General features: G+C 42.0%; 3 protein-coding genes and 1 long non-coding RNA gene across 9 annotated transcripts in view; 1 reads left to right on the top strand and 3 right to left on the bottom strand.

The window, feature by feature from the left end:
- hmcn1 (hemicentin 1) overlaps nucleotides 1-30708 on the bottom strand; it is a 64755-nt gene extending 34047 nt beyond the window's left edge. Inside the window, exons 1-22 of one of the 2 annotated variants that reach the window (XM_040183962.2) lie at nucleotides 30641-30708; nucleotides 30195-30505; nucleotides 20068-20138; nucleotides 17864-18022; nucleotides 17651-17773; nucleotides 16806-16977; nucleotides 15706-15812; nucleotides 10756-10876; nucleotides 10360-10623; nucleotides 10130-10274; nucleotides 9862-9983; nucleotides 8081-8350; nucleotides 6075-6216; nucleotides 5818-5945; nucleotides 5392-5505; nucleotides 5041-5199; nucleotides 4078-4269; nucleotides 3913-4008; nucleotides 2542-2669; nucleotides 2310-2454; nucleotides 1395-1507; nucleotides 350-509 (exon numbers count right to left, since the gene is read on the bottom strand). In XM_040183962.2, the coding sequence (XP_040039896.2) occupies nucleotides 350-509; nucleotides 1395-1507; nucleotides 2310-2454; nucleotides 2542-2669; nucleotides 3913-4008; nucleotides 4078-4269; nucleotides 5041-5199; nucleotides 5392-5505; nucleotides 5818-5945; nucleotides 6075-6216; nucleotides 8081-8350; nucleotides 9862-9983; nucleotides 10130-10274; nucleotides 10360-10623; nucleotides 10756-10876; nucleotides 15706-15812; nucleotides 16806-16977; nucleotides 17651-17773; nucleotides 17864-18022; nucleotides 20068-20138; nucleotides 30195-30450 (3187 nt within the window). In that variant the 5' untranslated portion in view covers nucleotides 30451-30505; nucleotides 30641-30708. Of the gene's footprint in view, nucleotides 1-349; nucleotides 510-1394; nucleotides 1508-2309; nucleotides 2455-2541; nucleotides 2670-3912; nucleotides 4009-4077; nucleotides 4270-5040; nucleotides 5200-5391; nucleotides 5506-5817; nucleotides 5946-6074; nucleotides 6217-8080; nucleotides 8351-9861; nucleotides 9984-10129; nucleotides 10275-10359; nucleotides 10624-10755; nucleotides 10877-15705; nucleotides 15813-16805; nucleotides 16978-17650; nucleotides 17774-17863; nucleotides 18023-20067; nucleotides 20139-30194; nucleotides 30587-30640 lie in introns of those variants that run through there. The other variant, XM_040183963.2, reaches the window with a different exon arrangement.
- Nucleotides 30709-35616: 4908 nt separating this feature from the next.
- Nucleotides 35617-71065, bottom strand: swt1 (SWT1 RNA endoribonuclease homolog). Of its 5 annotated transcripts, none has more exons than XM_078108168.1 (19): nucleotides 70701-70949; nucleotides 70294-70363; nucleotides 69879-69943; nucleotides 69691-69769; nucleotides 69419-69492; nucleotides 68271-69294; nucleotides 67933-68062; nucleotides 67551-67652; nucleotides 66815-67006; nucleotides 66071-66164; nucleotides 65339-65574; nucleotides 64892-65040; nucleotides 64464-64602; nucleotides 62654-62793; nucleotides 62395-62525; nucleotides 62039-62185; nucleotides 60699-60765; nucleotides 60505-60572; nucleotides 35617-36498 (listed from the first exon to the last, which is right to left on the bottom strand). In XM_078108168.1, the coding sequence occupies exons 2-19, from the start codon at nucleotides 70357-70359 to the stop codon at nucleotides 36345-36347; spliced, it is 3057 nt and encodes a 1018-aa protein (XP_077964294.1). In that variant the 5' UTR covers nucleotides 70360-70363; nucleotides 70701-70949; the 3' UTR covers nucleotides 35617-36344. The 5 variants fall into 5 exon arrangements, with proteins under 5 accessions (XP_077964294.1, XP_077964295.1, XP_040041303.2 ...); XM_078108169.1 differs by having other exon boundaries at nucleotides 36170-36498; nucleotides 70680-70895; XM_040185369.2 differs by lacking the exon at nucleotides 35617-36498 and adding an exon at nucleotides 55440-56329 and having other exon boundaries at nucleotides 70701-71065.
- ivns1abpa (influenza virus NS1A binding protein a) lies at nucleotides 42883-54670 on the top strand. Its single transcript, XM_040185373.2, has 15 exons — nucleotides 42883-43120; nucleotides 46514-46804; nucleotides 47003-47136; nucleotides 47399-47568; nucleotides 47669-47744; nucleotides 47843-48016; nucleotides 49273-49398; nucleotides 50793-50903; nucleotides 51466-51607; nucleotides 51803-52027; nucleotides 52276-52397; nucleotides 52645-52771; nucleotides 52909-53040; nucleotides 53175-53348; nucleotides 53479-54670. The coding sequence occupies exons 3-15, from the start codon at nucleotides 47026-47028 to the stop codon at nucleotides 53739-53741; spliced, it is 1953 nt and encodes a 650-aa protein (XP_040041307.2). The 5' UTR covers nucleotides 42883-43120; nucleotides 46514-46804; nucleotides 47003-47025; the 3' UTR covers nucleotides 53742-54670.
- LOC144411440 (uncharacterized) lies at nucleotides 60906-61330 on the bottom strand. Its single transcript, XR_013468594.1, has 2 exons — nucleotides 61222-61330; nucleotides 60906-61123 (listed from the first exon to the last, which is right to left on the bottom strand). It is a non-coding gene; the product is annotated as an uncharacterized LOC144411440 (long non-coding RNA).
- Nucleotides 71066-71316: the final 251 nt, after the last annotated feature.

Genomic DNA, 71316 nt, shown 5'->3' with positions numbered 1-71316 from the left:
TATAAAGACAGCATATTGTAGGATTCATAAATATTAAAGTTCAGAAGTCTGGCCTTAAGATTGGCTTTACGAATCAATTACAGCCATTGAGCAAACTGCATCTGCACAACAACAATCCAAAAACAGCTGAAATAATTTAGCCCAAAAAATTGATAATAGATGCTGTCTAACCCAAACCCCGTCTTAGTGAACCGAACTCCATCACAGTGACATTATTTGTAATGTGGTTTGCCAGCTGGTAGAGGCTACTAGACAGTTATCACAGTTCATATATTAGTAAGTTGTTGATATTAAATGTTTTGAATAGCGTACAGACTTCATTCAGAATTTAGCTGGTGATGATGTTTACCATAGACAATGAGCTGGACCTTCCTGGAAGCGTAGCCGGCAGCATTAGTAGCTGTGCAGATAAACTCTCCAGTCTCGTTTCCAGAGGGGGAGGTGATGAGGAGGCTGCCGTCAGAATCCAGGGAGAAGGCAGGACCACCCAAGTTCATCAGCTCCCCACCCTACAGACAAATCACCAGAGGGAAAGGTCGTGGCCAGTCCGTATCCTTAAATCAGCCTTATTTACTTTAATTGCACCCGTCGGGGTGTCACAGCGAGTGGTTTGACCAACTAAGTGATCGTAAATTCATGGTTTCATTTTCTTTGCCGCTGTTGATTCAAAAAGGCTGTAATAAAAATATCATTAGTGCTATATATATACAGTATGTGTGTGTATATTACAGTATATAGTATACAATCAAATAATTCAAAACACAAAGCAAATATTAAGTCAGTGCCTCAGGATTGTGTCGTCTCTGGACTGTCCCTTTAGATCTGACATTGACTTAATTGATGTGATAGAGAACCGCAAAAGAATCAGTGGAAATCACATCTTAACAGCTGTTGCAAAAGCAGGGTCAAGTTTCATGTGTCCCTCTAGTCCTGTTCCCTTTAACAGCATCGCTTTACGACTAGAAACTAGTGTAAAAGATGGAGAAAAGGGGAAAACTAGAGGACCTGATCCCTTCTAGTTCAAAACAGTGCTCCCACATCTGGACTCAGTCAAGTGGATCTTATCTCTGCCCTCAACTGCATCCACCCACACTACATGGACATGAATTCTGCACATTTCAATCCAAATGAGCTGCATAAAAGCTTTAGTTTGGCAACATGTTGTGGTGTCTAATCTGGTGACAATTGACTATTGTATGGTGAAATATTAGCAACCTTGGCTGCTATACTTTACACTTAAATGCTTTTTCTTGATTCACCTAAATACTTTTAATTTCTTTGAATCTCCCTTTTACTATTTTGTAATTAATGAAGAGACAATTAGGTCTTCGATGACAGGAACATCACTGCAAGTAGGGAGGACCTTCGCCTACTTTTGCACGTTTCAGAAATACCTTCGTCCAGGTAATGTCAGGGGGCGGTACTCCGCTGCCACGGCAGGGCAGAGTGATGGCTGTGCCCTCAATTGTGCTGAACACCTGAGGACCATACTGAATGGTAGGAATCACTGAAAACATAGGAAAGAAATGGTTTCTTTTTGTGCACAAATACATTGAAGTATTTGTAAAATCGCATTGTAAAGATGAATTTCCTGCTCTGTATCTATAGTGAGTTTAGTTCTCTCTGCATGTCTCTTATTTTAGTTTTTCTTGCCCTTTCTCTCTTTCCTTCCTTCTCATTATTTGACCTATTTGGTTGTTTGTTACTACTCTGCAAAAAAGATCAGCCGTGAGAGGTTTGAAGCATCTTTGAAATTAAAAATGTGCTGTACTGTTTTGAAAACAAAAGCAGAGGCAATTTTATATCAAATATTCATTTTTTATAACCTTCTTTTGTAGATGTTTCCACCTGTTGCAGAACAGCCTAAAGAATAACAACATTAACGATGGCTACGTTCCATGAAGTGATGCAGTATACGCAATACCAGGAACCATAGTGTGTTATAAACAGTGTATGTTTCTATACTGCTTATAAATGCTAAATGGAGAAAAGGAAAGTAAAATATTGTTGTTTCAACAGGATCTTTGTTCTGTCCTTTTTAGGCACACATCTACCTGTTAAATCTAACGAATGGCAACAAAAAAACAAAAATAAAAATAGTAAAACACAATATGATAACGGTAGCATCAATTAATCATTGGTATTACGGCACAAATATAAATAAAATATGGCATACATGTTTGCGTCATCATGCTGATAAGACACACAATGTGGAACCAGCTAGTGCTCAAAAAGTCCAAGAGTTTTTTCCTAATTTTTAAGCATATGCATGTCTATTTATGATTCAAGTTAAAGTTTTTGTAAAGTACCATAGACGTTGACAGCTGTGGTGTGATTGGTGGCCCCAATAACGTTTTCAGCCAAACAGGTGTAGTCACCCGCATCGTCCAGCCGGACCCTCTCAATGTGCAGACTGCCGTCCCTCCGCACTGTCACATAATGGTCTGAAGTCACCTGAAGGATTTGTATGTTGAAGTGGTTCAGGAAATAAAATAATAAGAAGATATGAAATAAGTTTAAAAGCATTCTCTGTAATCTCACCAAGCCGTAGTTGTGTAGCCACTGCCTCTCAGGCAGCGGATTCCCAGCCAATAGCATACAGGGCAAAGTCACCTGCTGCCCCTCGATGACACTGAGTACAGACGGACTCATCGCAATTACAGGCGACACTGGAGACAACATGCAAACAATTACACAGGGCTTTAGTCAAAACAAGATCAAGGAGGCTGAGAGGATGATTGACGTAAATGATTAATTTAAGTGGGGAGCAGTAAAAATCCTGGGAAGCTATTTTATATTGTTGAGATGCGCAATGTGTCTGTAGCAGCCTCTTCTGTGCATAGAGACCAGACACACAGTGTCTATGGTCTTGAGTGTCAACACTCAGCAGATTGGGCAAAAAGTGGGGTTGTACTTATTATGAGACAAAAATAATATAATAAAGGTCCTTTACACTGAAAAAACTCAGAGGAAGCCCATGTTTAGGGTTTTGTGTTTGTAATGCACAATACATAAGGTCATACTTACTTGCTATAAACATGCTAAATATACATTTCCCACAGCTTCTAGAAGTATCAACACACCTTTTACTTCCCTGATATCTTCATACGTAAACAAACATTGTTACATGGCATCGCTTTAGCTCAAGTAGTGTGTCTGTTGTGCTGATGTGATCTGTGTGGGTTGTGATAGACAGCGGCTTGTTGTGAGGGAATTTGACGCCTGCCCTGAAGGACCTGGGATTACAACCTCACACACTCACAAACAAGCACACACACATGCAGGCCAACTTTATTGCTCTCACTTGCAACATTGTCCAAAGTACATGTGCTCGAGCAGCGGGTGGGAGTTTCTCATGAGGCAACGTGGTCAGAAGGGAAGTGGGGCAGTGGGGCAGTAATAAATGTCATCTGGGTGGGCCTGTGGTTCCTAACCTTTGGCCCACATATGAGCTCAGTGTGGTTCCACAGTAAAGAAAATGGTGAAATAGAAACAGTGATTAACAAGGCCCATGTGTTCAAACACACCCACTGAAATGTGCTAATGAACTCTCACATGCAAAGGGACACACACAACATCCATAAGGACATACAGCACATGCAACAGGTTTTAGAAAACGTGCTTCCCATGGAGAGTACACATTTTGAATCAACATACTCTGGGCAAATTCATCTAAAAATAATTTGTATATGTATATGCATTTCAAGACGGACAGGCCTATCTAAGGACTTTTTTCGGACGTTTTGCTACACGTCTGTGTTCCTTCATTTCCACAAAACTTATGAAATTGCCTTACCTGATTTCCAAAACAACTAATTGATCAATAATGAATCAGATGGAAAAGTACATTGCCTCCTATATTTAAAACACAACTGTTTAAGTGACAGAAATGAATAAACAGGCCTAACTTACCCAGTCCAGTCACACTGATTGTTGCCTGCGCCTGGACTGTGCCGAAGTGATTGTGAGCTTCACATATATAGACCCCCTCATCTTCCACCCAGAGATCTGAGAGAAAAGGGGATTTATTTATGTAGGCATAAACATTGTGAATGTGCTTCCCACCAAAGTACTCACTGGTTATATGTAGTCCTTCCCTGCTCTGTGTAATGGTTCCATATGAGCGGGGCCTGTTGAAAATTGAAAGTCCATCCTCCCTCTTCCAGGTGACCTGCGGTTCAGGGTGACCTTTGACGAGGCAGAGCAAGGTCACATTGGAGCCGATGTCAAAAGCCACATCAGATGGCTCTCGGGTGAACTTGGGTGCGCCTGGATCAATCAAAGTTGATGATGGAAAAGGTCAAAAGGTTAGGGAGGTATCCATCCATCTGTATTGCATTCTCCAGACAATCAACCTGTCAATCACGTAAGCTTGGAATTTAGGAGCAGATCTACAGAACTGTGTGAATATATAGGGTTAAAAAATTCAAAAAGTTAAGTAATTGTGACACAAATAATTAAAGCAATAGAAAACTTAAAATATATAATTTTCTATTGTGTTGTTTTCTAAGACTTAGTTGTTATTTCATAATATAGCTATATTTTTACCTAAATGAAAAGGAATGAATCCAATATACTATAAATGAATGAATGTAGATAGTATCTTCAATTAATTCTCAAATTGCTGGTTCCTTTATTTTACACCGTAACACCTATATTTAAAGCATGCACAACAGTGTAACTGGCACAATTCACAATGTATGCATATTGACACATTCCTGTGTAACCTAGTTTGGGTTTAAACCAGACACGTGGTGTCACTGGCCTAGCAAATGCACCGTTCATTAACTGCACCAACGTACCGTTTATATCATTATAAACAGACGTTGCACGCTAGTGTATGCTATGAGGCACAACACCCAATTCATTGACCGTTTAGGATTTACGGTTCAAAGAAGCATACCATGAAACAGCCAGCTGTAGCAACATTGCAACACAAGAAACAAAAAAATGACTCCATTACTTTCAAACTCCTCAGTCTGCAGATTGGAATCTACCGTACGGTTGCACAAGACACTGATTAGTGCAAAGCGCGCTCACCTCCAACATCAAGGGAGATCTTTCCTGAAGAGGAGCCAGCAGCATTGACAGCTACGCAGGTGTAATCTCCGGCATCGACATCCTGGGTCTCCTTAATCGTCAAAGAACCTCCGAACGTGTCCACGTCCAAGTAGGATGATGAACGCAGCTGGACGCCACCTTGTAATGAGACCAAACAACAGTGGAGTCAGATTAATTCTTATGTGGATTGTGTGGGGAAAACTAAACTGAGTAACTTTAAGCTCCCCGCTGAGCGATTAATGTTCTTTCATGGTGTTAGTTTCTTAGTTCGTGCATGTTGAATCAGCCAATATGTTTTTTGTATATTTCCTTCTTCCGCTCAGGCGTTACCTTTGTACCACCAGATCTCAGGCTGTGGGATTCCTGACGCTGAACAGGCCATCGCTGTGGTTTCTCCGATGCCGATGAGAAGATCACTCAAAGCGACTGTCACCACAGGGGATTCTAGTGAAGGATGATTGTTGAACAGACAGAACGTCAGCAGGATATAGAGAACAGATAGACGCCCCTTTTGTAACGGCCGGTACACTTCTCTCCCATGGTCCAAAAGATTCAGAGAGAAGAATTGCCTGAAGGTGTGAATGTGAGCTGGAACAGTTGCCTGTATCTATGTTTGTATGTGCGGCTGACTGGTGACCTGACCACGGTGTAATGAGCTTCTCCCTTGATGTCAGGTGGGATTGAATCCAGCTCCCTGTGACTGTCCAGGGATAAAGGGGTTTAGTTAACGGATGGATGGATACATGTGCTGCTCACCAATGTAAGTCAGGATGGAGTACATCGTATCGGTTCCAGCCTTGTTGCTGCCCAGGCAGCCGTACACTCCTGCGTCCTTTGTCTCCATGTTTCTTATAACTAGTGTGCCATCAGGAGTCATCCTGTGTCTGCAACACGCAAAATACCATTACATTTCAGCGTGATCGCTTGGAAGCTTGACTGGATAAATAGGAGACGGAAGAAGTAAAACACAAAAAAGTCCTGAAACACAGTCATATGAAAGTAGATGACTTCACCTGCTGGATGCCATGATGAACTTGTCGTTGTGGGTCCAGACCAGACGGGGGGGAGGATAGCCGCTGGCAGAGCATCTGATCCTCATCTCCTCTCCTGCTGCAAAGGTTTGATTCCGGGGCTCTACTAAAACTCTGGGCACCTCTAAAGGTAAAGATAGAAGATAAGATAGAACTTCATTAAAGCTCTATCTTATCTTTGTTTGAAAACAGTCACTACAAGAACATGCATACGTAAAAACAAAGGTTATGGCTGAACATTTCTATCTGCAGCTTCTGACCTTTCCAACCGATAGAAAATACAGTGCGACAACTTATCTTAAACAGAACACTTCTCAAACAAGAAAATATCATTTAGTGCTCATCTAAGATGCCGACGAGCAACTCATTGTGTTGCATTGTTAACACAAAAACAAGTACCTAAACCCTGCAACCGGTTTGTTGTTAATCTCAGTGCCTCAGGCTTTTAGTGTGTTGATTGTACGACTCGGGCAAGATCAAAAGTAAGCGCGTCAGAACATCTTTATCTACAGCCACTCCAGCCTCTCCTCTCAATTTCTGCTTCCCTCATACCCCTGAGGGGCCCAGGTCAGGGGGAAGGTAGACACATTGTTCTACCTTGACTCAGCAGCGGCCTGAAGGATTCAGAGAGAAGCCTTTCTTCAGCACAGTGCTCGTCACCTGCTCCGTGTTCGCCTCTTCCGTCCCGCCTCGCTCGTCTTCATTCACGTTCATTGGCATCTCAACTTCCCCTATTCTCTGACTATTTCCTCTTCGTCAAAAATATGCATCCACAATAGCGTTTTGGGGTTTTCTTCTGTTGGCACGTGGCCATGTAGAACAAGTTCCACTGTGTTCTGTCCAAGTGTTGTTGTCCGATGTCAGTAGATTTCCTCACTTCAAAGTGAGGCTAATAACTAGGATGTGTCTGACCAGGGGGTAATTAGGAAACCCTAAGGTCTTGCTGACAGATGTTTTAGAGAGAAAAAGAGATAAGGCCACGAAAATAATAAGGAGAAAGAAATTGGTTAAAGAAAATAATAAGAAGGAAACAGTAGCGACAAGATCATGTTAAAAATGATGAGCGGTTGAGGATGTATGAAGAGAAAAATATGCAGTTAAACCGGGAAAAATGTTTTAGGGTCAATTGTGTCAGTGAGTCAAGCCAAATGACAGAGCTCCAACCCCGTCTGCATCACTGGTATTACACCTGCAATTTCTTGTTCTGTTCTCTTAAAATCAAGGCTAACTTTTGAATTACACAAGAAAAATTGGTCAGATAGAAAAAAAAGTCAGCTAAAGGAGAAGTCAAATAATTTCTTTGTTGTTCTACAAAATAAATAATATGTTTTGGTTTCAAAGCATCAAGAGCTGGAAGGACACATACAATGAGGGATTTAGGCAACACTAAGCGGCAGATGGTTTTTGTATCAACTTCTTCTGGGACTGATGGTTGTATAACAAAGTAATACTGTCCATTTGGACTGGATTAGGCAAAACAAAGCTTCTTTGCTGCTCTCAATTACTTTATTTCAACCATCTGTACCTCCTGGATCCTTGTCAATTGGTTCTGGCTGAAATCATCTGCTAATGACAGGTCATAGTTGCTTTATTACATCGGCATTTCCTGTTCAAGCTCAGACGGATTCTCTGTAGTGCTGCCCAGACAGCAAGAGATACTCTGTACAACAAAGCGTTCAGTGTCAGTCAGGGGTTAGGAGCAGGACAATGAGAGCTCTCTGCCGATGGAAAACTCTACTTTAGCATTGCCTGAGAGGGACGCATAAATAATATTCACACGTCTCATAAAGCATGAGTGTGAATTATAGGGAGCTGGGAGAGGAAGGAGGGTGGGGGCACTTGCGGCACAATGATGAATTTTAATAGTGGAATGTGTGTTTGAAAAGAGTCCCGTTCCTCCAGGGTGTGAATTCACAAACAAGAAAAGTCAAGCACATACAACACATTAAACTGTGGTCTATGACAGTGGTCATAGACGCACTCCTCACCTTGCACAGTGAGGTAGATTCGCTCTGCCTGCATCCCTCCTTCGTTTATAGCGATGCATTCGTACCAGCCCGAGTGATCTGGGGTCACAGCGGGCACCTGCAGCGAAAGGTTGGTCAAGACGCGCACCCGAGGGTCCAGGCGGGCGTCGAGACCTCCCCGCAGCCAGGTGAGGTTGAAGATGACCGTGCTGACGACGTGGCAGGTGAGGACGGCGCGAGAGCCGGGAGACGCTGTCACATTCCCCTCGACTGTGATGGCTGGTGGCGGCTCTGAAGGATGAGGAAATAATGCTATGAATAAATAAAACTAATGAGGATATTTACTTTATTATTGACATAATGTTGCTAAGTAAACAAAATTTACATTTAGTTCATAGAAAATCTATGAAGGAACATCAATTTTTGTGTTTACCAGGATGCAAGGATCGAATGAAAGAAGATTATGGCTACATCATGTTATATGCAGTCCAAACCAGTGCTTTTTTTTGCTTTCTTAAAAAGCTATTACATGAAGCTAATGTGAGATGTGTGCAATTTAAACCCTCATTTATATGGATGTCCTCATTTGGTCCTTTTCATATCCTAATTCTCTATGTCTTCCACTATCTCTGTCTTTTCCTCTCTCTCCAATGTTGACAACAATCCCATTGGCCTCACTGCGTCATCAATCTTGTTTCAGGGAAAAGGAGAGAGAAGGAGAAGAGGTAGCAGAGGTATTGGCCCTGGTCCAAAGAGGATGCTGGAGATTTCACCATGGGTCCTTGGGATTAGGATGACATAACTTTGGCAGGTGAGTGGATCTCATGTGTGTTTTTCTATGTATTGAAGTGTGGAGGGCTGTCATACTGTTCAAGGATTAACCTACTCGCCATACTTTAGAGACTTCATAGGGAAAATGACCTGGACAAACTACGTCTCCTCTCCACCTCTGGACTGCGAACATTGTGGGAGCGTTACAATAATGACTTACGCTCAGATATTACACAGATCCCTGGCTCCCTCTTTCCTTCTTATGTTTCCCAAAGCGTCTTTCAATTACTTCTCTGCACTCCACCTTCTTCCTTTCTGCTCGGCATCCATCATGTTGATGGAGCTCCAGGGAATTTCACAAAGCCGGAAGACTTTTTTGGAAAGCAAAATTTGGATGAGGAGACTTTTTTTCATGTGGTGTCAGCTCTGGGCCCTCAAAATGCAAAGGGTTGTGTAAAAAAATCAATATCAGGGCCGTGATATTAAAAGTGTAAATCATTTCATGAGCCCACTGGTTTGGTCCGTTCTCAAAGCTTTGACAACCACGCAAGCTTGAGAATTTCTCGATGAGATCATAAATTGTTATGCATTCATCATTGTGGTGCCTAAATTGCCTGAAGGGTGCACCAGCGTGCCAGCACAGCCACCTAAACTATACTATTACTGTTTTATAGGTTTGTATGTGTGTCGTCTTATATCTTATTTAAATCCCATTACTTACAAATCCAGCACACAATTCATACTATAAACTCCATGACATTATTTTTCTGAGGTATGGATTACAATGCAATGTTTGGGTTGGATTTTTCTTAAAGCTACATAAATTCTGCCAACATGCATCTCAGTGCGTGATCCACATCAAGAAACCTTGAACCGAGTAAAAAACAAAACTCTGCTCAACCTCCGCTTAACATGAATCGGTAGATTAAAGTCAGCTGTAAGTATTTGTGCCTTTCCACGTAATCACACCCGTTGAATAAGTTGGCTGCTTCATCCTCCGACACGGTGTTTGTCTCGGTACGTGTGCTTACCTGAGACGTCGAGGAAGGTACGAGCTCTTCCTGTCCCAGCGCGGCTGATAGCAGTGCACTCGTAGTAGCCCTCATCCTTTACAGTTACCTGGGCAATCGACCAAGATGCATTGTTGGACTCACTAGAATCAAAAGGGAGACAGTTACATTTCTACTGAATACAACTCATATAAACGTGTGGAAAAGTATCTTCTGAAATGCTTCAAAGGTGGCTAAGACTTAAACAGGTGTATTCCTCATCACAGCCTTATAAATGCGCCCTGCTCACCTGAAGAGCTGGTCCTCCCCAAGTCGTCTTCCATCCCTGCTGAAGCGTAAAGTGAAGGGGACCAGGCTCTCTACCTGGCAGGGGACAGATCCTTTCTGTAGGTAATAGCCATGACTCGTGGCTGGCATCAGCACCTTCGGGGCATCTAAAAAAGAGATCAATGCAAAACAAACGCATCTATCAAATCACTAAATAACGCCACATATTTGAATATGGGTGACATCACTGACCAGGTACAATGCTTGAGAAAGAAACACTGGAGACTCTCTGGAACAGGAAACCGTCCCGGTCGTATCCCGCCACTCGCAGGAAGAAGGCCTCATTAGGGGGAATGAACTCTGTGATGTTCCAGAGGCCGAATGGCTCGCGGCCGGGGAAGTAACGGATTGGCAACGTTTTGATCACGTCACCCTTGATTGTCAAGAGCTCGACCCGGTCAGCCACAGCAGGAGGTGAGAGCCCAGTGGTGTTCAGAAGGATGTGTGTGGGAATACCTGGAAAGACGGTATGAAATACTGTACAATCCAAAAGCTGGGAAATATACGTGAACACAACAGGTGAACAAAAGCAAACGGTTGTGCGTTTTTTCGTCTCTTTTCACAGTCGGTGCGGTTGACCTCACTGACCTTGTACTGGCCTACTGGAGGTCTTTTTAAAGTCCAGGGTGGGCTTTCTGGAAAACCCGACTCGGAAGTCAATGGTGCTGAGACCTGATATACGGACTGAGTGTCTTCCTTCACTAGAGGTCTGTATTAAAGGAGGGAGAAAAATATATTACGTACATACAGTATATGTCCTGAAAGGTAGTATAAGAATGTTGGTACAAATCGATTTGCTCGGATCCCGGCTGACACATGATTCTGATTTTTATACAACAAGAAAAGAACAGTATTTTCCATCAAAGGCAGAAGTGAGTGATCCAAATGACAGACAACGCACAACTGTTGTGTAAAAGCCTTTTGTGCTTTAACCATGCCTGCATGTATAGACAAGTAAATCATGGCTGACTGTCAAACACCCAAGCACGCAAGACATCATCAACCCAGAGATGACCCATTAAGTCAAACATTCCTGCTTTAATTAAACAACATTAACATGACCACTATAATCAAAGAGTGCATCATGCGGTGATCATCGCATGAAGGTCTTTTGAAGCTTCGGAGGAACAGAGACAGAATAATTACAATGAAATATAGGTGGGTGAGTGGTGGAAACTCCTCATCTTAGGTAAAACCCCCCTTGGAGGTGTTACAGACATTGACTCACAATGCTGAGGCCTGCATACCTACATTGTAATTTGCAAAAACCTAAAATGAAAGAGTATGTGTGAATTTACTGTAATTTTTAATTACTGAGTTATAACTGACATCAACTTGAATTCTTTGTAACAAGAAAACCAACAAACACAAATAGAGCGGTGCACTTAGGCAGACACACACCAAGCTAGAGATGAAATCACTCAAACAGTTCAGCAATACCAGGACAAAAGCACAGCCTTCAATGCTAAATGCTAATGCTACCCCTGAAAAACAATACATGTTGTGGTCATCAAACGTGCTCTAATGGCTACCTGGGAATTACCTCGGGCGATTAGTTGGTTGTAAAGTAGGCCATTATTAGGGGAGAGAACCTTTAAAGGTCACGCACTTACCAAAGACAGGAAAGGTCCCTGTCATTACAGCTACTCATTTCCCAATTTCACACCCAAATTGACCGGGCTTAAATACACCCTCACACAGTTCATTCAGCACGAGTACAACCCGGATCAAACCACCGATACAGATTTTTACTCTGAACACCTTCAGATGTCATCCTTTGGAATACATGCAAAGAGAGAACTGTAAAGTTAAAGTTGTCACTGTGCGTGGTTTTATTTGCTAGAAAACTGACCTAGAAACACCATTTTGAATTGTAGCTCATTTGAAGTGAACATTTTATTTCATTTAAAATTCTTTAAAGATTACTTTACATTTATTTAATGGATTTTATATATCACGATGATACAAAGTGCTTTGACTTTCCTTTACATATACCAATAAATTTTACTTAAAGTTCAAAATCATTGTTACAGGTTGGTTTTCTATGCATTTGGTCCTTTATATTTACTGTGATGCTTCTTTTCCCCCATTATTAAAATCATTGTATGCTTTGTTGTGTGTTAAGCAGGATACCGTTCTACTGTCTTCACACCAGAAAACCTTATATAAGGCCTGTGTACCTTTTGATCCTTTTACTGTAAAAAATACGAAATGAAAATACCACAGTTTTCTGTTTTTTTCGATTTAAATCTAAAATGGAAGTGGGCGGCCGTTTTCTGGTTTTTCGTTTAAAACCACAAAACGAGAGAAACTGACAACTTTTTACTCTGTTAATCCCTTTTAGGTTTTTGCCTATAAAACTAAAATACAAAGTGTAGCCGTTAAACCGGAAAGTATATTACTTTTCACAGTAAGAGTCAACGCAATGGAACGTTTGTATGCTAGAAATCCGTCTGCGATGCACGCGGTTATCAGGGTAACATTAGAAGAAAATAATAATCATAATAATAATCAATAATAATACTCCTGGTCTGTTGCTCTTGTTGTGTTGCGTCAGTAAACGCAGAGACAGTTTAATGATACGCAGATTAAACGTGTAGATCTCTACCAGTAGGTGGCAGAATACGTGTATTTAAACTGTAGATTTAATTATATTTAATTGTGTTCATGTTATTTATCCAGATTATTACAGATGTATTTAATGCTTATTTTATGTGATGTTTAGGGTTACTTTGCAAATTTACAACCATTGTTGTACACATCTTGTAATATTTATTTAGTTTTGGTTAATTTATTTTGGTTTATTTGTCACACTTCCATCCTAAATTGAATGATTAGCCCGAGAGGTCAAAGGGCAACTAGGACTTGATATAATGTTGGTCAAATGCTGTGGTTTGAGGAAAATGACTTGCCTTGTATGGCATTCAGACATTTTTACTCTAGAATAATTTACATCTAGAATATTTTACATTTTTTCTCACTAGATAAGAACAATAAAGAGATTAATATGTTCTTTTTTCTTCATTGCTACAATGCTACTGCTCTTAACTGCACGTTGGACACACGAGCAATGTATTTCCCGCAAATAACACTGGTCTGCTGAAGCCTGTTTTGGCAGGAGGGTGTTTTAAAACTGTTGAAAACTGTGAACGTGAACTGAGAGGATGAACATGGCCTTCAATATGTAGATAAGATTGCAGTTCAGTGACACTGGAATGTAGAAGATATACATATGTTGTAGATGTTTGGACAGGTTGTCTGCACACCTTTTACTTGAAATACAATACACTTTTTACTGGAAATACAGTATTAGTATCCTCTCTAGTTGTACATTTGAGTAATTTCCTCTATCATCACCAAAGTCAAAGGTCACATTTATCCTGAGATCTCCCCAAATCTGGACTTAATGGACGAGTGGCAATAAAAAAGCTGCTGTTGAAAGAACCATAACGAATCCTGTTTGGAGTTTTCCACAAGCCATGTGAGAGACACAGCAAACATGTGGAACAAGGTGCTCTGGTCAGATGAGACCAAAACTGAACTTTTTGGCCAAACGCTGTGTGTGGAGGAAACCCAACACTGCCCATCACCCTGAGCACACAACCCCAACAGGGAAACATGGTGGTCATGGCATCATTTCACATTCTATATTTGACCTATTTACAAGTAGATGAAAGAGATCAATATAACACGTGCTGACAATGTCTTCTTGTAACACCGATCAGGCATTTGAGTCCATCTTGAAAAATTGTGGCAACTTATTGAGAGCACTGTCCTGCAGTACACCAACATCTGGGTAAAGCACATTCCATCTCTGCAGTGTCACACTCGTGTTAGTGAGTCCACGTCTCGTCCACTGCTGTTGTTAACATCGCAGGAGGATTTCTAGCATACAAACGTTCCGTTGCGTTGATTCTTACTGTGAAAATCAACATACTCCCGGTTTAACGGTTACCGCCCACCTCCGTTTTACGGATTTAGAACGAAAGCGGAGGTATTTTCGTATTTTGGTTTTAAATATCAAAAGGCACACGGACCCAAGAGGAGGGCGGGTTACCGGCGCTCATCCTTTGAGTTGTTAGCATGCTTTTAAAATTACAGCCTTTCCAAACTACTATCCTTGGAAATACAATTCAATTGAGCTTAGACGTACTCATCAACACTGAGGTCACTGCAGTACAGTAAGAAGTCTCACCTGGATCTCTTACATATTCAAACACATACACACATTCTAACATGCAGTCTCACACAACCACAACGCACAAACACAAATTAAATTCTTTCTTTTTTTTTAAACGTGGCAGGGTTTTGACTTAAGAAACGGACAACAGGGTAACTGAGTTGTTTGTCTGTACACCTGGTATCATATCTAAATGTGAGAAACTGAAAAATACATAATTTATTTCACATTCATAACACTTATGTGTTCTTAGACTGGTGTGTCGTGTCCTATTAGCCTCACTGAAACACAGCATGGCAGGACAGTGAATCGCCCCAAAAGTATTTATCCACATTTCCTTCGATGTCCTGGGAAACACGGCGGCAGATGAGAGGGGGGTATTTTTAGCTTGCAAGGCAGAAAGAGCATTGCGGTTAACTTGCCGGCAGTTGAGAGAACAGGAGATTCTCTGAGGGGGATGATTAGAGGAGTAAATTCGCTGGGAGGAAGACGCATGAGGAAAAGAAGATAAGTGACGGAGAGGGACTCGTGATGTTAAATTAGAGGCAACAGAGGAACAGGAGAGTGGTACAGTTTACCATTTCTGAATAGAACCTCAGTCAAAGACTTTTGATGTGTTTTTTTAGGATTATGGTAAAGAGAGGAGCACTTTTCATCTTTGAGCATCTTTTATCCCCGACAAGTACCCAGAACCGAAAAAAGGGTCTTATGGAGGCCAAAAATGCATTCCAAACATCTGAACCTAAAAATCTGAAACTATAAAAAGGTCTGCTATGAGAACAAAACAAAACACTGAAAATCAAATCTTGTTCTCCTCAAAACTACATTTTTCTTGAAAAGGAAACTCCGAGATGACACAGTTTTCCATGTTATGTCTTCTCCTGTTAAACACGTTACACGGTTTTGCAGAGATGAGGAAAAGTGTCCCAAAAGAAGTCTACAGAGGATACAGGGGCCGCATGGGCGTCTTCCACAAATCACTCAGGTAAAAATGCTTTTCAAAACATCTGGCATTTCACAATGCAGGCGGTCAAATGTGTGATCTTTTTGGTATTATCTCATCGGCAGGGTGCAACTCCCTTCAACGCTTTCCAATTACATTTTCGTTTGCTCGGAGATGCTTTAAGCAGACAGTTAAATGTTTAGCATTTAACTATCTCAACATCTGATATATTACTGCAGTAATTCACCCTAAGAACCTTCCACGAGGGCTCAGCTCCCTCCCGAGACGGTTTGAGTTGTGACCTCATTTCAAGGTTACACTACTGAAGTATTTGCAGTAAGACAGCTCAGCCCTGAAAGTTGCTAGAAGAAGACTGCAATTTTACACACCTTCCCTGACAGAATGAAATGTTTACCTTGATAGACCACATCCCAGACTGCGGGTCCTTGATGTTGACGACTTTTGCAGAGTTGGGAATGTGCAGAAGCTCAGTCAGGCCGTCGCTCGTCCCCATGAGCTTTCCTGTAGGGCAACCGGCCAGATGTTTATTCACAGGTTACTGTACATACAAAATAATGAATGTTGTAAACATATATAGATGCAAGATACAGTGTGGTTTTAGCATTTACAGTACACAGTAGGTTTAATGAAACAACAATTCTTACATTAGTGGATTGCAGATAATATTGTAATGAATCAAGTCCTCCCGACATTACTTATTTCTGGTGTGTCCTCGATTGAGCTCTAAAATGTTCTCTTCTTCTTCAAACTCTTCATGTGTGATTGTGGAAATATTAAATCAAAATAGTCTAAGATTATTTCTGATTTAGAGAGACTGACACCAAGATCTGATCGTCTTTTTGCTTTTACAATCTATATTAGTATTTTGATTTTGCATTATCCGTGTTTTTATTATTTACATGCTAACAACATAGCAGGCAGAGGAAGGACCTCAATGATGATTTCCTTAACGTCTCATCGGCCCAACCCCTATACTCATAGACCTATGTTCATATTTATAACATCAATCAGACCTAATATATGCAATATCAGTATTTAAGTAATTTAGGGGAAATGCATAGGTTTTAGGCAAGTTTATTAATAGATATAGAGGAATAAAGTTAAGGGAGACCCAACATGAGGTGGCTTAGTAAGATTGTCCATCACCAGCAAATCTTACAACTTCCATGCTGCTTATCCAAGACTCACTGGTATTTATTCCCTTATCTGGCCTTCTAACAGCTGGAAAGAGCAGTATTACAAAACTCCCATTGACATTCAGATGGGTTAAATCTGAAAACTTCGGCGACCGTAAGGAAATATTTAAATAATTGTCATGCTCCACCAACCATTCAATGAGCCCACTTCTCCTGTATTGGAAGATCTGCATTTGTTATTTTTCTTAGGCTTATTTTCATTTCTATGTCACCAAACGGTATTACACATTTTCATATTTCATATTATCATATTGTGATAATTTGGAATTACACTGACATAAGTTAACACTTATCATACCCTGGGGATTTCTTATCTCAATGTTAGGTGCTGGGCCGCTGAGGGCCACAGTGACTTCCTTGAGGCTAGGGTCAAAGGGCATCTGCCAAGTGTTGCTGGCCGCACTGAAGTGATCAGTGGACAGCAGGTGGACCTTGGATGACTGCACGGCCTCCTCCACCCATTTCAGAACCTACGTCCAGGGGAAAGAAGTGTGGAGAAGGCAGAAACCCATTTATAGAGTGGCGAATGCAGATTGTCTCTACTATGATATAGATGCTAGTAAAGGTCAAAGATTTAAAAAAAGTCCACTTTGCAAATCTTAAACATAAATAAGCTACCAATTTAGATAGCGATACGTTCACTTCCTCAGCGGCACAAAAGGTCATCCCCTCAAAATGTGCAAAGTTTTCATCAGGATAGTTCTAACGTTCCCCATTCCCCATTAAGTGTTACTTAATATTGACATTTCTAATTTACTAAAAAAGATGGGAAAATAGTAAAGGACTCTCATGAAGTCTTATCTAAAGCTTTACAAGATTTTAATTCGTTTCTCCACTAACAAGAACCCTTATCGCACTGTAATAAAATAGCAGAATGATTCAAACATCCGACTTTGACCCACTGCCCAGTTCCTGACTGTTGATTTACTCCTCTTGGAAAGGTTAAAAAGAGCTATAGTATACATCAATAAATTAAATATTTCCCGTTCATTTGATCTTGTTTCCAGACCTGTACATGGACACGGCTAAATACATACTCCTATAATTTAATTTACACGGTTTGGTTACAAAGCAAGGCCGCGCTGAAATGATGTGAATGCTGTGACCAGAGAGCGTCCTTCCCTCCTTCAGTGATGCTCTTACCTCGTTGACCTGTTTCTTGTCTAGATGAAAAACCTGCCCAGAGCTGGTGGAGGCAATCTCCTCGTAAACTTTGTAGCCAATGTGAGTCCTGTCATCACAGTCTCCTGTCAGCACAAACACCACCTACGGACGCATATACAATATATATTACAATGTGAACTATTATCTCTAGAACTATACGATATATACTTTATAACACAGTAATATCCAAACCTGTGACTGTTTCTGCTGAATGAGCTGCAGAACTTCATTAGTCAGCCTGTAATCTTTAGAACGGGCATCCGTGAAAACGTAAATGAAGGATTCCGGCAAGGAGATCTCCAAGGCGATCTTAATGGCGCCAATGCTCATCTCCGGACAGTCCCCGCCTCCCTGAGAAAGAGAAGAGCATATCATATGCAGATAGTGTGCATGCACACGCACTTGTGTGAGTTTGTGAAACACCAACATTTTTTATTTATTAACATGATTTATTTTGTACATCTAGTTGTTGGTGTGACTTTAACCATGGTATTAGTTTTACCTGTACAACGGCAATGTCAACCAAACTGAACATTATCATATCATATAATATCTTACACCATAATACAGTAAACAAATAGTAATTCTCTAAAGGCTTATTGACATGTTTCTGCCAGTTTCAAATTTTCAAATCAAATTGTATTTGATTGCTCGGTGTTTTAGCAGCATCATTAAATGTCCGTGGTGACCTTCTTATCAGCAATACATAAATAGCACCGACATTAAATCTCTAAAAACACTGAATGCCCCGCGGTACCATTCTGTTATATCCACTACTATTATTACCATCATTAGCCACATTTTATTCACCATTGTAGCTGTCGTGCTACTACTGTTGTTGCTGTACAATAATGTACATAATCTGATGCTGTTCCTGAGCTCGTCCAAGGACACTTAATACTAATATTATTTACCTCAGTTTTCACTGTTTCCTGTTTCACTTTGACAATCACCATGTCTCTGTCTTGTTTCAGGTGTCTTGACTTCCTGTCCTCCTCATGTCTTCCAAGTGTGCTGATTGCAGCTGCCTTCCCGGTTGTGTGCACCGGTGTCTCTTTGACTCGCCCTCCCGTTGTGTACTTAAGTGGAGCGCTGCGTTTTGTCTGTTTCCAGTTTGACATCCAGCACTTTGGTGCCGCCGCCGCCAGTGAGCTCATTGATTAAGTCCACGACCCCCTCTGTGACTGACATCCGTCTACCGAGTCGATCGAAGTCCTGATATCAAAGACACGCTGTGTAAATACGTTTCATTGAATTGGCAGATACACCACATCCATGAACTTTGTAGCTTTTGAAGATAAGCCGCTTTAAATAGTTAAAGGCCTGTAAAAAAAAAAAATCTTGTCAAACAATTACTAGCAGCTGCAAACAACACAGTTAAAAGAAAATAGGTGATGGTATGTGTGACTGGGACTGTTAAATGTGTCTTTCTCATCCACTGTCTGTCTGTCTGTCTCGTTGGTAGGGTCAAAAACGTCCTCTGCAGCATTCCAACCAATACATTTATGTCTGTCAGAGGGGTTCAACAGCCAGGTTATATGCATCAGCGCATGAATAACATCTGGAGTGGAGTGAACCATGATTGTTAGCAAAGGGGGGAGGTGAAGAGACAGGAATCCTCTGTCTCTCCCAAACCCCAAAATCTCACCTTGGAACCCCCCCCCCCCCCCCCCTCATTCCCAGGCTACCTCCAACAAGACTGACTACGTTGCAGTGCACTTTGTTCTTGTGCCTGAAAAATGTAAAGGGTTTCCTTACATCTTCACCTTTAAAGATTTACATTTCTAGAAAATCTCTTCAGGGTTTTGCAGGTGAAGAGGGGAGGAAGAAACACAAACTCAGGAATAAAACAATAAGTGCGAGGAAACTGGATCGCTTCCATTCTACATACAACTTGCTCAAACAGCAGATTAACTGGGGCACAAGCCAAGGATGCAAATACACTTGCCAAAATCTCATTCTTCAAAGAACTGACCTCTGAATGCTAATGTTCTCTGTCTGTCATACATAGACATGAAGAGTACCAGCTTTACAGTTTTTCTTATTTTTTAAGTAGTACACAGCGGGGTTTCTGCTCAACTTTCATCTGCACAACTTCCTTTCTAGATTCGAATTTGGCAGAAATCTATTTAGCTTTCTAGCTTTGGCATTTTGTTTGTAATGGTGCAGCAAGTCAAATAAACATGCAATAAAGAAGTTTCTTTTTTAAATTTACAACAGTAAAGCCAGAACATGACCTAAGCCATGAGCTTTAGAACCCATAGCTAACCTTTTATATGAAGGATGAAAACACACTACAGCTTGTTACAGTAATTGAAAAAATAAATCATTGTTATTGAGGCCAGATGACCTGATGCTGCGTTCCTTGGTTTGATGAATGAGATGTCTGAACCTACCTGAACGTACAGCTCTCTCAGCTCATACTGGAACTTCTTGGGGTCTGTTGTGATTGTTACAGGTCCAATCTCTGCAAAGAGACAGATAAAATAAGCCCCTGTGATAATAGGGCGACAGGCTGAAGTTTGCATCAGATCAATAACTGAAGCATTTGGTTTACCAGAATTATTATGACCAAATACTAATACATTATTATTAATAATAATAATTAAGAATTCTCTCTGCCATTACTTTTGTTATTGATGCTTCATTGTTTGCAGACAAGATACAATTTCATTGAGTTATTGGAATGTTTTTGAGTCAATGTCTGTTCACGATTGGGCTAAATTGGGCGTCTTTCACTGTAGCATGAAAGTATAGCAGAACCTCGAGATAAGGACGACATGGCCTGTGCCCTGTACCTCTGCCAGTGTTTGTAGTCACTGCGGTTTCTCAGCTTACTTTGTTCTTTGCGTTAATGAGCTGCTAAGCCTCTTTTTGAGTCAAACTGTGTGACTTTAGCCACTGCAGCTGTGCTGGGGAAGAGCCTGATGAGGGGCTGCAAAGGCACACACACACACACACACACACACACACACTGCAGTTCTGCACATGCAAGCAACAAGGTTTCCCTTGTTGAAGAGAGGCCAATTTCAAAAGATCCTTGACTTTTAGAAATTGGATAGAGTTTGAACTGTTTTACAGCAGGCTTGAATGTGTGTCATGGCCTCAATATAGTGGAGTGCCATAACTCCTTAAACTTAATTGTCATTGAGAACCTTTTTATTCTGCTTCTGTCTCAAGTGTTTTCTTTCAGAAAGTAAAACATTTAAGGTTGTTGAGTTGCAATGAAAGCCATTTCCTTTTCTTTGCAACAAGCGTGAACTTTCATCTAATCTTGAGAGAACTCAACATGCTCTTTCAATTTCTATAACATACACAAACACGCAAAGAGCCTTTTTCCAAATTACACAGATTTTGGCATTCCTGTGAATCCTTACGGTGGAGAGTGAAGAGACTTTTGCAACGATGAGAGACATTTTTTTAAACTAACATGGAAATGTGTCTGGCTGCTCGGAACGGAACATGGATCTTCGGCCAAACTTCTCAGAGATGGAAAAGCTGACTTGTTCTTCCCTATGGGAGAAGTTCCCATGAACGACTGTTTCGTTTATAGTGATACTTGCCATAGTCTTTGCAGCAGAAATGTGGAAAACCATAGCTGATACTCATGACCTATAAACAGTGTTAACTACCAATGGCTTTATGACATGTGATAGCAGACATGACTACACACAAGGGAAATCTCAGTGCTTTGTTTTGTGATGACAACAAGGATAAGTGTGCCACTTATTGCTAAGAACATGTAGTCATTGTGAAAGAATGCTCTAAAGTCAGACAAGGAATAACAACAAAAGAGAGGAAATTATCTGCAGCACCTGTTGCCACAAATATAATTAAAAATGTCCTAAACGATCTGACAATTGAATCCATCTTTATAGTCTTACAGCATTCATCAGTAATGCCAGCTGTAAAAGCAAGCATCTGTAAATAACACGCAGACTTAGTTTTACGTCCGCTGACATATGGTCTTAAAAGTAATTTGCTGGAAATCAATGGGGTGAAGGAATTCCACGTCTTTCAACCAAATCAATTCAATATTTTGGGTTGAGTGATACGTACGACAGAAGAGCTTCATTAGCTGCTACAGTAAATACAGGAAATCGAAAGAGGCATGAGTCCTGCTCGTGCATCTGTGATGTATAGTGTATGAAGCAGTGACAGAGAACGCGTTCACTGTTTTTTCACTCCTGAAGGCAAATACCAGAATGTTCCTAACTCACAATTTCTCTGGTTTATAAATGCTTAATCACAAAGATCTAAAAACATGCAGACCAACAGCTTCCAAAGGAAACCTCAAACTGCACCTCCTGTTCATCAGTACCACCAGTAACAAACAGGACTTGTTATTGATTCCTATTTAGGCAACACGTTTCCTATACAACATTTCCAGGTTACAGTTGCAGGTAACAGATCCTGTATAACATAAGATGTTTATTAAGAGCATATAATGTAAGTGAAACTGATTTGTAGGCAAAGACATGTATTGCATGCATTCCCACCCAAAACAAAATCAGACAGGTTCCACAACATGTAACTGTTACAGCACTTCACAGCAACCGAGGCTGTGATGACACATTGGTGTCTGTCATACTGCCGACGCAGCGTAAAAACCTGCAACCTGTCACCCTGACTGTAAGCTATGAGGCATAATTCACATGTGAACCTGGGGAAAATGTACGCATAGAAACGGACCCAGACCCGGCTTTGCTTCTGCCTTAGACCAGCTTAGAAAAGTGGCAGCTCTTCTTCCGCAAGGAGCACAGCTTCGCCTCGCTGCTCCGCCTGGCTGTGAGCCAACTCCAACACCACGCTGCTAAACTGGCAAGCTTTACTCAGACACAATGTTGAAATCAGCCTGAAAGAATTTCCCAAACAGGAAATTGCAGCCCTGTGAAAAATTAGATCATGCTTTTAACCGAGTTCATATGTATTACCTATTACCTAGGAGAGAAGGTGGTTATTGTCCATCTCATGGGGAAATGTAATTTATTTTAAATGCAGTGGTTATTTCCGTTGTTCACATCTATGTGGTCACTTCTGAAAAACAACCTCACCTGTAGTGGTGTTTTATCAAAAATATGTTCTTTATTCACCTTGAGCCAAACTCATATTTTGTTATTCTTTCCCTTCCTGGCAGTATGACGTTTGAGAAGAATTCATCAAATGAGGCATTCAAATGTTTGCTTACAGCATCCAACCATTAGTCGTTCATATTCTCCGCAATGCATCAAAGACTGCCGATGTTCTCATCACTGTCAATATAAAGTCATATTCTCTATTACAGCCCCTATGTGTCTCCGCATTTCCTTCCTGCCATTGAATTATTGAGCTGCGGCGACCGAGCTGACGACAGACTTGATTTCAAACCGCCACAAACTGAAACTGTGATGGAAACCTCTTCCCACGACGACGAGAGAATGCAGGACCACCAGGCAGCTGACCGCGGCGCTGCCTCCGTTCTTCCACTTAACTCGATCCAATTGGATCAGTCTTGGGACGATGTACCATAAAAAAAACACAGATCTCTAATAATGGCACTTGTGAGTTCAAATGATCACACACAGCCTTTCACACATAAACACATATTGAGAAACTGATGCAAAAACCACACAGTATGTAATCCGCCCCAGATACACAGCCTGATGCACAGCGTGTTTCAGAGACAGATAACAGCTCTGAAACCTCCACCGGTCCTCCATCTGACCTGAGAACTGGAGACAGAACACAGAAGGGGATGCAGCCCTCTTTTCGGGCCAGTAGTGACCGAGTGTAAATTTCTGATTGTTGTTTATGGGGATGTGTGGTTCTGTGGTGTGACCATTCATGCAACAAAATAAACCCGGCGACCTTGCAAATGCAAATGGAAAAAGCTCCTGGCCGGGGTTTGTACTGGATACATTTATTTGGGCGTATACTTGCTGTCTCATATCTTCCTTGTCACTGTCCACTTTACGGGAAAGGACAAATAGGATTGTATTTTGGTTGTACAGGCAACATGATATTGTGTGAGAAGTCAAATATTAAATGTTAACTGTTAAGAGATGCTCTTAAACTAAAGTTGTAAAACTGTATTCTCCTGTAACCGTATAGTTTTGGCCTGAACACAAATGTAAACCTCCATTATCCTTTTAAAAGCCCCGACAGACGTGTTAACCTAAAATAGCGTGAGGGAATAGTTATTGTCAACGCCATCTTATCTGTAAAAACCTGCGATATGTGTGCAATTTTTGCTACGTGATATTTATAAAAGCTATGAGAACCACCACTTTGCTAATGTCAACAAGCACCTCTAGTTTTTCTAAAATGATTTGGAAAACACGTCAGTCACTTTGTAAAAAAAAACACAAATCAACAAAGTGAAGTGGAAAAGTGAGGTAAAAACGAATATTTTATAGAGTTTATATTTAATAATACAATTAATTCAAAGAAGGTCCGACCTATTTCCAGGTCGGGGGCCTTCAATGTTCCTGTATCATCGTATAGTGACAGAAAATGTTTGGGAATCACTGCATTAGCACATTAGTTCACTTTCATTTCCTTTTCATTTTCTGAATGATTGAATATTGTTTTTTTTTAATCATTTCGAATATTTGAAAAACAGTGCTGTGTTACTGACATTCCTGACAAGGTTATAGCACAACACTCCAATCAGTTCGCCATGTCTGACATGATCTCTTGCCAGTGACATTGACTCATTGATTCAGGTCTTATGATTAATGTTGTCGGAGGTGTGTTATTAAACCTCAGCTCAGCAATTCCAACTTTCCTCATACACATTCGGACGTAATTTTCTCTTAAATCCCAATTCTAAACATATTAAGTGCCAGTGAGGAGGATGAAAAAGACAAAGCTGAGGCTTACAAAGGCTTTAGGTTGTAAATGCCTCTTATTGAAAAGGCAAAAACCTGCACGGGCTGCAAATACACACAACTTATTTGTGTATCGATGGATGGTCTCCATCAAATACAGGCCAAAGCCCTGGCTTTTTAATTTGATTACCTTTCCCCAGAAATGAAGTGTTACCAATCCTGCTATAATAGGTACGTATGATGGGAGGAGAAACACTGATTTATCTCATGTTTTCACTGAAAATGTCTCGCTCATATATGGCTGTAAACTTGGAATTAATAGGATCATTAAACCTTAACAAGATTGTTCATGGCTTAATTGGTCTTTTTCAGTATACTAAAGCTGGTCCAGAGTACAGAATTAAATTAATGTAACATGAATTGGTGAACGTGTTGGCAAACACTTCCCTATTTACACATAGAGCAGTAACCTATATTAGTCCAATATTCACACTACTTTGACCTCTTTTATAGTCTCAACTAACTGCTGAGGGGAAATATCCAGCTCGTAAGTTCTAAATACTTCATTATGTTCACGAGCTAGCACGTAACTGCCCTGCAGAGCTGTGTAGCTTACAGTGAGTTTGTCTGTTCATCAAAACACTAAAAACAAAAGAAAAAGTTCACATTAAATAGCTCTATGACACTGAGGGACACTACAGGAGACAATTTATCTGTTTATGTCAAAAGGAGTCAATGAGTACATTTTCATTTGATCACCTGTTATATAAATGCATTCATCAGTGTCCCTTTGTTCAATTTATTCAGAATTAAAACATGTTACATTATTCTTTTTTAATTAGTGGGGCTGTACTTCTGCTATCCTGATTTCCTGATTTCACAATGTACATGACATGTGTTGAATGATCATCCAACTCAAATTGATGCCTGCAGGCAGAATAACTGATAAACTCTGTCTGATTCTATGGAAAGAACTATGTCACTCGAAGCATTAATGGTTTGATTGTAAATGTGACTCTACCAGGCTGCTGAAACCTTACACATGGTTCAACTGTACAAAAACAGCTCAGACAGTAAATGAGGTCATGCAATACAAACCATGGGAATGTTATATTCTGGCACCAGAATTTAATGGACATAAATCTTAAGTGTTACAAATAAATTATCCAGACCTTGAAAGTACGACATAAAATCAAATGGCCATGCATTCAAAAGTTCCTAGGAAATGGAACCTTAATTGTAATATCTAGACATCTGTTGAGCCTAAATTATCTACAAAACCACGGATCTGAGGGAAGCCCTTGTTAAAGGACCCAAGGTAAAAGTGCTGAGGTTGTTGCTTATTATTATGAGTGATAAAGCACAGGAAATGCTTACTGGAAAATACTAATATATAACATATATAACAGTATACATGTGTCTGCAGTCGGTATAGCTGGCAAACAGCAGCTGGAAACTGGGCAGTGACTTAGTTCAGAATAGTTCAGGACCTGAAACCAGGTCATGTTGTTTGAAACTAGATTTAACGTGTTATGTGACTCAAGCCTCCTTGAGCCTCTACAGAACCGTGGACAAACCAAACTGTAGAGCAGCATTCCAAAGGTGCTCCCCAACAAAAGGCAAGCAGTGGCAGCTATTATCAAAAACACCGTACTTGCCTCGGGTGTTTAGCTCTCCTTGATAAATGAACTTGGAGTGACTGGTTGCTTATGCTATGGACACATGGTAGGAGTTAAGGGTAGGTCAGGTAAACACGTGCGTCCCAGAAAAGGGAAAACACATCTTAGACACGTAGAGTAACAGTGAAGTTTTTTAGATCAAATTGAATCACGTAAATTATACTATTAGGTATGTGAAAAGTCAACCTCAGTGCTGAAGAGTATTAGTGGTTAACTTAGGTAATATTAAATGATTCAATCCACTGTTCTTTGAATTTAAATAGTCATACTAGTTTGTTTGTTTTTTGTTTCTTTTCTAAGGATTGCAGAGAGAACACTGAAAAAAGGAGGTCTGTGTTTTTTCATCAGTATACAGTATGTTTGGTCACAAGGTGTACAGAAGAAATACAGATTCATACATACTCATTCAAGTTCATAAGTAATCGGGATGTAAACTCGCACATTGGCATCAGACTTCTTATTGCCCAAACATTGAACCTGGCTCACCAATACTTTCAAACTGTCATAATAAATCTTATGAATGAATATATTTGCCGGCTTAATGACTCTTACAATGAAATCATTTTGGTTTCAGCAATCATAAGGCTTAATGCTACATGCTACCAGTCCCAGCTGTGGAGACATTGGGACAAATGTCTCGTTGGAAGGCATTAATAGGCCTTAGGACTGTGCTGTTTTTTTTTGTTTTGTATGTATTTTTTATTTTTAAATCGGCTTAGTCTGAAATAAAGTTTGATTCAGAAGTTTTGACTAGATCAATACTTCATCGTTAACTAAAATCCTGAGGATGGGGGATGAATGAATATTTAGTTTTGTTACATAAGTTACAACTTCCTTCTAGCCATGAAGCAAAAATGTCTTCACCAAAACTACTTTTCGTCATCTAGTTTCCACGTTTTTTTTCTTCTGTTTCTCTCCTTTTTTACCGCTGGAACACAAACTGAGGAACAAAACGTCAAGAGGATATTAATGAGAGCCCAGACGGTGATGTCAAAGTGCCCTGAAGGTCACGACCAGGGCTCAGAAACCCTCAGGACGGAACTCAGCATACAACCGAGTTTGAAAAACAAACGGTCGTATGAGAACATTTGTGAAGAGCCAAAGGAAAGAGAAATAACCTCTAAGCGCCGTTTACAACGTTCAATAGAGTCGTGACATTAAACACACATTGTAGAATGCCACACTCCTCTCCTCCTCTTCTTCTCCAAAAACCTCCACCTCTTGCTTTTGGCATTCCTGCCTAATAGCATCGTTATTGACTCCGTCCAACTAACCGCAAGTTCCTTGTAATCTCACGCAGGCGGGGCGCTCCAGACAAAAAAGAATGCTGCTCAGGAAAGAGGGAAACAAAGGGAAAAAGAGACCAACCACCAACAAAGGGGGCTCTGAGATAGGTGCCTTTGATCATGCAGAGGAGGTCAAAGCCGTCCCGTCATCTCCTCTCATCATTCCACACCCAGAGCTTTGGGCCATCTCCTCCTAACTGGCCGGGCAGACCCATCAACTCCGCGAAACCAGCTACGTCTCAACGACCTTTCTCTGTTTGACATCCTGTGCAGTGAGTGCAGACCTTTAAATAGTCAGTATGCTTCAAATGAAACCCTCTCCCCCCTTAAGCCTTTCCGATATTGCGGGGCTTCATCTGACAATGTTTTGCCGGTAAATTTGCGTCCTGTCCATGTCGACTTGTCTGTGACATTTAAAATTGGAGGACTTCCATGTTAACCATTATGGAAAATGGATGCCGAAATATGTGCCGCTTCTGATCTAGATGCAAACACCCTCCAATTAAATCATCAAGTCAAAACTGTCATTCATTCATTTTAAATCCTCAATGCCGGAGTGCACAGCTACACAACAACAAAAAAGTGTCTCTGACCCAAGGCCCTAAGGCCCTGACCCATCTCAAGCTCAAGCTAATTAAACACACAAGCGGGACACACACAAGCAGACCCTCTCACAGCAAGGTAGTGTTTACAAGGACGAGCATGTGTGTGCGGACGTCAGCAGAGTCATGAAGTACTTCAAGTACCTCCAGAGGACTCACGGACCACAAGCGTGTGAGTCCAGGCGCCTCAATGGAAGATTAGTCATGGTTCTCTGGACTGTAGCCGCAGAAGATAAGTGTTCATGTTCACCGCCGCTATTTCAACAGTGCCCAACGTTTCACAGTGGATTCTGATGAAGTGAATGTTGTTTTTGAAACGTACCTCTGTTTCATTGAAGCGATTTAAAACTGCAGCGCGAAAAATGCAACAACAGCTGCGCCGTTGTAAAGTGACTTGTGAAGTAGCGTCTTGCTTTCTTCATTTCTCCCCCAGCAGGATGGAAGAGGGGGGGGGGGGCTTCCTGACTGATCTTCCCACACGAGCCTGACCCCAAAACCCAGGCATCCTCTTGACACTCTCGCTTCACACACAAGCACACATACACACTCACACAGGCCGAGAGAGAGAGACTCCGATACACAAACACACTCTCTCGTGTTTACCGTGTCGGATTGCAGTATAAATAAAAGGGGGAGCTCCGGCCTCTGATTTAAACGGAGCCAAATCAAACAGGAGGGAGCGCGTTATCGCACCGGGTCGGATGGAAAGCAGAGAAAATGGATCCATGTCGGAATGAAACAAAACACAAGTTCTTATGTAAACAAAACGGATCATTTCAGGGGTCTGGGACATTAACGTATGACCGGTGACAGTAACTGCAGCGTCTGCTATGAAAAGTGGGCTTTTGCATAAACCCCAAGATTCTTTGAAAACTGTTGCTTTGTCAGAAATACGCTGCAGCTCTCTTTTCATCTGCTAATGATTGAAACTGGCCCCCTCTCTCCCAAGCAAACAATCATGAATTCAGCATTTATACTTGTGTATGCTGTGCATATTTCTTGAATATGATTATTATTCTAGGCACAGAATCCACGAGGAATTGCTCTCCATGAGAATCTGTGACACGCTCAAATGTAGCAGATGAGAGCAAACATCTGGGAAAGGAATCTATTTTTTCACCGCGCAGATCACCTCCGTCGATTCATCTCTTACTTTCTCTCTGCAGTTGTTAGTCGTACTCAAATGCTTAAAAGGACACTATTGAGTGCACACATACTTTGATTGATTGTCTTTGTTGACCTTTAGAAGGTTTATCTACGCAGACAAAATCAAGCATGTACCCTTAGTTTTTGCTGTCGATGGAGCATACTTTGGATGTCGAACACGTCTCACCTCCATATCAGCACACAGCATGACATCACCACGGCCTTTGATGGTGCTTTTGTAAGCGAGTAATTTACCTCTGCTCCCTCTCAGAAAATAGTAATTACAGGGACACAAAGTCTCTCCATTCCCCAAACTCTCAAACTTCAGTAACTTGGGTTTGATGGAAAAGATGAACTTTACTTAAAGAGAGATATAGCTAATGTAAGTCACTCTGTGTGGTCTCCAGTAGCTTTAACATCACATCATAACATCACCCCCCATGTGATTCGTTTAACGCTACCATCGCTGATTATTTAACACCCATCATTTGGAACTTCTCAGAGAAAAGACATCTCTCTGTATTAATGAAATATTTGTACAGCAAAATTAATTAACTAGATAATAATAATAACTTTTGATTAAATTCAATTCAATTTCGGTTTCATATTTAATACCGTAAATGTTAGCATATATGTGCACTAAAATTCACGTGCCTGCTGAGTTGACATACTGTGCAGGCGATGTTACCTGTCGCCTGCAGGACAGAGCACCCAGGGGTGATCTTAACCATTGCGCTGCATCGCAAACATAGAGCCACACACCAACCCGGGGCGGAATGCTAATGATAGTGACCGCCAGGCCGAACATCTGTGCGCGTCCCTCCTCTGGAGGTGTGAGGAGCATTTAGGGCGGATTGTGAGCAAACTATCACATTTCTCACTTTTCTGTGTGCGCGTGTCGCCACGGTGGAGAGGTAAACTCTAAATAATCCCCAAACGTGTGAACGTTTTGAATAAATAAATAAAAAAGAAGGAAACGTGTCACGCGTGTAAACAGATACCTGGATCGTGGAAGGGCACCAGGGCGAAGTTATACAGAGTCTTCTTCGGTCTGCTGAGGGAAGTTTCCAAAATCTTTGACGCGCCCTCGATGACCTGGACCAGGTCGTCGTACATGGAGCCCGTGACATCGAAGACGAACGCCAGGGTGGATGCCCCCTCCGGGATGTCCTCCTCCGCGGCCCCGGTGCCCGCGTCTCGCCCGGCGCAAAGGGGCACCGAGAGGAACAGGGACAGCCACACCAATCTGCTGCCCATTTCAGATCCGACGGGCCGCCCAAGTCCTGTGGGTTCCGCTCGCTTCAGTTGGAACCTCAGGGTGAGTCGAGGAATAAAGTTAGAGACATCGGGTTCTCAACAAAAAAAATGTTCTGAAACTTATGCAGAACACTTTTTTTTTACAAAGGGTGCAAGAAAAGGGGTCGGGGTGGTTGTCGCGACCTCTCACTTCTCTCTGTGAACGAAAACTTCAGCGGCCTCAGCAGCTGCAGCAGCCTGTTGCCCGGCGTCTTTAGAGAGGAGCCCCCGTTCAGCTCTGTCATACAAATACCCCCCCCTCCGCCCGCCCGCCCCCTCCCTTAGCTGGGCAGAAGGTATCCAACACACAGAGATCTGATTGGGTGAGATCTTTGGATGACTTTGAAAGACCCCTCGGCTTCTTGACTGTTATGTGTCCCGCAATGAAATTAAGACTGCAGTCTTAAATTGGGATCTGTTGTTAGATGAGCAGTGACACTCTGTTCTTGTGGACCTTTTCTTCTAATGCAGTTAGAAACAAGTCATTAGAAGGCCGATGCATGATACAATTTAGACTAAAAGGACGAAATAGTTTGAAATGCTGGACTTGCATGAGTGAAGCTAGAAGCTTGTTAGCTGTAAACCTGGATAATCGAAAAGCAGCGATTGGGTGATTGGGAGCTCTGTAATGCTACCTAGTGGTTGTTGCTTGACCTCACAAGTAAGTGCATACAACTATATAAACATAGTCATTTTAATAGTACAATAACAGTATACTTTTACTTTAAAAGCCTTGATATGAAACATCTTGTAAGTTTATAAAAATCATCAACAACAAAGTTAAAATGTTGTCCTTCACAAGTACTATTGGAAAGTGATTTCTTTTAGTCTTGTGTACGTTGAGGTATTTTACACCATTTGAGTATTTCTATCTTCCACTCCACTGCATTTTAGAAAGGAACATTGTATATGGCGGTATGGTGGTGTGTGGGTCAGCACCGGCGCCTCACAGCCAGAAGGTCCTGGGTTAAAACCTGCCCAGCACCTTTATGAATGAGTGAATGATAATCTGTCTCCAGGTCAGCCCTGCGATTGAGGGTGCACCCCGTCCCTCGTCCCATGCCAGCTGGGATTGACTCCAGCCCAGCGCAACCCTTTTAAGGATAAAGCGGGATAGAAGATGACTGACTGATGACTAACATCGTTTGTGATTTAGAAAAAAAAGCCTATTTAAAATTGAGACGTTGTTTCCCAGTCTATTTGGTCGGTGACCTCTGAAATTGAGGATCCTTGCAACAATTCAACCACAGGAGAATTTACCCTCTAAACTCTAAACATATTTCACATAAAGAACCCATATGTTGATCTTGTGATTCTGACACATAAACATTCTGACACATTCTGTACATAAAATGACTTTCAACTTGACCAGCTTCAACAGTACAATCCTGCTGTTGTCGTTATATTTCAACAATGTTCTAATAACATCAGTCACATGGTACATTTTATAATACCGCCAATTACTTTATTTATTTATTACTTTGACGACTAGAACAATTGTAATCTGGAAACCATTCGCATATTTGGACACTAGGGAGCGGTATTACACCACGCGTATTTTATAGAACTAATAATGCAGGGCTGTATATCTGTGTATACACGAATAAGCGAGACATGGTGGAAACAAATGGAAAAAAAGTATGGTAAAGACATAGTCATCAGTCTTTTTCAAAATGCATGGCTCAGTAAAGGGATTGGTATTCGTAAGTGAAGTCCTGCATTTTCACCAGGTAATTTCAACAGGTTCACCGAAGGCTGTAGGTGGATTTTCTCCTTTACTGGAGGTTCTCAATGGAAAGGTACATGGAAACATTCAAATAAGAATCCAAATCTCTGAAACCGATGCCCATTCCACAGATGGAGAAAGAGAATTTTGCATGGCAAACAAATATGGAGGCTAAGGCTCTTTGAAAATGGACCATGACAAATCCAGCACGCTGGCAGTGATTACACAACACATTTCTCAACACATAAAAATCACATCTGAGGTTCGTCCTGTTCCTAACAAGTTCATACAAGAACAGAAAACAAAAAATAACAATAATCAGCTCAATTTCACATCATTTTATTTACATTGACATTCCTTTATGTGTGCAAGCTAACAATACAATGCACTCATCCAAAGGCAATCTGCAGAAATACTGTAATAATGTGTTGAAATACTGTGAATACACATTGACTCCTTGGAGATACTGAAGGTCTCCGATAGAGGGACTACAAGTAAACGCGTTCAATCCCAGAGGTTTGATATTTCTCCCCGAGACACTCTGGGCTGTAGCTTGTAAACACCAGGTTAAATTCAGCCAAAGTCAAGGAATTCATTATCAGTAGTGGGAGGTGAACATTGTTGGCGTTCAGGTGAAGGTCGTACACTTGTTTCCACACAATAACCCAGTTCAGTAGGCCCACATCTAAATGGACCATCTGTGTTAACCATTACGGTCATAGAAGATCAATCATTAATTCTAGTAGGATTTTTTTTTACCCTTAATAGACAATAATAATAACATATGATGATATGAAAAATCACTGTATATATTTGTAGTTACCACTGTAGACCTCGAACAAGTTGTACAAAGAGGAAATATGTTCACAGGCACACACATCGTGCCAAAGCAACCGCCAACCCTTTCACAGCCGTATCCAAAGACAATGAGTCACTGACTTACCTAGTTGACAAAAGCATGAATCTTCCAATATTATTGCACCATCTTCACATTTACAGTACTTCATTTTGGATTATATATATATAAAATGGATACAGCCGGTCTTCCGGTGGTGGTTAATGCAGGTACTGATGGAAAACATTTCTTTCAAAAAAAGAAAAAATAGTTTACTAAAACCAAAAAATCAAAAGGATTCCAATATTAGTTGCGTAATCTCATGAGAGACTTTCTTTTTCCTTAATCCACTGGCAGTTTTGAGATAATACAGCATGTATACAAATAAAGCAAAAAGTACAGTCGCATCAATAACTTTCTACTGCTTTTTGCCTCCAGTAGTCAATCACAACATCTTTCATTCATAGACAAGAACGTTCCAGAAAAGGTGAGCTTTTTCACATCCGTTGTGTGCGTGAATGTATCTCCCCAGTTTAATAGTTTCTAGCATCACTAGGTGAAGAAGAAGAAGTTGATTCAACTTTTTATCCTTGCACGTAGTACAGGTACAGAGACGACAAAATGCTCCTATGCATTTAAGCCATCTCACACAGTGGGAGCAGTGTGCTGCCAGAAAGGCGCCCAGGAGCGGTCAGGGGTTAGGTGTCTCACTCAGGGACACTTGTCTTACTCAGGGACAACCAACAACTCTTCCCAGCGCACCCTTTCTACTCCATGCACCACACTACCCGCCAGTGCAGACTCATAGGACAGGTATGACTGTAGTCAACCCCTGTGTCTTCCAAACGTGATCCACGTGACACGTGGGCTCCGGCCTCCAGTGAACCATCCAGAAACCCGCCCTGGGGCCCGGGGCCGTGTTGCCCAACAGATCTAATCCCTGGGTTTACTGCCTGTCATCTCACTGAAATCACTCTTTTGTAGGCAACACGCCTCATCTGGTCAGTGAGGCCAAATGGTTCAGCATATACACACCAACATATCTTTTGTAATCCCTCTCCATTCTTTCTTTTTATCTCTGTCTCGCACTCTGGGACTCTCGCTCACACATACACACACACACACACACACACTGACACACTGACACACACTGACACACACTGACACACACACACACACTGACGTACAGAACCACACAAACACTTTGTGTGCACAAACAATTGTTCCCATTTATGTCTCATCCTTGCTCTCACCCACTTGGATGTCAGTCACACAAAAGCAGTAGTGAAAATATTTCTCTGTTCCTGTCTATTTCTATCAGTTTGCTGTGTGTGTTATCAAATAATGAAACAGAGAGTTAGAGAACAGAAGATATACAGTATAGATCAAGGTAATGGTACATAAAGTGTCATTTAACTGATTCTGAGGCCTAAATATAACATAATAAATATAAACCACTGCAGACCTCAAACCGAGAGAATTTACAACATATGACTTATGTTCAGTGGTTCTTCACAATATGTAGTCGGGTGATAATGAAAATGACAAGCGGGGAAGGAAGAATCTTCTCTCTGTTGCAACCAGATCTAACTGGACTGCAACTCTCTTTGTCACTCCCTTTATTTTGGTGCCACATTCCTCACTGAAAAGCTACTGTTAACGCTGATCGCATAATTAAACGTTCATTCGGGATTTGGTCACAGACCATAAAAACAGGCTCAGAAAGAAGGGTGTACGTGCGTGTGTGCTCATGTGAACGTATATGGGCGTATCATAAAGTGAAAGAAAGAGAATAAGGGTGAGAGCGGAAGAGCGGTAGAAACTGTGCTTCAGCAAGAGCATTAATATGACCTTCAGCTAACTCTGAATAATGTGAACTTTGAGTTAACACACAGACGTATCAATGATATTGAAACTGACTTTTCTCTTAGTTGGTTTAACAAACCTTTTAAATAATATATATGTATATTTGTATACATATATTTCAAGCAGAAATGCAGCATATTCCTTTGCTACAGTTTCGGATTGACCGGTGCATGGTTTTACAAAAAGCCGCGAATAAATACAGAAGTAAAAGTAGTTTACAGAACTAAGCTGTGTGTTACGCTCACATACAGTTGCTTTGTGGTGACAGTATTTTTCAAAAAAAATACACCAAGTTTGACAGAAAGCAGAAATGTATTCACAGTTACACCCCAGCTGTTAGGAGGACATGACACTGTTAATGTTCCATGCTGTGATGTTTAAGTCTGCGTGGAGAAATTTGGGCCAGTCATAGTACTGTTTCTATCAGGGCAATAAGAGAGTCCACACTGTGGAGACTGCCTATATGGGCCAATCCTTACTTCCTGTTTTCCATCTTGCACTTGTGTGTAAAGAGAGTTAATCAAAGGACAAAAGAACTGTGGGAAATGAGGCAAAAACTGTCTAACTGCAATAACATAAATGGGCTGTGGCATAAATTCTGAAATTGTAAAAGGATGGTGAGATGGATGAAAGCTGGAGTGAGAGAAGATTTAAGTTGAAGAGATAAAGTAATAGCTCACAGAAACGAAAGGCAGGATCTGGGAGTTCAATGCCTGTATTTTGCAGTAAATACACTGTGTCTGTCTTTCTCAGTCTGGTCGCTTTCTATCTTTCTGCCCCTTTACATAAACCCATGCACCTGCATGTAGGCACCTCCCTCTCATTCGAAAACACACGATAAAAAGCAAGAAGTAGACATAAACATTTGCAGTATCATCTATTCACATAGAGACATTTTCTCAAAACATTCCCCTGACCTCCCTGATCCACGGAACTTCTAAAATAATCAAATTGGATTTTAAGTTTGCGTTGTGTGCATCAGGCACGCTGTGTATCCACACACATTTATGGGTTTGTATGTAGAGAAACATGAGGCCTCCGACAAGGAAGCATCAGTCAGAAAATAGACACGTTTCTGTGAGTTCCACTTCCACACGCGACTTGTGAATGTTTAACTTGCATAACAGTGGAATAAACTGCTGCTGTGTGTTTAAAAAGGATTTTTACAGTTGAACAGACGCGTATCAGTGTGTCAGGAGAACCCAATATGGAAGAAAGAAATTACATCAATGAATCCAATGAAAACAAAAAAGTCACATCAATATTTATTTTTCTTTGACGTGGCTTGTGTTAAGCAAGGTCAGGAAGTGTTCTGCAATGTGTACTTTCTCTCTTGTGTACTCTTTCTCTCGTTAGCATGTGACCACATCATATTGTCCTTCAGCAGAGTTGTTGCTCTTTGAAAAGAAACAAATGTTCATTTTTAGCTCAGCCGATGCAAAAAGTTGGTATCTTGATTTTTCTCTTCCGAAGTATGATGTCTGTGTGTTGTGGAATAAAACTAATACTATTCATTCCTCGCATCCACAAGGAAATGATGGCGTCCTTCGTAAAACATGGTACTTCCAACTGATTGTGTGTCCTAGGGAAGGCGAAAGAAAGTATTGTGAGTATGTGACCTATTGTTTTGGACCAAAACACAAGATTAAGTCCAAAATATCAACACTGTCTCTCAATGCTGGAATGTGACATTGAGATGAATACAAGATACACGGGGAAACAAGCTACATCGAGTGACTATTTTTAAGAAGCGTCTCCATCTCAGGCAGCTGAAATATTAATGCATCTGCAAAAAAGCAGAAAAATACATCTTCACAGGCTCCTCGCGTTGCTGTCTGGCTGCTGCAATTCATCTGCCATCATCTTTCTGATTGCTTTGTAAAAACAAAAACTCTTTTTATATTCACTTGTTCCAGACACAATTCTTTTTTATTTGTTTTAATAACAACAAGCATATAATCAGAAAACACCAGATCAGATATATACAACTGTGTGCTTTAGGTAGTTTGAAAGGTACAGCGTTTAAACATAAAGCTAAAAATGGTAAATCATATAATGAATTATACACTGAATATTGTATAATATTATGCACAAATTGTATAACAAACACAACACAGACTACAATAATGAAACAGAAGCTGGCATAGCAGCATGCAAGCTGACCTACAAACTTTCCACAAGACCAGCACATGTTCTCGTTCGGTTCTACTTGAATGCGCAGAGAGAGCAGTCATATGACTAAGAATAGTGGCTCTCTGTATATTTGGGTGGCTGAATTCAAACAGGAAACATTAAGATAACCTTTTAGCTCAGGTCTCTCAGAATACTACCTAATAATACTACATTTACCTGCACTACTTAGCTGTGCAGAGCTGCAAGCATATTCTGTATGTGTTTTTCATCAACATTCTTCTGCAATTACAATTATATTCCATTACATGTCATTTAGCTGACGCTGTCAGCCAAAGTGACTTACAATAAGTGCATTCAACCATAGGGATACAAACTCAGAAGAGCAAGAAACAAGAAAGTGTGATTTCATCAAATAAGCCAATTTGTTATTTGCAAGTACAATTTAAGTACTACAATTTCTTAGTCTTTTAGTCAAGGTAGAGTCTAGAGTCAATTACGTTTTCACCACAACTCAAAACTGGACTGTAAATGGCATGAATTGAATTGAACAGCCCTAAATTGTTTGTTTCGCTACAGGACTTTGCTACAATTTCTGTGAGTGTGATGAGATAGTGAGATGTATTTTCTACAATTAATCTGTGCAAACAAAAACGTTGTTGCTGGGGTGGTTTTTCTGCCTTTCTGGAATCCAGTACTGCTACTGTGACGCTACTGGTGTTATTTACCAATCCCTCCAGCCAAAACTGGATTCATGTGACCAGGGTTGAGGTGATCCAAGGTTTCCTCGCTGGAGGCACGCTGGTTAAAAGTTAGACAGCTTTAACAGATAATCACTGATAGCCAACCGCCAATGTGTGTGTTCAGATGTTTACACAACTCGAGTTGGAGTCGTGTGTCCCATTTTCCACTTATTGAAGTTTGAACCTCATTGTTATCCAGGTCACATTTCATGTCCACCTGTTTTAGAGTCAACCGCCCTCAGCAAGACAAAAAAAAAAATACCATTGCAGCAATACTGCACGATGCCCCAGTTTTTGACACTCGAGACAAATGACCTTCTGAACAGGGTAAAATTGAACAATACAGTGCGAATGGTCCAAATGATCTGACAGCCTGTTAAATGTGTCATCTCTAATTATTAGATGGCCATGCATGTGTCTTAGTTTATTGTTAGTTTACATTTACAGGTTTTTCAGGACATTTTAATAAGAGTAGAGACTGACAGGTGTGTGGCCTCGAAAACAAAAATGTTGGCGATCATAACACAAATATGTGTCGTGTCTAATGTTCCTCATTGGGGATACGCACACAATGTGTGTGTGATGAGCTGGCCATTGGCACCCGACTAATTAAGTAGCAACCCCCCCCCCCAGCTGTCTCCATGGGTGCTCAGAGGAATGGGCAACGTGAAAAACCTGAGAGGGCTGGAGTGCATGGAGTTCAACTCCACATATCACAGGAAGGTCTACTGCTTTTGACATGAATAAAAAAGCCGCAAATAAAGGGCAAAACCCTGATCATACTGTTTTATATTGTCGGAATGTTAGAGAACAGAAATTAATGGCTTTATCTTAACTAAAGCAATGAGTTTAACATTCACACGACGGACACAAATGTCTTTGAAACGTGTGAACAATAGAGGGGGAACGTTAAGAGATGATTAGCGCTTTAAGCTTGAGACGGTAACCGTTGTGTTGCCTCTTTTTTATGTCCCCTCTTTATCCAGCTACTTGTCCTGGAGGAAACACATCGGCCTAAAAGAATCAGCTGTACATATACAGAATAGAAACATGGTGCTCTTTTGTCAGGGATAATTAAGAAAGTTATTTCTCCGAGCGCTGTGGGAGACGTGTGAGGTTCAGTTGAGATAATCTTAAACATGGGCAAGAAAATAAAAGATAGCATCTCATTTTAAAATTGACTTATTTAATGAGTAGAAAGGATGACCGATGTTTTTTGTGTTTCAAAAGTTGAAGTATTTCACCAATTATTAACAAAAAAAAAGAAAGGAAGAATCATCGTCCAAACAGAAGGATGAACAGAGAGAGATGAGACAGCCAGAGAAAAGCAGAGGAGCAGATAATGATTGGAATTATCTGAGACAAAACACACTGTCACATGCGCGTCCACAGATTTGCATGTTTTTAAGCCAGCGCCATTTACACTCAGCAGCATGAGCAGCACGAGTGATCATGGGTTGTCTTAACATTGAGTATTGTACTGAGATCAGATCACACTTCAGGGCGATTAAAGCAACAATAAGTCAAGATAGTAGCTCAGTGTGCCGCTTACCAAGCCTTTTATTCCAACAAAACACACAAATCACACATCTGCCTTTGTGTGTACATGAGACACAGACACATAGATACTGTATTTTTGTCACTGAACTAACCTACTTCCTGCTTGTGTGAGTGTTATAGAACGCAGGAAGCTGGAGGCTTTGACAGAAAGAGAGTCTGGGAGTTTTTTAGTACTCACAAAGTCAGAGTCTCGTGACAAACTTGTGCCTTTTTCTCCTGTCAGGACGAGAGGAGAGCCCATGTGGGAAAACTCTACAGAGGGGTGTTTGACTACACTGAGTCCTTTTGCATAGTCACACTCGTGACCCCCCCCTCCACACTCAGTTTCCTCTGCAGGTGCCAAGAAGGTGATTGGTTTCCACGCGTACAGGCCAGTCATGCTGCTCTTTTGGTTCCATAGATTTCAGGTTGGGGTACCATTTTGCGTATATATTTAAATATAAATATATTCTATTTTTTCATGTTTTGTTAACAAAAGAAGTTAACCAGGCCTAGATGTGTTATGCCGATTTATATTTCATTGGCACAGCCACGTTTGTCCCATCGTCCCTCTACGTGAGGAACGTTTTGCTGAGTTAAAAATAGATCTCGTAAAATGTGACTTCTACTTTTGACTTCCTTACATTCTTTGGTTGTGGCGTGTTCGTCTCTATTTGTCGTCTCAACTTAACATCAGTTACAGCAGATGGTGTAAGAAATAACTAATAATATAACTGTAACTGACTGCTCATCTGTTTAGGCAGTGTATAATAACTATAGGTTGACTTTCTTGGGGACATCGAGGTGTGTCTCATCACACCTCACAGACCTTAAAGTAGGACACAAAACTAAAAAGACATGACTTTGTCGTCACCCACAAGCTGGCCACGCTGAAAAACAACTGCCTCTGTTCAGTCAATGTCATTGGTCCGCCCTGAGAAGGTTAACTTAATGAATTTCACAGTTTATCAGTACCTTATCAGAGGACTATGTAACTCAACACTCACATGGCGCTGTTCCAGTTTTTAGTGACCCGAAGTGAGAGGTCACGAGGAGGAGATATTAACAAGACTACAGCTGTGTTGTGCAAGCTGCTGATACAACAAAGCCACCCAATGCCATCTTTACCATCGCCAAATAGGATAAAATATGATAATACGTGAATGCAAATCCAAGCTATTACGATAATATCGATAACAAAATGAGAATACTAATGTAAAACTAATCAACGCCGATGAGAATGAGATGCATTACATCGGTCAATTAATTCCATATACTAATAAATATACAGGTAATTTAAATCATTTTTCCTCTACACTGAATTAATTTAGACCTAAGACAAACTTTACGGTGCCACATTTATATTCTTCACACATAAGTGTGCAGCTGACATGTGAGAAGAGCTGTTTACGTAATATTTGTGCGTACCTTTGTGATGCACAACTTTAAAGGAGTTTACAGTTTTTAATGGTGTCTTTGCTGGAAGAGATTTGACATGTTTTGTATTTTTTGCAAGTTTTTGTTTTGGTGTGTAGAGTTTTGACAAAGTGGACCCTTTAACACTGCATTGTCACTCAGAATTCTTCACAAGTCTTAAACCTCGAGCCTACATCAACACCGCCCACACGGTAGTGCAATCATGCGTTACTGCTGGGCACAGATACCTAAAATATTGAGTGTCCTTGTCAGAACAAATTTATGCAGCCTCAATGAACAAGTCTCTGTAGAATGAAAGAATGAGCAGTGGGAGGGGGGCAGAGCTCACAAGACCACTCAGCAAAATGAGGGATGTATCCTTCGTGTTAGAATCAGACGAAGCCATCACGCATAGTTTTTGTTGTTGTTATTCAATACTTGATCATATTTCAGAAGTAAAACCCATCGGCAATGCTGAAATGTTTCAAGAAGATGAACAGCTTCCATGAGATATATCTTGATTTTACTGCCACACATGTCTCATAAAACAGAGCCGGTGAATATTTAGGAGTAGAAATGTTAACCATAAGGCGTTCAAATGTTCAACAGCTGTGCAACAAATAGTGTATTTACAGTAAAACACGTTGTTGTTGTTGGGGATTGGGTCAGAGGAGGAAGATAAAAGCTACACCTGGGGGCTAGTTGTACAGAATGATATTTCATATTTGGCAAGGTAAGCTTTTTTGCCCAGTTTTTGGTCCCAATCCAAATCCTAAAAAACACCCGCTTATAAAACAGTCAGTCTGTTGTCGGCTGGCTGCACTCCATCAGCTATAATCACCACTTCCCTGTCTAAGCTTCCGGACCCTGTGCCGGGGAGACAGACTGACTGCTTGCCAGAGGTCTTCATTCACCTTTGCAGAATGCTGAAGTAAGATAAAAGAGCTTTTGCAAAGACAAAACTTCAAATTATTTCTGAATGAAAGATACGTTAGGTTGAAGGAAACTGTGCTGATTTAAAGGTTTGCACTATAACTTCAAGTCAATATTATTCCAGCTTCAGTTTTGAAATTTTACGGTCTAACGTTTGGCGATCACGTTGAAGTGGCATGCTGATGCGTCATTTGATACAAACATTCACAGTGATATGACCTTCAAGCTGATTGGTTTCTTGGCCCGTCTGCATGATAGTTTTACCTCTGCAAACCACGCACACATATACACAGCTTCAAAAAAAGAAGTAAAAAGGGGTGAAGTAGGTGTCAATCTTTGGAAACCTGCCCATGAGCAAGCAATAACTTAATTCACATTGTCAAAATGTCACCCCCACATGGATGGAAGCACAACATGTTGTAGTTAGGATTTTCAGCACAATAGCTTTTATTTGAACATTTGTATTGATGAACCTAATCTGCATGGACTGGACCGCTAGGGGTTTTCCACACAATGGTCATCGTGCTTTTTAATGATACGTGCTTTTAATGATACGGCTAGATGTTCTATTGCTGCAGTCTGCTAGTTACATTCGCTGCCAGGCTTTCCACAACAACTTTGCATGCAGACAAATAGATGTGTGTGTGCACACACATTCCCCATGCAGAACGCTGGCTGACACATTGGCATTGAAGCGATTCTCATCCTCTAATCTAATTACTGATGCACTGAGGTGGTGCTAAACTCTATTTGGTCAGGCCAGGTGAATGGGCCCTTCGTCCTCGAGGTGACGTGTCGAGCAAAAGACTAAGGAGCGATGCTTGCCCTGAATTAGCCAGATTAACTCAGCAAGCGTACACTTGCTTACAAGTGTACGCTTACTTGCGTACAAGTGCTTACTAAGGGCTCGCTGTTTAATAGCTCACTTAAATGTTTATTTATCCATCAGCTATGGTTACAAACTATTGCTGAACATTTTACACACAAAAACTAGATAATAAAATATGGTGCATTGCTGTGGTTTAAATTAATGTATCACAAAAGCATAATGAACTGTAGCCTAGAATAACATTTACTGGCGACATACATAACTTGATGATTTTTTTTAACCAAATATTAGCTCCGTGAGCTGCTCCGGCACCGCTACCGGGATTGCATCATTTTAGTACGCGTGGGCGTGTAGGACCGTCGACCCTTGTGACGTCACACGTGACTGGTTGGTGCGGGAGCGCGCCTTACCGTCAGCAGTCGGCCATCCTGTCACAGCGAGCCGAGGTTAAACCGAGTGTGGACGTGCGTCTTCCACGGAGAAGGGACCAGCAATCTACCACTAGACCAAAGAGCCGTGCGTGTCGTCGTGTCGCGTCTTTGCTTTAAGCCGAACCAACCAACTCTGAATTCGCATTAAATATGTCTAATATCGTTTGCTGTCAAACGCCTCAGGTAAGATGATTTTGCTTCAGTCATAGAGGAAAGGCTGTCGCTAAACGCCTTTGACAAAGTAACGCCAACGTGTCTTTTATCATGAACCCATTAAATATGCCATTTTTTTTTACAGTTGATGTGAATTAAAAACAAAGCCTACCATAGACGTGGATATTTACTTTGCGCTGCTCTTTACTCCGGCTGGGTGGAAGCTACTGAAAATGGCTTTTGCCGCGAGCGTTACTGGCGCGAACAATATGTCATATTTCCGGAGCTCCGTCTCCATCTATTTGACAGATATTGTCCTCTTACGTTGATTGCGGCGCCGATTTCCGACGTTTTCGAGGACAAAGCGGCCGAATAGATCCGCCTCGGGCCGGTTTCACGGAGGCAGCGGGCTCGTCTCGTGGCTTCGCATCCCAGCAGCGGGTCGCGTGACGCTAGCTAGCGCGGGAAGCTAACACGCGCTAGCCCGCGAGCCTGCCAAGTCTCCCCATCGCCGCGCCTCGGGGCTCCGCTTTCAACCGGGCGGCTGGGGTCGGCGTTTCCCCGCGGCTTGAAGGCTTGAGCATTACTGCTGTATGAATCCGTGTAAGAGTCGAGGTAATCACGCTCTTGGGGGAAGTGGGTGCGGGGGGTCGTTTTTTTTTTGACCCAGTTACTGGTCGCGGGATGAACAGACGTGGCCCCTGTTCAGTGCTCCACCGGGGGAGACGGCGGTGCGAGCTACAGTGTTTTTAGTGGCGAAGGGACGAACACGACACGCTGGGTGGATAGTAGTATGATTCATCTACATGTTCGCATCTGGGGGTGTCTGGGTGGGTACGTAGCGTGGGTACATCCTGTCCTTTACGCACCCTCCCTTTAGGGCCGTATTGGGGCAGATTTAATGTGATGGGACCAGTCTCCGCACGCCGTTGATGCGCCACTCGTTCTGCACGGGATTAATGGTCTTGTAAAAGGAAATTGCCAAACGTTTTAGATTCCCTGAAGTGCTTTAGGCTTTATCGTCTCCCGGAGGTAGGATGCCTTATGTCCGGGTAGTATTTGACCCAGTGTGCTTTTAATCTGGTTCTGAAGATCGCCACCACGTGGTTTATTTTACAAAGAATACTGTACTGTAGGGGTTTTATAACGAGGGTGAAAACACATATTCTAGTTCCTCGGTTTGCTAACACAACACACAGCCAACAGCCTGCATCCTCCGTGTTTATTGTCAATAGATTCCCATGTCAACATGTGTTAAATTTAGGCTGTAAATTTCCACAGCAAACTGGGTAAAATATCCGGCGATGCCTCTCTTCACCACTGGATGGGTGTCTTAACAGGCATTGAAAGCTGAGTGTCACGCCTTCACTAATCAGATGGTAAAATGATAGCGAAAAATATATTTGTAGTGCATTAACCCTCTGTGACAAAGTTGTGAACAAACTAATGGTTTGGATCCTTTTTGTTCTGTGCCGTAGACCCCCTAAATATTCATATTTACCGCCCGCCAAATCTGCCTTGCTTTTTTGTCTATTTACATTTCATACGTGGATGCTGACCTGGTTTTTGCACGGTCATTTCCTCATTCTGTCTAGTTTGTAGACACAATCTTGTGACAAAAAGATCAATTTATTACATGGACCGCGTGCAAATTATTTACATACCCGCTTTAATGTAGCCAATTCCTAAAATGCCATTTACTAGTTAAGAGAATAACGCATAAAATCGTTCTATTGGCCTACAGAAGATTTTTATTCAATCATCTGTGATTAGGGTGGCGTCTCTGCATTAAATGAACCCAGAGACTTGTGTGCGGTGGAGCAATGCAACATGTGAGCATGGGGGACCCAAATGTGTGGAGGAGTTGAGCTTTTGAGCCTTCACAAGAAGCCTTCTGCCAGATATTACATAACTAATCAACTGGGTCAGTGTCCATGAAATATAGCTTTCTGTGCAGTACAAAAGAGTAAAACTATATTCTGGCATCGTGTTAGAGCCTTTACTCAGTAGTAAGCACAGGATGTCATTTGGATTACGCTCAAATGGAACTTGTTTGACGGCGACTGAGAAATATTGCACAGCGTTTCATCAGAGAATGACAATTCATTTGCAGCCCTGACGGCGGGTGGCGTTTTCAACGTTGTACATCGATTTTAGAAGCGGCAGACAAATGCAATGAAGTTGCCATTATAAATCTAGTCGGTACTTCCAGGTCTGAGTACTTTGAGATATTATGTGTCCATCTGTCTTTGAGTCACAGCCATGTGCAGTTGAGACTAAAAGGAAGGCTGATTCCAATGTCTGGTCGGGGGGGGGGCTGGTGTGATCCCATCACAAGAGGAACACTAGTTTCAGTTCCTTTCTTTTGAAAAAAATTCTTCCCCTTTTTGTACATTTTGTCCCTATTGTCACCTTGACTCTTTGTCTTGTGGTGGGAAAGGAATAAAGAAAAACACAGTTGGGCCTAAGTAATCTGATCTAAATATTTTCTTTGCGGTTCTTTTGAATGAACACTTGAGCCAATGGAGGTGTTTGGATCAGCCTCAATACATGCATGTAATGTACAGTGCTTTGTGGGTGTTTTTAAATAAAGGGTTGATGTAGGCAGTAATTTTTCCCCATGGTTTACGTCTTCGTCTTAAATTATACTGTTTAGACGGCTGTGGGAAAGGCAAAATAATTTAAATGGATGTTTTTGCTATGTGCATGCTTCTTTCAGGACTAGAGCTCTGCTGTTACAGGGCTTTGCACATTCATCATTGACATGTACTATGTTAAAAGTTCTGCAAACTAATCAGAGGATTTCACTGGAAAAATAATGGCAATTGCAGAATGACTCATGAGGCTGCCAAATGTGTCCATTGACAGCATCTAAAGTCACAAGGACATTACATGCACAGCAGTAAATCGCCGCTTTTAAAAATGAGTTTGAACGGCGTGCCCGTGTAAATGCAACCCTCTAAGATCTGGGCTACTAAAAAGCATTGACACATGGAATCTGGATACAATTTCAGACTTTGGGCAGCTGCGGTGATCTATTCAGACCCCTCTCCTCATTTGGTAAAGTGATAAAACATTTGTGACCGCAGTGCTATTTTGTTATTGAGCTTTGGACTGCAGATGGCGTACTGGGGAGCTGGTTCAGCATTGAGTTACGGCAGTTTACTTTGTGATTTCTGTCTTTTTTGTTTGCTCAGTTTGGGCTACCATTGGCTTTACGGCAGAATAATCCAAACTTAAATATTTGCATTAAATATCTTGATGGAGATGTGTGGGACAGATGGTCTCTATTGGATGTGGAAGGTGGGTCAGTGGGCCAGTTGCCAAGATTTACCACGTGCAACTGACTCGTGCCAGAAAAGGCCCTCTCAACTTTAAAAAATATAGACACTAATGTTTTTCATTTTCTCATTTTTCTTCTAGGTTATAATGTATGAAAAACACAGAATAAGTACAACTCTATAGCCAACGGGATCCCAAGGACTTGATTACAGTCGCTTCAAGCCTGATAGTTTGTCCGTGCGGCTGCCCCCCCTCTCCCTTCTGCTCACGCCCGTCTAGTCAACTGGCATTTCTTCTAACGACCTCCCGTCCCTGTCCTCGGGTGAAGACGTCTTGAGTTCCACTGTGATCTCAGTCTGATTTGCCTGTTGCCTACATTCGGTTCTACTTGCAGCAGTAGGGCCTCCCTGGATTTGCATTATTCTCTATTCGGTAAGGTCATAACTAATGCACAGAACACTATGATACACAATGCAATTTTTAAAAGGCATCTAATCCTAATCCCCCCTTTGGCCATCAATTAATAAAGCCATCAATTACAATGTTGGACAGAGGGCAGACACATGGTGGGTGATATTGTGTTACATGCCAAATATATATATATGTGTATTTTTACCTTTTTCTCTGCAGGCACACCATCAAAATTCACTAAGATGATTCCAAACGGGTATTTGATCTTTGAGGATGAGAGTTTCCTGGATTCCACTGTGGCTAAAATGAACGCGCTGAGAAAGAGTGGTCAGTTCTGCGATGTTAGACTGCAGGTATGTGGAATCCAAACACACCGTTTCCACTTTCTCCAAACATCCATGAGAGACCGTCTGCATGTTAAAAAAGCATGTTACAAAACATTTTTTTTTTCTTTTTTTTTAAGTGCACCTAGCCTTTGTATGATAGATTATTCTACATTGGCTCACTTTTTGGAAAAATAAATCCGGGGGGGGGGGGTGAGTTTGCATGTGTTTGGTGGTAGCTTCAACAAAGTCCTAGACGTAATTGACTTCTTGTTCCTCTTCATTTGTCCAGGTGTGTGGCCACGAGCTGATGGCTCATCGTGCGGTGCTGGCTTGCTGCAGCCCCTACCTGTTTGAGATCTTCAACAGTGACGTTGAGCCCCATGGAGTCTCACATGTCACCTTTGAGGACCTGGACCCAGAGGCTGTGGAGGTCTTGCTCAACTACGCCTATACTGCCCAGTTAGTAGCGTTTTTGGCTTTTCACCTTTGATCTTCTTACAGCCAAACAAAAGAAAAACGACAATGATTGACTATTCTTTGTCTTCTGTGTATAACGCAGGCTAAAGGCGGACAAAGAACTGGTCAAGGAAGTTTACTCTGCAGCCAAAAGGTTCAAGATGGAGCGAGTCAAACAGGTATGCTAGTTAGAAACATCTACTCCTCCAATGCTGCGATTTTGGTTGTGCATTACTATTTAAAGTTTAAAATAACTCAATCATTTTACACCCCCCAGATTTGTGGCGACTACCTGCTGTCTAAAATGGATTCCCAGAACGCCATCTCTTTTCGTAACTTTGCCAGCTCTATGGGAGATGCCAGAGTTTTGGCCAAGGTGGACGCCTTCATCCAGGACCATCTATTGGAAGTGTCTGAACAGGAGAACTTCCTCAAACTTCCCCGTCTCAAGGTACTTCAATTCTAAAAGTATATATTTTTAGAACCAGTAAAAATGTTGACCTTTTATAAGTGGTCCTAGTAAATCATAGATGATGATCTGATCATAAAGCCACGCAGCCTCACCGGTTGATCGTGGTCTACCCGGGTCCGCTTTGAGCTGAATAACACCCACTGGATTAACCGTTCTGAGATCAACGATACTTATTCTATGGAGGTGCCCCTCAAATAGATTTACCTGCCGCTAAAGCCAGCTGACGATGTATTTAGACTGGGGCTTTAAAACGAATGTAGTAAGGCGATGCGTAGGCGGTTTTCAGCGCACTCCGTACTTGTGGATTTGGCTCTTTGGTCGGGGAGAATCGAAGCAAGTTGTTTTGGAATACAAATACCCTGGAACTATTGCTGAAATAATAGGTTAATTGATAGCTGTTGTCAAATTAAGATCAGAAAATATTAATTTGACAAAGAAATACTGTATCGATTTAAATATAAAACCATGGCTAGTGAATGCTAATACTCTCACACTAACAAAATAAGCTCTTTGGCTATAGGAGCTCTTTATTGACACGTATTACATTTTGACACTTTTACATCAGATTTCTTTTTTGTTGTGTAAAAATATGTGGGGTGTTGCAGCCTGAGTTGGTAGATAAAGATCTTATGGGTGTGGCTTTGCTTGCTCCAAATAAGGTAAAGGGTCAAATATGGCAGCCCTGTCATTCATTCTAATTTGGGTAGTGCGTTGGAAGGAATCAACTTAACCATGACGTCACACTGCAGGGAATCATGTAACTGGCGATCCAGATCTGTACGACCCAGTCACGAGGGAGCACGAGAGGATAATCGAGGTGCCTCCACTTAGCATAAATGGGCACATGTATAAGTGGCACATCCAGCAGAGAACCGTAGCCAAGTAGGATGGGATGTAAATGCAGCCTAATGTTCCTATTCTCCTAATGTGAAGCACGAACATGGCATCTATTGATCATTCTGAGAGAAAGTATGACTGGTAGTGATTTTGCCAAGTATCTAATTGCTGCTGTCCTATTTGAGTCACTTCTATGAATTTAGAAACGCCAGCCAAGTCTACAAAATATTTTTGGGGAAATTACATTTTATATTTTCAAGTTTGCACAGGCAATGTGTATCATGTACCCACTTGCAGTTTATAACTTTGAGTGAAGGGGGTCACCTTACTACTACTAGTACTACTACGGTGTGTGTCTGTGAGAGACTCAAACTCCTGTCTCGTTCTCGTGTTTCCAGTTAGAAGTAATGCTAGAAGACAACCTGTCCCTGCCCAGCAATGGCAAGCTCTACTCCAAGGTGCTCAACTGGGTGCAGCGCAGCCTTTGGGAGCACGGAGACCAACTGGAACGACTGATGGAGGAGGTCAGTACCAGGGCGTGCGTCTAAGTGGACTTTTCGTCTTTCCTACCCTGTCCCTTCCCCTCCCTCTGACTCCTGTTTTTTGACCTTAAGAAGTCACTGAGGGAGCTGAACTAGAAATGGCATGCCACTGTCGTGCTTGCTATGTCAGGATTGTTCTTTTTTTCCTCTGATTTGTTGAGGTTTTTGCAGTAAGAATCTCTGTACCCCTGAACCATACAACAAGTTAGAGGTGAGCCCGAAAAGAGCCGCTGTCTGCTCTGTTTTTTTGTTTCCACTGTTCTCCTTTTGGGTATGTGGTTGGTCGGTTTACATTCAACCCCATCTGCGTATTACAGTGCTATTCTCCTCCTGAAACACACAAAAACACAGGTTCTCAAAGGTGTGACCCTTGATTCTGCTGTCTCACTGCCACTTTACTATCTGAACAGGTTGGTGTTTGTTGCTCCAGCACTAACAGACGCTCCTCCCCGTTGATTTATCTCTCCTGTAGGTTTATTAGCAGCAGCAGGGGACCAGACTGAAGAGCCAGGACAGAGCCACCAGGGTAATGAGTCAGAGAAAAGCGAGGGAGGAGAGGAGCACTACTGCCTCTGCGCAGCCTCTCTTTGCAGCCAAGCAACCCTGTGCTCCCATCTGTCCACGCCACACATGTACATCCCGTTTCTGTGTACCAGGATACATTGCTCACTAACGGAAAACATTAGAAACGTCTAGTTGAACGCCCCTTTAATGCACACGACAATATATTCTCACACGGGCCTACTTGCCCATCGGAATATTCAAGAACAACTCGATTTAGGCCTTTTGGTAGTGAAATACCGCCACTAGATTGCTTTTTTTTTTGTGTGGCGCCAACGGGACACGTATGGTTTGCTCATTATTTTTTTTTTAATTTAATTTATTAATGGGGGATGTTTGGGTTAGCCGAATGGATGCTACAATGCCGATCGTTTTCGTTGGATGTGGCTGCCGTCCCAATGACCAGCGTGTTCAACTAAGCGGACCCTTTTCGAAGCAGCAGAAGTGGAAAGACATTCCCTCTTTCTTTTTTTCTTCATTCTTACTGAAGATCTTTCCAGATGCCGCCTTTCATTCTTCACCAGCTCCCTCTTTTTTTTAGATGGTAATTAAGGAAAGCCACTGTCGGATAACTTCTTGAGCTCCACCACATAACCCACTCTGTGCAGTGGCAGTTAGAGAAAGCTTTCTGTCCCAGCGACTGGAGAGCCACACCGTCGTCTCATTCCCCTCTTCCTCTTCACAGCTCGGCCTCCCTCTTCCTCGTCCTCCCTCCCTCCCTCCTTCCCTCCCTACTCTCCCCATTATGCTGGGGTTCTCAGTGTGTTGCCATGGAGACAGCCACATGGGTGTGTTGTTTCCTGTTTGTCTTTCAGGTGCAAACGCTGTACTACTCACCTGACCATAAGCTGGTGGATGGAGGGCTGGTGATTGATGGGCACAGTGAGCTGTTAGGTGGCGAGGATGACCACCTTCAGTTTGTGCAGGTACTCAACAGCTTGTGCCGAGCTTCAATGTAATGAAGTCTACATATTGCTTGGCAGTGTGTAGCTTTAATGCTCAGCTTGTGCCTGGCCATGCAGACACTACACTGCCTGTGCCTGGCAACAAGTAGATACGGCTCATTTGATATGACAGCTCAGCAACAATGTAAAGACTAATGTCAGAACATGAGCAAGACATGGGCTATGACGCCTGCCTGGCTTTGCTGTTGGGCATATATTAAAACAAACCCCTTTTTTTTTTTTTTTTTTTTTTTTTTTAAGCTAATCGCCATGGTGGGGGTGGGCGTTAATGGCTTTCAGCTTTTCTGCCCTCCGTTTTGATTTGTGCCTCAACTGTGCCGTTCTCTGGTGGTAGCATGGTCTGAGACCGTTGTTTGCAGTGTTGTTGGCTTCAGAAGGTGTGGGAATACCTACTCAATGCAAATGTCTACATTAGAGTCGCCGGATCGAAGCGTAGCTTTTGGGGTATGATTACCTGGTGTTGTGGCCACTAGTGGACCTGTGGTGCAAGCTTGGCTTCTGTAGCTGCGCTGTGCTCTTGCAGAAGAAACCCGTACGGGAGAGCACCCAGAGACAGATGAGCTGCAGCTCCTCAGGAAGCCTGTCACCCTCCAACCAAGCAGCAAATGCCCCGAAACAGCCCGGCAGGAGAGAGTGGAAGTACATAGCCTCTGAGAAGACCACAAGTAAGTGTATGCATACATGTGATTGGTTGCAGTACAGCCGGTTCAATATTCTAGGCACAAGTCCCATTGAAGCTGCACAAATAAAGTCTGATGGCTTCAAACTGAAGGATGTTGCACCTGCACAGCCGAGCTTCATCTGCATCATCAAGACTTTAGTTTTCCACCGGCTCAAACAATCTCCGATCTCACTTCTAGACCACACCCACCTGTGTCTGGCTGTGCTGGATGGTGTGTTGTGTGTGATCTTCTTGCACGGTCGGAGCAGCCCCCAGACCTCTCCCTCTTCCACCCCCTGCCTGATGAAGAGCCTCAGCTTCGAGGCCCAGCCCGAGGAGCTGGAGGAGCAGCCGCTCTCCCCCATGCATTACGCTCGCTCCGGCCTGGGCGCCGTGGCCCTGAACGGAAGACTCATCGCAGCAGGTTAGCGCAAAACATGGTTGGAAGGTTGGTGTAGTTGGCGTTTTACCAGTCAAAAGTTTGAACACATTTTCTAATTCAATTCAATGAGAAAGTGTGTCCAAAATTGAGTGGGACTGTATACAATTGTAATAAATGAATTTGCAGCTTGGAATACATGGTTCTCTTTTAGCGTAAAGTGGAACTATGCAAATACAAAGTCTGACCACAGAGCTAAAGGCTAACCTCGGTGCACGTCGATGTCACTGCAGGGGGCTACAACAGAGAGGAGTGTCTGAGGACTGTGGAGTGTTACGACCCCAAAGAGGACCGCTGGACCTTCATCGCTCCCATGCGGACTCCAAGGGCTCGATTTCAGATGGCTGTGCTCATGGTACAGACTACTCTTCATTATAATCTTAAGATTTATTGACTTTACCAGGAAGTGACATTTTGAATATCATGCCACTTATGTTTAAACAAGTTTCAATTGTCTTGTGCAAATACTTCCCTGCAGCCTGTCCCAATGGCTGGGTTTCTAAACTCTGTTGACTTAATGTCGTACTTTCAAGCATACAAGGCAGTTAGCATGTTTTATTTATATATTTTCACCTAATGACTAGCACCTTCACACCTCCCAGGGTCAGCTGTATGTGATCGGCGGGTCAAATGGACATTCTGACGAGCTGAGCTGTGGGGAGACGTACGATCCACATGCTGATGAATGGGCTCAGGTGCCAGAGCTGAGGACAAACCGCTGCAATGCAGGTGAGTCAGTCTTGCGGGGATCCATAAAGCAATATTTGGATTTAGGGACGTTTACAGGAGAACGCCTGCAGCAGCCTCTGTTGCTGATTTCCGGCTGCTTTGCATAGTTGGTTCATTGCTGTCCTCTCTGTCTAAAGGAGTCTGCTCGCTGAACAACAAACTTTACGTTGTTGGAGGATCGGACCCCTGTGGGCAGAAGGGCTTGAAGAACTGTGATGCTTTTGACCCTGTGATGAAAACCTGGTCCAACTGCGCCTCCCTTAACATCAGTACGTGTCAAAACCTTCCATCTGATCCCTGTAACCTGATTGAACCTCTTTTTTTCTTTCTTTGTTCTTGTTGTTGCTTTTTCCAGCATCCATACAAATGTCTGTCATTGACATTGACATGTTGTTTTTTTCAGGGAGGCACCAGGCAGCAGTGTGTGAATTGGATGGCTTCATGTACGTGATCGGAGGGGCGGAGTCGTGGAACTGCCTGAACACCGTGGAACGCTACAACCCCGAGAACAACACCTGGACCCTGATAGCCCCCATGAATGTGGCGCGCAGGGGGGCCGCCGTCGCCGTCCATGCGGGTAAGCCCACGGCAGCGATTGGGGACGTGAATAATGCAATCAGCTGGCAGCCCCTTCGGTGTGACCTAAGTGCTTTTTATTACATTGTGTCATGGGAATACACGTCTAATATTTCTCTCAATCTGTCAAGGCAAACTGTTTGTCGTTGGCGGCTTCGATGGCTCCCACGCGCTCCGCTGCGTGGAGGTCTACGACCCAGCCCGCAACGAGTGGAGGATGCTGGGTAGCATGACATCGTCCCGCAGCAATGCCGGTGTGGCCATGCTGGGAGAAACCATCTACGCTGTGGGCGGCTTCGACGGGAACGAGTTCCTCAACACGATGGAGGTGTACAGCCCCGAGGCGGACGAGTGGAACGACTGCACCAAGGCGCCGTCTCCACTCTCCGACTGAATGGGGGGAAGGGGGCGGGGGCGCGCTTCACCTTTTTGCAAACTAACAGGCTTAGTGACGTAATCGTCTTTCGTGATGTTCTCTCTCTGTGTGACTGACTGACTGTGTGTGTGTGTGTGTGTGTGTGTGTGTGACTGTGTGTGTGTGACTGTGTGTGTGTGTGTGTGTGTGTGAGATATGTGGGGGGTCTTCAGTGAAGACTGGCTTATATTGGGGGTATTGGGGAGGATTGTTGTCCAAAACAACATGACGCCTTTTGCAAGTTGCATACAATGTTTTTCGTTCTGTATATATTTTGTTTCTTCCTCCTTTTTGTCATATACTAACATTTAATACACATTTAGTGCTTTTCTTTTCTCTCCGAGCTCAACAGTTTTCACATAGCTAGCAGTTATTGGTCACTTGGATTGTGGCTGTATGAAGTGGTGACTATTAACTTAACTAAGTTAAAGGTTTTATTTAAGTATATTTCTGTCATGGAAATGTAATTCTGCTCACATATTTAAAGGTCAGTGGTTTGAAGCCTTACTCAAAGTGCAAGTTGATAAACACCTCATGGCATTTTGTCATTTTAAACAAGCTGGATTGCTTTTTGAATCTTAAATGATGGCCTTTTTTATATTTTTTTTATACACTGCTGATTTACTGATGAAATACAAGTAGTAGCAGACAGCTTAAAGTCAATGAATCAGTGCCAGATTTCGTATAGTTTTTGTGCACACACCACACGCGCACAACCATGCTTCTGCTAGCCAGACTTTTGTTATTGTGATTAACTAATTGATGTATGTAGAGATGCAGTTTACTGAAGGTCCTTTTTGTGTGTGTGTTTAAAGTGTCAGGCATTGGCAGATTATTCTGGGAGGAATGTTGGAACAAGAAATTATCACATTTGTAACATTTCTTAATTAATAAATCATTTAAATCAAGTTTTGCCTGCAGCCTACTTTATAAAATGTTGAGTGAGCAGAAACAATAGTGATTTTCTGCAATGTCTACGTTTGTATCTCTCAACAGGATTGACTGGTTTTTAACCAAGGAGGTAAGCTCCAGTTAATGTTGAAGCCAGTTGGTTTAAGTTGTAGCTCAGCTGATTTGCTGACCCTAAATTGAACTTTTACTGCCACCTGGTCTCCTTTGCTCTGTAGCGTAATGATTGTCTCCTAGTCACCCTTTTCCTCAGGGACAACCACACTAAGCCGTGGTTTTTTTCAGCTCCTCTAAGTGTCTTTTAGGAGAGATTATAGTAAGCTGGCTGACTGCGCTCAACAGGAAGGGATGACGACAGGCGCTCGGGCCCTTAAGAGTGTTGAGAGGGGACCAGCTGCGTATGCATGACCGCGGACACTTTATGAAATCCACCCTGCACTCGTTCACCTCTTGACAATTTGCTGATGCGCCAGCACGGGTCAAACCAAAAACCCCGGCAGGTGGGCCGTAGGTGACAGGAAGACTGAATGCAATGAAGGCTAATGTGCAGCCCACCTGCTCCCTTTCAGTTAATTATTAGGAACCATGATTTTCGGATCTATACAACCCTTGAATGGAGCTGACCTGATTTTAAAAAAAAAAGGCTACTTAATTGTGGAAATAATTGGCAACCAGTCATGCAAATTATAAAAACCCAGCCCATCACCTGTGTTCCGATCCCCCCTTGGCCCTCATACACACCAATCACTGCACACATAAGAAAATAAATTTGCTCGGGACAAAACCTTTCATTTATTGTAAACCTTAACACTTTTACATAAAATATATTTGTATCGAAAAATCTGTTTTTAAATCAAGACACAAAGTTGTGTGATATGTGAGTACAATCATTGTTTTTGTTTATATCAGCATGAAACCAAAAACTATTTACATAAAGGTATTATTCCTTTGAGCACAGCGAGCAGAAGCTTACGCTGAAGTTGAGAAATCATATATAATGGGATCAGTGAGGCGAAGGCAAAACCTAAAACTTCAGGCATTGTTCCTTTGTCACATTGACAAGTTCAAAGAAATATCAATGTTTTTTGCATCATGTTTACACACACATGCAAAAAACTGTTTAAATAATGGAAGCCAGTGTTGATTTAACTAATAACTTTTAAAAAGATAAAACAATATGTGTAAGAAATTATTTTTACAGACTTAATGATCTTCAATATGGTGAAGAATGCAAAATGTTCCTGCTCACCTGTGATTTGGCAGAATATGTTGGAACCCGTAAAGTAGCTGAAAGATTATTGGAGGCCATTGAAAGCAGGGCTCATCCGTTCTTGTCAGAACGGCCAAAAGTGACCATTCATTGTGTGACCAACAGTGTGTGTGGGGTTTTTTTTTGTAAATTTTTTTTTTTTTTAATGTAAACAATTGCAGTCACCGCAGGGACAGTATAATCAGCAACCCCTTCAAAATAACAGCGTTTGATTTAGGTAAAAGATGTGAGTTTATTCAGCTCATCTCTTTGGCTGCAGACTCCCGGGTTCTGGTCCAATCAGGGCGGTGATGTGGGGAAGGTGATGTGTTGTCCCGTGGTTCCAATACAACAATCCAGAGCCTCTTTAAGCCCCATTAACTGGTTCCCTCCAACGCTCAGCTTCACCCTGGGAGCGCAGGCGAGGAGATCAATTAGATACAAGGACAGGGCGGAGCAGGGTGCCTGACAAATGCTGAGCCTTCCGGTCTCTAAAAGCAACCACGTCTGTCTGCGTTGAACTGGGTGGAAGAAGGATATTTCGCCGGCTGTGACGCACAATCACGATGAAGCAGATTTTAAGAATTGAAACTTTCTTCCTATCTATAACCCTAACCTTGACTCCTGCCTATTTATTTACAGATATTTAAGACAATCATCCCTGTCTGGGGTTTATCGACAATATGCCACAATTCATCTGTGGGGGTGAATGACTTATTTTCACCAACAGATCTGCACAAGCGTCAATGTCCGTGGAATACAGCCAGAGCCGGATCAGCCAGACCAAGCCACACAAAGCTCTTGTTACATAGGTAGAGATTTCGAGTAATAGCTTCGTATGCGCAACGAATCGCGTTGGATTGTCCTGCGGATAATTGTGCAGACTCCCCACAGACACGTCGATGTGCCAAACTTTGTATGTGCTGAGCATGTTCAGCCCAGAATGTCCGCGGTAGACAAAGGGGCTTCTGTGTCGGCTGCAGCTTCCAGAAGGTCTCAATAGCAGCTATCTACACTTTTCTCCAGCTGAATGTCCTTTTTTTTCCAACAACACATAAAACACCACAAAAAAAGTTAAAAAAAATATTAGGTCACCAACAAGACGGAAATGTCTGTCGCTGTGAGCACAAACCGGTTTATAAATCGGCTGCTTAGGTCCCGGCAACAGCTGCCTGGCAGCAGAGACACTGAGGGAGCTTGTTGCTTGTTTGTTTCCTCGTGCGCTTTGTTTCCTTTCGGAGCGTTATGTAACTCCCGGGCGGAGAGAAGGGGGAAAGAAAGAGGCGTTTTTAGCGGCTGTTGATAACTCCGACCCCCCCCACCCCTCTTTGTCCCCTCCATCCTGTCAATCCACCTCCCTTTCTTCACCCACTAGTGCAGCGGTGTGTTTTTCATGACCTGTGGAAAATAGCAGTTTGTGTCACCCATCTTTCCCCCGAATCTGTTGTTCGGTCACAAAGATCTGTTTTTTTTTTTTACATCCGAGCGTCCTGCACGGACAGCGGGACTGTGTGGAAGGCTTCCTGCCACTGGGTTTGCTTTGTTAGGACTATGAATTAAGAGCTTTAAGCTCTCACCAGGAAGGATCTCTGAGCCCAGACACGCAAAGTCAGTGACGCACATGAATTGCCGGTGACCCGGAACGTCAACGCGCACACAAAAGAGGCAGAGCGGTGCTGCCTCTGGGAGTTGTGTGTTTGATAGGACATCGAGGGATCAACATGGTCATTTGCATTTTATGGTTAGCATAGAACCACATGACACGTCGACATGACTCTGCTGATCAAGCTGAGACATGAACTGAATGGCAACCAACCGGTGGCTCAAACTACTGCTTCCCATCAGAAGGAGGGAAAACTTGTGGGAGGCTTACCTATAGAAATCATTTTTTGTATTTCTAATGTTTCTCACCTAAAAAGACTTACAAACAGTCAGAAATATTAAAGTTCTAAGTAATAAGGACGAGACGAATGCTTCTCTTCTATTTCGAACAAGACTATAATCAACTTTTTGTTTAATTGCTGAAAGATGATCTGTCTAAAGCCAGAGCAGTTTCTCTTTGTTGTAGTTAAAATAAAATAAATCAGAAAATCTAAATCTAAGTTAGGCCGTGCTTCTCTCCATAATTTGACTAATTTGATCAAACGGCAGTCGGTGTTTGCCCCTGGTCACTCTGTTTGACTGTTTCATTAAACCACGTACGCATATTAGATAATGCTGAAAGGCTCGGCCGCCATGGATAAGGAGCAGGTGATATGCACGTTGCACACGCGGGCTGGACATGCACACAATGTCAGGGAGCAGTGACTTATCAGCTGTGATAACCGAAATGTGAAGCGTCAGGCCCCGATGACACATGCAAATACCAACAGTTCGCACAAACATTATTACAACCGGTACCGCACATGTTCAGATGACTTGGCGGGTACGGTGGAAACACATTAACATGCTGCGCATATTCTCATGCTCATGAATAGCTCTCGGACATAAAGGTGTGCTAGCAGACAGTTTGATTCAATTCTCATCCAGTGAGAACAAAAAAAAAGGTCAAATTGACTTGGCCTTCAGAAAAGTGCTTACTGTGTGTAAATGTGCACGTCTTTACCACCGAATTACAAACATTTAAGAGTCTATCATACACTCATGGTGCTTGTGTATGCTGCACATGAATTAAGATTTTCCAAGCCTACTTTTTCTGTACTGATTGTTGAATAAGTTTCTATGCGTATAGTCATGAATAAATCTGTATATGCATATCTTTTTTTCTTATTTCTTTAGGAAACAAAGAACACAGCTCCTGGAGAAAGGCCTCCCCCAAGCTTTATATAACTGATGACATCATACCGCCGCACCAAAATCAAATATTTACCACTACGGATAATGCGCTCAAGAAGTAAACTCCGACATCCTTTGGCAGTGAATGTAACAAATAAAATATTTACGAGCAGATTCAGCTTAACAGCGAGTGCCCGCAAAGCTCAATAATACAATAATCATTTTAAATGTAAAAGCAACCGCAGTACTGATTTAGAGCCATTCTATCACTTACTGTAAGTGAAAGTCAATATCTTTTATGTGGTGGTGGAATCATCAGAAACCGACAGTCAGGCTGCTGCACCAAGAGATGACACATAATGGCTGGAAAAAAACAAATAATCTGTTGAATATATCACAACTTTGGCCTATTTCCATGGAAACAGCTGTGTGTTCAACCTATGTTATGTTTGCGGCAGCAATTTAGCCCCAGAAGCACAGTATGATGGGCCTCTTCATGTCTGAGTGATTTGTCTTATACTGCAACTATCAAAATGGTTGGTGATTAACTTTCCGTATTTAAACTAACCAACAGCCAATCATCATTGCAGAACTGCAAAACTTGTTAAGTTGTATTAGTATCAGGTCAAATATTTGTCTCTAACACGTAAATACTTCCAGTATTTACACATAAAGTAAAATCAGGTGTTACGCAAATGACGTTGACAATAACCTGGTTAAGTGTTCTGCTGCAATCCAGACGACATTTGTGACTCTATGTTAACCTCAACAGAACTTATAATGAGAGTCCTGTTTAATCTCCATGTTTCAAATAGAGTCAACCAGGCATTTACCTCCAGTTCCCACTGCCACTGGAAGTAGTAGTAAGTCAATCTTAGTGCAGGAATAATTCTTGTCAATGCAACAGATAAATTACAAGAAAGTCTGGTGATGACCATGGGGTTATTAGATTATATAAGTACAAAGCTCTATTACGCCGCCCTTTGATGAAGTGTGTTCCCAATGAGGGCTGGAATTGTTGACATGTCCACCATTATTATCAGGGCTCTGCTGGGGATATCTTCGGGGAGGGCTATTATGACAAAGCAAAGGCTGTGCAGCTGGCAACACATGCCTGCCACATACCTGCACAGGCATGCTTCAACACAAGCTGGGGGAATAGAGAATGTTGTCGGTATAAAAGTGTGTAATTCGTGTCAAAAGAATGTCGGAGCTAAGAGCATAAATCATCATTAATCAACTGAGTGACTCAGTACATGACAATTTAAGGGGGTGCTGGATCTATTTCACAAGAATTAATTATTAAAAAAGCACAAAGAATCAAAAAGCCTCTCTTCCAAGACGAAGAGAACAAAGAACAAGGACACACAAATGACATTAATAAAACGTTAAGTGATACATAAAATAAAATGTGTTAAGAACCTATTAAAAGTTGAATCACAGGACCAGAAAATGGAATTTCCGTCTCTGACGTACAAAACAAAAGTGAGCACATCGATTTACAAGAAGAGATAATTAATTCTCTGGAAGAGCAACTTGAATAATTGGAGGTTGACTTGGATTCCTAAGAAACCAGAAAGAACAACAGCGGCCGAGGAAGGGCTGAGGGTGAGAGTCACGCGTGTGGGGTTAACACAGTAGGACACAATAACGGACAGGAAGGTGAGAACGTTTAGAGGAGGTGAAGAGTGTGGACTCAAGTCACCGGAACGGACGTGCAACTGAAGTCATAGCGTGACAGCATTCTGTTCTGTGTCAACAGTTACCAGCACTATTTGAGTGTGTGTGTGTGTGTTTTGTGCGCCCTACCTGTAGTCTTGTTGTGAGAAACAATCCAGAAGGTCTTCTGCTGTCAATCTGGAATCCATGTCAATAATCTGAAACACAGTGCATGTGAGTGGGCCAAGGGGAGTCAAACGAGACAAAGACCACTGCGGTGGAAAAAGGTCAACGGTACTTTAATAAGCTAGTTTAATACCAATAACATGAGTTATGGCACCAACCTTATTAGAGCGGATGATGCAGAGCAGGGCCGAAACTTCCTCCAAACCGGGGGCTGATGACAAGATACTGAGATGGACAAAAACACACACCACATATTAGAGGGACAGCCTTTGTTCCAGTATATGTAACAACATGACTACACAGGACCGTTTTTCTCCCACTATCTATCCATCCATCTAACATAGATGCACAAACACAGGTGGGGGGAGGGGGAGCAAAGTGAGTGAGAGAGTAAATAGGGACGGCATAGGAGTGATGAATAGAATATAAATTGTACCTAAATTATCCATATTTCGTGCCCTTGAGTGAGAGGGAGGTGAGGAGACACATCCTGCATTGAATCCTGTATTATTTAATGGTGCAAATTTCTCACTGCACTGAACCAAAGACTCGTTCAGCTTCTTGCTCCTCTGTGATTTCCATTCTGTGAAATGTAAGCAAGTGCAAATATATTTGGAGGCCACTGCAGGGCCAAAGTATACACTGGGGAAGCTACTGTAAGTAAAGAGCACTCATGGATACCTTTTAGCATTTCTCGTTTTTGCCAGATGGCACTGTGAGAAACACTGTGGAACCGTACTACAGTGTAGAGTTGTCTGTTGCGTCGTGGTGAAGGTGACACGGCAAAGCTTCAAGGTCAAGCAGAATAACAACACAATTCAAATGATTGTGATTGATTGTGAAAACTGACAGCTAAGTGTATACAACACACACATAAACCAAGACACAGGAAGGAGGAGGCGGGTTTAGAACACGGGAAGGACGGTCTAAAGAGGTTTCTAAGACAAATGTGAGACACATCGGGGGAAGGTTACGAGGAGGGATAGCGTGGGGACAATGACCATTGGGAGAAGAGTTATGGAGGGTGTCCAAGTAGACATATTCAGAGTTGTCACACAAATCCGAGCGGGCGCTGCCTCTGGTCCAACGCATGCGCTCACTCACAGAGTGCGACCCCCTGTGGACTTTTTAGGAATAGCCTCTACTTTTATAGAAAGTTTTTACACTTAGCAAAGTCGGCGGGCTGCACTGGACCATCAAATATTCCCTCTCTTTATAGCTTTCTGTTTGGACTCCAACATCTGCAAACGGAACTACGCGAATGTTTGGCAGCTGTTTGCGACACTGCGTTCACCAGCAAGTTGCTATATTTGTGGTCCATCTTAAGAGCTCTTGTAAGACCAAAATGATGACTTCAAAGGTCAGTAGAGCTCAGGTGAAAACTCTCAGTGGCTTCATCACCACAAGCGATCATCCTCTCATATACAAGTTGTTATATGATTCGTTGTGAAACACAAACGTGGCAGATTGACCGATCGGTATGAACGGGCTGAGATACCTGCTGAAGGCCTGGAGCAGCTGTGAGACCATGGAGGACAGCTTGTGCAAACAGACCACGGCGTCCTGCGGTGGCGGAGGACATCCCACCGCTGGCGGACCCCGCATGGTGTGAGGGTCAAAGCCCAGAGCTTTGAACACTTCCAAGCTGAAACATGACAGAAACCAATGACCTTAGGGGCCCATGGAATTAAATACAAAACCAAATAAACAACCTCCAAAGACACGTCTGTGATCTTCAAAGATCAAGGCATTTTCATTGTGAAAATCTGTCACAAAAAATGAAACACATGACCCTCATATGTTCTGTACAGTAGATTCATCCCAGAACATCAGTCTGATCCCTGGTAAACCCACCTTATTTGAGACATATAAGCCCAGATGTTCTCAAACAGGGACCACACTTCCTGGTGAGAGGCCTGAGCACACGTGGGTTGTTTTTCTTCTTCATTATCATTCATGAGAATATCACAGCCAGGAGGTTCCCACTGAACACACAAACACACACAATTCAGAGGGTGCGGTAGTAGTAAAGGAGTAAACTTCTTCAACAGGTCAGAAGTGGAATATGTCTGAGCTGTGAGCGCATGTCACTTTCAGTTTGCCCTTAGCTGACCTGCGCTTGTAGGTTGTTGTAAATGTTTTCCATTTTTGAGATGGCACTGGGAACAAGTGCTGAACTTTTCCCAAATACTGTCACGAGCTTCTTCGCTTCTTGGAGGGCTGCTGAAGCGGCGCTACAGTTTGCTGTCCCAGCTGATAAACACATGAAAAATAGATGTGAGCCATCTGACGTGTGCCAGCAGATACACAGGACATACATACATTGAGTTGCCAGCTGTTTTGTGGTCCACGGAGGAGGATGTGACCGTTTGACAAGTACCAGTGTGAATATGTACATATAAAGCAAAAAATCCAGACGGTGAGGGACACAGTGACCAAAAACCAGTTGGCTCAGACTGAACTTGTGTGTGCTTGCGTCTTATGTCCGGCTCTGCTTCGAAACTTCCATGGTACTGAATACCTAAAAAGACGTTGTATGTTCTTACATTAATTCCCTCGGCACATAGCTTAAACACAACAGACACATACCGATCTGTATCCCTTACCCTCATTGTTGCCTAAGGTTATCAGTTCACAATAAAACAATGTGGGTAAGAATTCCTATGGAAAGGCAGCACTCATGTTAAATGATCCCTGTCGTGGTATCAGACCGTGTCGTCATGAATCCATCGTTCCTCCGACAGAGGACCATTCTCTAGCCCTGACTTAACTTAGCTTTAACAAAAGGTAACCCTAGCCGTAATGGTATACTATGCTAAACAATGTACAAAAGAAATCTCATCATTTATGAGCCTTTGTCACTTTTTAGGAGGCTGTCCTCACACATGCACGCTCCCACCTGCTCAAGGGCGATCACAACATTGCATGCAGTACTTTTCCACTAGATTTGTTCTTTGCCTCATATACAGTTTATCCCTCCTTCTTTTTCTCTTCCTCTTCCTCCTCCTCCTCCTCGGCTTACGCTCACAGTCCTGGCACAGAGCCAAGTTCTGTGGTACCAAGAAATCCAGCATTGTGTTAGTGTGTAAACACGGGCAAAGGGAGAAAATCCCTTGTCTTATCTATTAACAACCTTGGAGCAATCAAAGTCATTGTGCCACTGCAGTTGACCCCACACAGGTGGACAGGGAGACTGAATGGGAGGCTGAAACCAAGGTTACATCTGAGGGATGAACCAGTATCTTAAAGCTGCTGTCCGGAGAAAGATAAAATGTTAAAACTCCTACAGTGGCACAAAGACTACTTAGATACCTGTGTGCCCAACAGATCTGAAATTGTATGCAGTTGCATCTCTTGTATACTGTTATATTGTATGTAAGGGTTTATTTTCTTAGTTTTATTAAATTAGACTGTTCACATTTAAATGAATCAGATGTTTTCAACTACATTGTAGGACTTTATCAAGCCTCAGCAAATACCAGCGTCTGAGGAGTGCTAAATAAAAAGCTAAAAACAAGAACTAACTTTTAACCGGGCTTGATTTATTTGTCTAAAAAATGTGGAAAAGATTTTTTTACTGAGTTACATATTACGTTGAGTTACATTTCCCAAGTTACCGAACAACTGCACACTGAGTGGTGTCTTTGTCTTTGGACTATGAACAAGACAGGCAAGACTGTTTATAGTAGATGATCATTATTAGCATACATGTTTCATGTGTTGGCTATTTGTTTTATCATATCTTTACTAGCCTCTATTGAACAGTAGACATTATTTGTTATAGATAGTGAATTGTTAAGTTAACCTTGAGGACGGTGCCGGTCACAGTTGCAACAAGATTCAAGACCAAACACAGAAGACTTGAAGACTGTTTAAAGCCACTCATACACATACGAGCCCTTCCCCCTCTTTGACCCACATACCTGAGTTGAAGAATTCAATAAGGTTTAAAACAGTTTGCAGGTTCCTCCGTGGGACAACATGCCCAAAGACAGCAATCCAGTGCTTTTTCAAACAGTGCAAGACATCTCGAAGACTCCAGGGGGGTTTTAAGCAAACTATCTGTTAACAGATGAAAGAACACAATAGAAATTGCCAAAAGGAATACTATCGCAATGTTCAAAATGAAAATCAATCCGTCTCTTTGATAGCCCACGAGAGGGGACAGTACAAAATGTTCCACCCAAAACATTTAAATTTGATCAAAAGCACAAAGAGGACCAAGCAAATATGCACCTTTAATCCTTTCATGAATACCAGCTATTAGTTCGTAATCTTTTTAAACCATTTTCAAAACACTAATTGAAATATAGTCTGAAGGATAATGTGAAATTACAATTGCCAATGTTACCTCTAGCCAGAGGTCTTCGAAGGCGGCCTTCATCTCCACCTCTAACACATCGGACAGCACCTCTCGCAGGCAGTCCTCTAACTCACAAACGCTTCTGGGGTTCCATTTTGTCTTCTCTTCCTCCTCTCTTGTGCTCAGTCGCTGGTTATCTGTGTTACATAAATGCATACATACTGTAGGTGGATACCAATAATGCAGCACAGCAGTTTTTGTTCTCCAAAAAGATGATATGCATGTATTTGCAGCAGGAGCAAGGGGGAGCATAGCAGAGCACAGTATACACACTAGGTAGTATTGCAGCTACACACAACAAATACCCTGCTGGTTTGCTATAATGTCAGCTAACGAAACAATTAATACAGATGGGCTGGACGTGAGGCAAACACAGTGGAAAATGGCAAGTCATTTCCCGCTTTGCAAGAAAGTACACATTAATGCTCGGCACACCTTTCTCTGCCACAGACCAGCCTGTTCTCTCTCGACTGCGTGGCTGGGCTGGTGTGTAGCTGCTGCTCTGCATTGGTGATGAGAGGTGAGGGCTGACGCGGGGCACGGTTGGAGTATTAATGTTTTGCAGAGGATGAAAGCCATGGCTGGACTTTCCGTTCTCTGCCTCCAAATCATTCTTGCTGAGGGCCTTCACTCCGCTCAGTAGGGCCTTACTGCAAAGGTTCTTATCGTTACTAGAGAGGAACACGAGGAAGGAATATTAGTTATCTGGCTGGTCTATACAGCAGTGATAACACAAACCACATTGGAATTAATCTTTTTCTAAATCGGCCGAGAGGTTTGTAGCATTGAATTCAGAATTATCTGACTTAGGTTAGCTTATCAGCTGTGCAACATTAACCAAATGTCGGCCCAGTAAATTCTACTGTGATTTGGCAAAACAATCCGTAACAGCGTTAGGAAATGGTGGCAGTCAGAGAAATAGGTCAAAAGGAAAAAGAAGGTGAATCGATACAATGGCCGTCCCTTCTACGCAGGCCACAAAATCCCTCAACTAAATTCTCCATACTCAGCACATCTATTCTTTCCTAATTATTCTGTCTGGCCCTCTCTCTCATGAACTGGAACTATCTGGCTGGGCCCACTCACAGTCACATGCATGTGCATTATTTGCAGAGGACACACACTCTGCAGCAGCAGCACATGCCATCGGGGGGAGGGGGAACTCACGTGCATAGAATGACAGCACACTCTGGGTGCAGACTCTGGTACTGCAGGCAGCACTGCAGCACCCTGTCATCATTATTCTCAGCATTCAGACCATCTGGGGGACACGTAGGTACAAAGAGAGAGGGGAAGGGAGATGAGGACAAAGAAAGTGAGAGAGAAAAACAAGACAGCCTGTTAAAGAGACATGTTTAATTCAGTACAATGGGAGCTCATGGTTAGTGTGTTACCACACCATCCAACAGTGTCTTTTTCTTTTAAAGACAAGGGGGACAAAGATGAAGAGCGCAAGATGAATATTTCAAGAGATGCACTAATTGCTTATGTGCTCCTAAATACTTAATAATATCTCTGCTGAAAATCCCTTTTCATCTTTTGGCAGAGAACCTAACACCACCAAAATCAGTCTTGATTAATATATACAGCTAAGAAGTGGCTCACCTTATTTAACGGTGAAACCTGCCCTCTAGATTCACAATATGTATGTGTTGATGATGAATAATGAAGAAATAGCTCATTGATAGCACCACTAAGTATTTGTGAAAAGGAGTGAGCATGGATACATGGAATGTGGTAACAATAATAAACGTAGAAAAGCTCTATATAAGTGCATAACGCAAAATAGTGTAAAATGTCAAGATACTCATGGAATAATAGGCTGTAATGCTCAACTCAAGCACAATGCACAATAACACACTTCCAAAATGCTAAATTTAATTGCACTACTTTTCTTAAATAAACACTCACTGCTGCTCTCAGAGGCCTGCTGCATCGACTGCCCCCACAGGTGAGGTTCCCGATTTTTCAAAGAGTTGTAAATGTACGAGATGGCAGGCGTCGCCAGGTGTGCCACAGAACCCGACGTGCCTCTCCCCCTTTTTAAGGAATCCAGCTCCTGAAGCACCACCCAGGGGATCAGGACTATCGGGACGCCCATGGCTAAACAGGTGAGGAAGAGAAGTATTGATGAGCCCATGCTTCATGAGATTTTCATGGTACGTTTTTTATATATTTCCCCAGCAATAATCCCATTTTAACTGTTACTGAGATGATGTTATCTCTCTGTGAACAGGTGATTGTTACGTGGTCTGTTCTTTGCATACTTGAATTACTTTCCTGCTCCTCAAGTGTGATTAATCACTGTATCAAGGCTTGACATGTTTGACATGTTTGTTAGCCCTGAAATAGTATTGATTACAAGGATCTGGGAAATTAAAAGGAAATAACAGCATGGACAGTTAAACATGTATTGCACTTTTAAATCGGAGATGTGTTCATAAAGGTGGAGACATTTCTTGATGATGTATAATAATAACTAAGCCGCTGCTGCTAAATAACTTTTAGCATTTGGCTCAAAACTGGAAAAATTTGGAAGTGAAAAGTAACTAGATACATTCTATAATGGCCTGTTACACCATTTCATGGCATATGAAGTAACAGTAAATCATTCAAAAACATTGAGTAGTAAAATCATTATAAACACCTCCGAGGCTGTGAGATCTCATCTTTTTCACATAATCCAGGTGACTGAGGAGAATATTGGTGTCCAAAACAAGGATTAGGTCCTGCAGAGGAGCCCGTTCACCTGTAGAAAGCAAGTTCATTCATGGTAAATAGTTTGTCATAAGTTAACAACATAATAACGTCAGATCAAATAAGAATTCCCTTATATCTTCTGTAGGCTTACTCTTTACCTTTAAGCTTTATCCATCTAAATATCTTCCGTCTTGCTATTTGTGTGTGTGAATTTGGAAGTGAGGCCATTACAAGGCTTGACTTTTGAACTCAACTTTTAGTGACTCCATGCGGTCTTATGAAGAGCGCACACAATTTCAAGAAATTCTGAACTAAACAATTACACGCACAGTGTGTGTCTGCAGATTTCTCTTCTGGAGGGTCTATTTCCATACAGGTGAGTTCCCCATAGCTCTGCATTATGTCCAGCTCCAACCGCCTCTCGGAGCGGGCGAGGTGAAGCTCTTCAACCACCAGCATCTGCAGAAAAACACATTTTTGGAAAACCCAGAAATATACCGACCGTTTGAAAATGTTTTAACAACATAATACGGATGTAATTTCAATATACAAGCTGACAGAATGCTTCCTTTAGAATAGTATGAAATTTGATTTTTTTTCAAGAAAAGCAATGAATGTAAGACAAACATTGTCTTGTTCAGATTAAATGAATGATGTTTTTTATTACCTGGTTGACCCGCGGCTCAGGGTCAGATTGACGCTTAGCTGGAGGTCGGTCTAGCGAAAACAACCCCTTATCTTGCCCTTCAGATGAGGAACTAGGTGTAACATCCAAAGAGTTGTGAGTTTGATGGACAGTTTCCTGCACGGCATTACTGCCGGATGATGAGTCTGAACGCTCAGTTCCGTGTTTGAGTTTCCCGTGAGAAGAACTATCGCCATCGTTGTTACTGGTGCTAGTTCTTGGTGGAACCTTTTTTAAAATCTTAAACTGAAAAGGCAGAGGAGATGCATGACATCCTTTTTGTTGCTTAACAGATGATGACTCGACTGGCTTCCATGACATCGATGTGAGCTTCCCCGGGATTTTTCCGACCACCACGTTTGAGCTACTAACTGAGGTAGTCTGCTTGAATGAAGTGGAGGAATGCTTTGCAGTAGAGACAGATGAGGTTTTTGCTTCTGTACAGAGGCTCTTTTGGGCCTTATTTTCTTGATGCTTTTGGCACATTTTCTTAAAAGTGTCTCTGCTCTTCTCCCATGAAGAATCCTGCGTGACAGAGGAGGCCTTGCATGGTTCTCTGGTCTTGATCGTGTTGCTTTCATTTGCAGTCCTCTTTGGTTCCTCAGCTTTGCACTTTGCCTTTAGTGCGTCCTGCCTCTCTTCTATCTGTTCAGCAGAAACCAAACTGGGACTCATTCGCTGCTTTTTTAATGTGGATGTGCTACTCTGGGAGGATTTGGAATCTGTCGTGCCTTTAGATGTCTTCTCTGTCCTCTGAGGAAGTCTACTTGCATTGCTTGATGGTTTCAAGCTTTTCCTCTCCGTAGTCTTACGCGTACTTAACGTTTTATCTTTACTCAAAATTTCACTTTTTGGTTTTGAGCGTTCTTCTTGCTGATCAACAGGTTTCAGGTCTGTTGTTTGCGTTTTTGATAGTCTGTAGACAGGTCTTTTTATGTGGCGGGTGCTTCGGGAAGCATCTTTGACGGTACTTGAAGTAGAATCTTCTTCTTTTGCTCCACAACTCCTTGCAGAAGAACAGAAGAAATGTAATTCAGAGACAACAAAAAGCAATTAATTAAGCAAATGGTATTCAACTAGATAATATCAAGATGACTTTGTTGTTAAAAGTTCAGTATACTGTATCAAACCTCTCCCGACTGTTGCTGTCTTGCTTTTTCTTTCCACTTCTGGCATTTTTAGTAACATCTTCTTCATTGGATGGCTGAAAACATGGGGAAAGAAATTTGACTTTGATTTATCCAGAATCAGCTATCCAGAAACAAAAAATTTTTTTCCACAAATGTATGTGGATATTATATCAGAATATGTAATTATTTTGTGACATTAAATTACATGCAAAACAATTATTTATCCGTATAGACCGCCCATAGTAACAAAACACTATTGAAGACCTTCTTGCCTTCACATTTCCTTTCCTTAAAGTTGGTGACTTCTTGCACGTCGACTTTTCATACTTTTCTTGCTTTGCTGCCTGACTTCTGAAGTTGAAGAACAAAAGAAGATATTATATTGACAGAAAATAAAGAGCTATAATAGTTTTAACCACAATCGCAACATTTGTTAAAAGTGAAGTATACTGTAACTAACCTCTCCTGACGGTTTACATCTTGCTTCGTCTTCTCACTTTTGTAATTCTTAGTAACATCTTCTTCCTTGCATGGTTGAAAACAATAAACATACAAAAAATGCTCATTATTTATATCTTTTTTTTTTTTTTTAAACTTTCACACCTTCTGCAACGAGTTCAAGTTTTTGTCATCCGATCTAAATTGTGATAGCCATCGGTCAATTTTCCGCTCGTTTACATTATTGCCATTAATTTGACGAAGCACTTCGGGAATAGTTGTTATGGACCAGCCATAAACAACTATTCCCGGCTGGTTACTTCCTCCATCAACAATCGTTCAAGGGGGTTTCAACAATGTATGCAAACAGCTAACGTTATGTCACAGCATAACATAACATTACACGCATTGCAACAGAGGATTTTTTACTTTCTTACCTCATCAACTTCTTCGCTTGAGGATGACGACTTCCTGCGCTTTCGCTTCTTGGATTTTTTTGACATTTTCCTGTGTATGTATTTTTTGAAAAGGATTAGATGCTGCGTAACGTTAAATAACTTAGGTAACTAGTTTGAATTGATTTAATTGACTTAACGTTACCAGTTGATGCCACAGAAGAGACAGACTAACACTGTGTAGTTACACAAACATAACTTGCTTAACTACAATTTCAGTTTGGGTCAAATGTACTCATATTTATTGTAAAACTGTAAAACGGTTAGCAGTATAGAGGTTTGGAGCTGGCTGTTACATTCACAACACACACAAAAACCCACGTCTAAATGAATGTTATCGTAAATATAACAAGGCTAGTTTGACTCACTGAGGAAAAATGAACACACACCTGCTTGCAAATTGTCTTCTTTGGCGTCTGAAACGTTCCGGCACACGAATTTATATTTACACGCAGCATACAACCCTTCTATCGGGAATACCTGCCTCGCACACCGCCATACACGTTAAATTAACATAATTAAGGTAAATCTAATCGGACAGTTTCACTTCCAACAACAGCAGCGCTTCCGCATCTTTCTTCTTCTACGACTACTTCTTCTTCTGGTTGCTACGTTACCGCCGCAGACTGGACAGGAGGAGCGATGCGCGCGCCCGCAACCCGCAGTGAGAAACAAGGAATCGCTGTAATATGGTGAACGATTCCCACATTATACAAGTATGCGAATTGCTTTCAAGACAAATGCAGTCATGGACGGGGAGTAGACTGTGCAAGGTCAGTCAGGAGTCAGTATTGTGACTGAGTGGCTTATCTGGTCTTCCTCACACAAACATTCCTTTCACCGCGATTACAAAACAGTTTAAGTCTGTTCAGCGGTTCAACAAATAGTTTCCCACTCACCACGTTACCCTGGAGTTCACATCGTATCCTTTGGATTAATAAGTGAGTAGGACGTGCAGGAAATTTGCGAATTTAAGAGTTGAACTGCCTTCTTAACACAATATAA

This window comes from Gasterosteus aculeatus, chromosome 8, assembly GCF_964276395.1.
Source record: "Gasterosteus aculeatus chromosome 8, fGasAcu3.hap1.1, whole genome shotgun sequence".
Lineage (NCBI taxonomy): Eukaryota > Metazoa > Chordata > Actinopteri > Perciformes > Gasterosteidae > Gasterosteus > Gasterosteus aculeatus.
The sequence above is the reverse complement of the archived record's forward strand: the minus strand, read 5'-3'. Positions and strand labels throughout refer to the sequence as shown.

Bases quoted from the DNA above. Each gene is read 5' to 3' on its own strand.
- ivns1abpa (XM_040185373.2), top strand. From the start codon at position 47,026: ATGATTCCAAACGGGTATTTGATCTTTGAGGATGAGAGTTTCCTGGAT. The intron at 47,569-47,668 runs GTTAGTAGCGTT...TGTATAACGCAG, and splicing joins AACTACGCCTATACTGCCCA to GCTAAAGGCGGACAAAGAAC. The intron at 51,608-51,802 runs GTAAGTGTATGC...TCTCACTTCTAG, and splicing joins AGCCTCTGAGAAGACCACAA to ACCACACCCACCTGTGTCTG.
- swt1 (XM_078108168.1), bottom strand. From the start codon at position 70,359: ATGTCAAAAAAATCCAAGAAGCGAAAGCGCAGGAAGTCGTCATCCTCA. The intron at 60,766-62,038 runs GTATCTCAGCCC...TGTCCATCTCAG, and splicing joins CTGCTCCAGGCCTTCAGCAG to TATCTTGTCATCAGCCCCCG. The intron at 36,499-60,504 runs GTAGGGCGCACA...CGCCTTCCCTAG, and splicing joins TTCTCACAACAAGACTACAG to GACACACAATCAGTTGGAAG.